Consider the following 71,237-nt stretch of genomic DNA (forward strand, 5'->3'; position numbering starts at 1 on the left):
ACAACCTGGCCTCTATGGAAAGCTGTGCGAACCCCATCATGGCCGCCTTCACCGCCGCCATATCTACCTCCATGAGCTCCAAGGTACCTGGGGCCTGTGAATGACCACTCCCGTCGCCGCCCTATTGGCCCTCGCTGTCCTCATCATCATCCGAGTCAACCCTCCTTCTTTTTCCCCTGCCCTGTGCTCTCTTCACCTTTAACGGATCAAAAGGGACATCGCATTCAACATAGCAGTCGCTAGGCTCTAAGGGCACCCCTGCGTTCTGTCATAGGTGGGTAATTAGGGAGGGAAACATCAAGCTCAGGCCAGCCTTGGCCATAAAACTCCGCCACTTCTCAATCACCTGTATCGCCACATTCACGGGCATGCAATCCGAAATGCAAGCAACCACAAGGGCCGGGGGCTAAGTGACATCAGTAGTATTGCTCGAAAGGCGAACCCATAGGGCAACGAGGTTCAGCCACCTCCGAGCCTCCGGATTAAAGCGATAGCTCTTAATGGCAGACCGGGTAACACCCCATGTAGTCTTCTTCCTCTTAGACTCCTTCACCAGCATCCTCACCAGCCACGGCCCATTCCCCTCGTGGTCCTTGGCCCTAAGCTCAGCCTGTGAAGGGTTGGGCAACCCATGAACAACATTGATGGCCTCAACACCAACCTTTATATTGGCCCCTCTGATAGTGATCTGGGGCAGTCCAGTCAACAGTAGGGAGCATGGCATAGAATTCCCTAACCCAGTTGCAATTGCCATCTCCCGGCTCTTCGACTAATGGACCCCAACCAATGAGATGTAGGAGCTGATAGAAGTTCCGGGCCAGCTCTTCCACCCGGTCCACAAGGAAGGCCCTCTCATAGAATAGGCCCTTAATCTGCTGCTCCATATAGTGCCTCTTGCAAGCATGCGAAGCGAACCTAACATAGGCGGGGGCAGCGGGTGGTTGTTGTTGTTGTGTTTTAAAATAAGTGGTGCTTTAAGATTTCAATAAGAAATTGATTTTATTCTTCAAAAATTACCCTTATTTAAATAATCAAGAATTATTAAGTAACTTTTCCTTTTTAGACATTTAATTATATATAAGTTAGTAAAAATACTCCTAATTTTCTAAGAGTGACGAATTTTCTTAAGGAGTGTTTTTATTGAAAACGGAGGTAGTAAAAAAAAACAGAAACATTTTTTATTCAAGCACAAACTAGAAAGAGTAGAGGTCAATTAGCAATTACCGCGGCAAAAAAGGAAATAGTTAGAAGTATGAGTCAGGTTTTTAGAGTAAACGGGGAAAACGCATAAAAGGGGAAAGAGAGATTCATATTTCACCCCTATTCCATTTCTCAATGCTTCCTCACAACTCCATCTCCTGCCCTCATCGGCTCTAAACTCTCCCATCACTTTTCCGGTAATATTTTTCCCCTTAATTTATCACCTCCGATTCCGTGTATATATATCTATGATGTTGTGGTCTTTGTTGCTTCTTCATTTGATTCTGTTATTGATTTTTGTTTCGACTAGTTATTGAAATTGTGTTGTTTATTTTCCGATCTTCTGACTAGTTTTATGTTGTTGTGAGGTTCCTATTGTTGTTCTTTTGTGGTGAGGTATAGTGGAGGTTTAGTGTTTGTTATTAGCAGGGTTTGAGTTCGATATTCAGTTCATTATTTGTTACGATTAGCGGTATTCATGTAAACTAGCAATTCAATATGAAACACTGATTCCAAAAGTTTGGTTTGTTTCTTTAACTGCCTGAAACTTTAGTGTTTGCACACTTTTTCAGTGTCTTAGATGTGTGCTTAGTGTCCTCTTGTGGTTAGGTATTTTGTGGAGGTTTAGTGTTCATTGCTCGTAGGGTTTGAGTTTGAGTTCCGGTTCATTTTTTAGTTGGATTGGCGGAATATATGTAAACTAGCAATTCAATATGAGACACTGATTCCGGAAGTTTGGTTTATTTCTTTAAGGAATAATACATAAACAGACACTTAAACTTGGCTTCAGCTGACAACTAAGCACTCTAACTTTGAGAATGCACATCTAGACGCCTTTAACTTGTTTCCACTATGTCGGTTGAAAACTCCAACTTACAAAATGATCATCTAGACACCTCCAAAATTTATATAACATATCAGCATCGGGTGCCCAAGAGAGAGAGTGGGGACAAGTTGAGTTGTCTATATGTGCACTCGTAAAGTTGGAGTGCTTACTTGCTAGCTGAGACCAAGTTGTATTATGCATTTCTTTAACTGCCTGAAACCTTAGTGTTTGCACAGTTTTCAGCGTATTAGATGTGTGCTTAGTGTCCTTTCGTGGTTAGATACTGTGGAGGCTTCGTGTTCATTGCTCGTAGGGTTTGAGTTGGGTTTCCTGTTCATTCTTTGTTGCAATTGATGACATTCATGTAAACTAGCAATTCAATACGAAACACTGATTCCAAAAGTTTGGTTTATTTCTTTGACTGCCTGAAACTTTAGTGTTTGGACACTATTCAGTTTTTAGTGTCTTAGATGTGCTTAATTTTTGTCTTCTCATATTTATTTATTTGTTTATGTATGTTTATGGGAAAATATTGTATACAGTTTTCCTTTTTTGGCGGAATGCTGAAAATTGCTTAAAAGGAATAGCTCATCTCTTTTTGTAAAAAGTATGCAATTATGGTGACTCTAGCTTATTTAGGTTCTAGGAATAATGTGGTTGGACAGGTAGTTGGATCTGGAACTCTCTATCAAGTCAGGGTCTCTTGGAACTAAGTCAGGTCCGGTGTAATGACCCGCTCGGTCTTCATTTAATACTTCGCAAACTCATGCCCAATCTAGGTCCATGATCTTAAATAGTAAGCCCCATGGGGTGTTTAAATGATTAATAGTGAGGAAAATCAGTTTTGGAAAGAGTTGAAAATCGTGTGCCCGGGCAGAAGTTAGTCCACTACAGCGGCTGGAGTACCACCGCAGCGGTACCGCTATAGCTAACCAGATGTCGACGTCACGGACCAGTGGAAGCTTTTTTCTATACTCAGTTTTATATTTCACCTTTCTTTTTAATAAAAGACCCTCCAAGGCTGCTATTAGGTTTTACAAGAAGAAAAACTCTTGACACCATGAAAAAGAGGCTTCTCCAACATTCTCCACATCTTTCCCTACAACTATCATCTCTCATGGACTCGGATAAGGGTTATGAGGGCAAGAATTTCATGGGAATTCAAATAGTTATTCGTTATCGAGGTAGGTTACAGTTTACTTGAGTTAAGACTTTGATTAGTGAATCGTATATACATATAGAGTTGACGGAAGATTGCATGATTAGGTCTTCGGACATGGAGTTTGGATGGATATATTCATAATTTAACAGAAGTTATGTGTAAATAGTATCTAGGGTAACAGCGGTATCTAATTAAGTATTAAGTACTACTGTTGTTGATGTTTATGCGTTACGAAATAGGAAGTGATTATTTGTCTTGGTTAGGAAGGGATATTCCGAAGCTAGAGTAATTATTCCCAAGTATATTTAGTCTTCGTATTGATTGTTGAATAAACTGCAAAATCCATATGGTTGTTCCTTCTTGTTAATATAAAATGGCTGCATTGGGGAAAAGAAGGCATAATAGTGTACGCCGCCAAGGGCATATTTCATGACATTGTTTTCATTCATTGGCATCGTTGCATATATTGCTTGTGGTTATGAGGTAATACATGGAGCAGAAAGTCTGAGTAAGTGCCAGCTGTGTTATCCGGTTTGTATGGCCGAGTTGGGTTGAATATGAGGTACTATTTGATAGTCGATCATTGGCAGCAATGTAAAGGTAAATATATTTACATGTATGAAAAGGCACATTTTACAGAAGGTGAGGATGTGGCCTTGAATGCGACTTGGGTCCGAGGAGTGAATCCGGAACGAGTGGTACATGGACGCCATGGGTCCCCTGCATGTCATGAGTACTGAGTAATGACATCAGTTAGCATGTATGTACAGCGTGATTTTGGCCTTCGCATCGCATTTGCATTGCATTGCATTTCATACTTTTATATCCTTATAATTGTGTATTGTCACTCTATCACACGGCATTGTGCATCTCTTATAATTTTGTTGTACTGTGTGAGGTGTTGATCAATATAAAGGTGTTGGTGTAAGAATGAATTAGTAAGTGGTAGACTTCCGCATTTACTCTGATGGAATTAGAGAGTTCCAGTGGTTGGTGGAAGTGTGGTGAGTTTGTTCCGTGGATGCATCAAATCCTAGCGAGTGAACATATAAAAAGCTCTAAGGCTAATAATCAGGATGTAGACGTTAGTGTAAATGAGGGGATAAGACTTAATTAATTGTCCTAAGGGAATACGAAGTACGACTACATTTGACTAGTCGGATAACCGGTAATACAGTGGAAATAAGAGGATCGAAATAACTGGGAGTAGAGAGGTGAGTTTGTATCGGTGTAATAATCTATGTTGGGAGTCTTGAGGGCGTTCATTGACTTATCTGCTTATCTTATTGATTCTGCGGGAATAGTTGAAGCCATACCCAATCGAAAAAGGATAGTGTGTTGCGTGAACTAATCTCAGTCGACCTATGATGCTTAATAGTACGTGTGGTGTACTGATAGTACTCTTGCTACATCCTTCTGGGTGTAGGTATGTTGCAGGTTTTTAAGTTAAAGTTTCTCCTTGTGGATTATCGGACATCTTCCTACAGCCTTTCTCATCTCATTCCAGGCAGAGGTTGTGTCGTTTATTTTATTTATCCTTGTGTAATAGGAGCTCTTGTACCTGTCTAGACTAGATCCCGGGGATTTTTTAAATTTTCTTGTATCAATAACAGAGTCGTCATGAGTTTTACTTTCAACTTGTAATTGTTAAGTATTTTATTATTAACAAAACTATTGAACATTGGGTTAGTTGGTAAGGGTTCGCCTACTAGGTAGAAACACGGTAGGTGCCCGCACTGCTCGTAAGCTAGGATGGACAGTTTGTGAGGGTAAAGGCACCGAATTCCTAGAAGGGTTGAAAATCAAACGAATAGCATCCTCCCCATACCATCCATGTGCAAATAGGCAGGCGAAATCAACCAACAAGATTCTGATTCAGAATATCAAGAAGAAGCTAGAGGATGCCAAGGGGAGATGGACGGAAGAATTACCAGGGATGATGTAGGCATACAGAACTACTCATAAAACTAGCACGGGTGAAACCCTATTTTCCCTAGTGTACGGGGCCTAGGCCCTGATACCTGTGGAGATCAAAGAACCAAGCATCCGGTACACCCAAGCCAAGGAAGAATCTAATAAAGAGCGATGGGCGTAGGGTTGGAGCTGCTCGAAGAACGGAGAGAAATGGCTTTTGTGTGTATGATAGCACAGAAGCAGAAGGTTGAAAGATATTTCAACAAAAAAACAAACTTGAGGCGTTTCAAAATTGGCGATTACGTCCTCCGTAAGTCACCCTCGCAACACGGGACGTCAATGCAGGAAAACTCGAGCCTAATTGGGAAGGCCCATACCAAATCATAGGGATTGCGGGCAAATGATCTTACCGAATCAGGGACGAGTGCGGAAAGTGTTACAGGTTGTGCGCTCACCTAACAGTATATGAGGAACCTGGTTGTGTACCAGTTCCCTTATGCAATGAAGTAAGTAAAGAAGACACGATTTTACCATGGAAAACTCTTTGCTCAAGAGATTAAAAACCACGACCTACCCCAGTAGGATTTCAGCTCCACTAATCGAGCAACTTTAGGTTACAACTCTATCGTAAGGTAGGAATCAACTCCCATAATTTCCCACCCTTACAATAACATTTATGGAACCTAGGAACTAACCCTCGTAGTCCCTCCTTACTTGCAATGCTCCGATTGCAAGCACTTCCACTTGACTAACTCTAGCCAAGGACCACTAATACACCTAGAATAACTCTAGCTTAGTGTACCACTCAAAATCTTGTGAAAACACACATCCAACAAGCACACTTTAAGAATTTAAAACACCTAAAACCAGCTTTTAAATAAAAAGAGTAGGTTTACAGTTTAAGCTAGGGGTGGGCGTTCGGTTTTTCAGTTCGGTTTTATCAAACTTCTGTTTGGCTATTTCGGGTTCGGTTTTTTTAAGGTGGACACCGAACACCGAACCCAACTAGTTCGGTTCGGTTCTTTCGGTTTCAATTTTTTAAAGTTCGGTTCGGTTTGGTTTCAGTTTTTTCAATTCAGTTTTTTTGATATAATATTAGAAGCGATTCCATTGACACTAATTCATATTCTCAAAAGCAATAAAACATAAAACTGATAAACTGAAATCAAAATCAAACAAACAGGATACACAAGAACAAAAAACTATAATCATGATATAGGATTACTAGGTGTTATATACATACCGTAAGAATAATTAAGAAAACACATAAAGGACATACAGTAATCCTAAAGAGACATCCTAGTTACCTTTCTTTGTTAAGGATATTTGATTTTCTCAATTGAAGTGGAAAATTAGGGATACAAATGCAAAAGAGGACTTATTACAATTGGGTTTTTTTTGCTTTAAACTTAATGGGCCTGGACAATTTTAATTTTTTTTGGGTAATGTATTAAATTTCGGTGCGCGATCGGTTTTTCGGTTCGGTTTATCAAACTTCGGTTCGGCTATTTCGGTTTCGGTTTTTTTACGGTGGACACCAAACACCGAACCAAACTAGTTCAGTTCGGTTCGGTTTGTTGAAGTTTCGGTTCGGTTCAATTTTTCGGTTTTCGATATTTATGCCCAGCCCTAGTTTAAGCACAAGCAAACAAAAACTTACAACAACATAAAGAATTTAGACTAAATCTGAGTTTGGATCGGGTTCTTCAGTTTTGCAAGTGACTTGTTCTTGAGAGAACTTGAGAACTTGTGACGGCAAAGATTTGTTCGATTTTGATTAGGTTTTCAAGTCTGCTCAATATGTTTCCATAATGTTGTATATATAGTAGGAGTATGTGGGATGGATAACGATCACTTGTTCACTTTGATCTAAAGCATAGGCCAGCTCACTACTGTACTTGTGTGCAGCAAGTGACACGGCTTTACAGCTGTCTCTACCGACAGTGCAAGGTGCACAGAGAGCAGATTACAGACCAGGTCTCTTATCTGATTCTGCAACAGTTTGACAATCATCAAAACACGAATGCGCTTAGAACTATCAAAAAGTAATTAAAGAATAGCTGGAACGTCAGCCATCTTGAGAGATACTACCTTTGATGATGATGACAGGCATGATTGCATAAATCCATTGTTTATTCTACCCTAACTTGCTTCCTCTCCACGACAGGAATAACCCGGGAAGGAGCTACCTCCCCTCCCCTCCCCTCCCTCCTGACTGCCGGATGGAGGACGAAAGACATGTGTTGAACTCTTTTCCTTGACCTAGGTTTTATCCCGAAGAGGTTTTACTCGCAAGGTTTTTAAAGATGCAATAGTACAAAAAACGTGTTGCATCTGATCAAGAATCATAAAATCTGGAGAGAACTCTACTAGATGTTAGCAAACCCAATACTCGAGTTCTCGGTACCTCACAAGCATGTACCAAGGGGAGAGAAGGAAGATTGAGTGAGCTGGACCGACGCATGAAGACCGGGACTGCCTGGGGAAAGAGAATTCTAGTCCTTGCCTAGCTCTCCCCGCCCTCATGTATCTTACTAAGATTTTTTGTACTTCAAGAAAGCAATTTGTTCGTGTAAGCTCCAGGGAAAGTGAAATAAGAATTTTCACTTATTTTTCAGAACACTTACCAATGAGGTATCTCTTAAAAGAATAAAATCATTCGGGACAAAACCGAACCCGGAAGCCATATGGCCCCGCATCGGTTCAAACACATGACACGACCTTTAAAGCCTCCGAGAGTGCAGCTTCCATGAACCTTTGTGCCATTAAATAAGGTTGAGACGTCTTCCTCATCAACACCGAAATCCAGGGGCCCCTCTCTTTATTTGTGAAATAGACGAATGATTCCTGATAGCAAAAAGTGTCTTCGGAAGTGACATGCCCGAATTGAGTTAAAAAAGATGACCTCAAACACAAAATGCATGCACCGGTCACCCATATTTAAGCTTAAACACCGACACTCGAATATGAATATAGTTCCGGTAGACGGGCATATCATGCCCCGACGGTTAAGTGTTAAAACTAAAAGCCAACAAGATTATTTGTAATTGCTATTGTTGCCAAAAAAGCACATGTCAAAGTGCAAAAGAAATCAAGTGAACGCGATCACGCGCATATTAATACATGTGAAAATACTCCAAGAAACAATTTTTCCTTCCAAGCTCGCAGGCTCAGACAAACATTTTGAGGGCACACAAGCCCGATGTTCAGCAAAGAAAACTCAAAAAGAAATATAATCACGAGCGCGCAGGCTCAGACAAAAAGCGAATTAAGGGTTTGTATAGATGGTAGACATACCGGCGGAATGGTAGGAGATATTGGCATTCACAAGGACCAGGCGAATCTCTATTTCGGGCCTCCAATTACAATCTAGAAGTATCTAATCGAGGCAAGAATTGGTGACCAGGGAGGGAATCTTCATGATAGATCCAGTCGACGGCTAACGGGAAAATCCCCCGAGCAATTGATAAGTGAGGGATGATTTCAGCAACGATGGAACCCACGTCAATCTCCTGGGCATCGATAGAAGGGGAGATGTAGTTTTCATGGTTGGAAGAGTCATTCTAAGCCCCCATGGGCGACCCTGCCACCTGAGCGGCGACCAAGTGTTGTGATTAAGAAGATGAAGTAAACATGTTTGAGAAGTAGTTTTTCAAAAAGGTATTACAAGGCAAAGGTATTGTTCTTAAAAATCCGCAAAGGCAGCTTAAATAGAGAAAAAATCAATCATTCCCCTCGATTGACGAAACGGCGTGCCTTCGCTTAACGTCAGATACCCGCTTCTGAAGTGATGCGCCGAATGGGTGAAGAGACGCATTTAATGTAACCCTGACAAAATGTCCAATCATGTGGGGAGTTTCAACGTTCCGCTACTTTCCCGCATAAAATTTGACAGGCTGGGCTCTTTCCCTTCCAGATCTCATATTTATGAAGGGACCCGACAAGGCAAGACTATTTGTATTGGGCTAAATCCATGCCCAGGTTAGTTTCCACAACCGGGAGCTTGGAGAGGCCGGAAGGACTCCCGCAGCTGACATCCACTGCCACCAACTCGGGTCACATCAATGAATCTCGATCAGAGTGTTGTGGCAGGGAAGCACGTGGGGACGCAATAGGGTCACATCAGTCGAATGTTAGAGTTGAAAAGTCTTGTTTTGATTTCTCTATAGATAGCTTATCATGTAAGCTAAGGCATCTTCACTTTATCTCTTGTAACCTATCTCCTATTTTCTCTTTGAAGCAATACATATCCGGGCTCATCATTTACCATTGAACTTATATTTATCTTGCTTGTTTTAGTTATTTCTTAAGCTCAGTTCGTTCAGTCTAACTCTTGCAGTCACAAACATTGGCCCCGAAAAGAGAGTTTTCGAAATTGGATACGACCTATTTGTCTTTAAACCCATTAAATACAAATCTCTAACTGATTATCTGTTTCTACAGGAAAACAAATCATAGTATTCAAAGCTTGCTACTGTGAGTGTGAGTTATTCAGGTATTCAACACGAGTCGGTTTGACATACTCTAGATATTAACTTGATACTGCTCACATTTCAATTGAAGTGTCTTATTTTCCTTTTTAGTCATTTTTGAAAAGAATGCCTCTTATATTTGGTAACTTTCTAATTCCAACATTTGACATGACTTGTTTAAGACCATAAGATACAAAAGTATTTTATTATGACCCAAAAATTAAAGTATCTCTTATTTTCTTAAACTTCGTACCTAATCAAATTAAGACACGTGAATTGAAACAGAGGGAGTATATGATAAGGCAGAATTTGTATTGTTTAGTTCTTTTGTTATTATGGGGAGTTTTTGTGTAATTGATCATTGATCAGATTCTATGCAAATTTTATTACTCTTATTAGATAACCTGCGTCGCTCACTCTAAAACACAGGTTGTTGAATATGATTTACTTACTGTAAATGCAAGCAATCTAGAAGAGAAGAAGCAAATCAATCTTGCGGCTTCTTAGAAATGAACACCTATGAGGAGGTTGTGCAAATTTATGTCCCTTATGTCCAAATGCTGATTGTGACTGGGAAATGCCTTTATGTGATTTGAGTGTGACTACGATTTGATGAAAGTTATAAATGTAGATTTTACCTACAAAAAACAAGTCGATGTTCTTATTTGAGAGTCAGTCCTCCAGGTAAGCTAAATGATTTGGAGAGCGAAGACATTTGAAAATTGATACAACGAAGCTTCTTAGTATTGACTGCATATGCGCACTTTAAGAAAGTACAGAAGATTTTTTAATCTTGTTGTCTCAAGTAAAGTGTCTATAACATATCAAATAGGTCAAATACATAAGCAACCCCTCAAAATTATCACAATTTTTCATTTAGACGTCTCAACTGACGTTATGACCTATTAGACACTCCCACTAGCATCAAAGTGTACCTATTATTGGTAAAAATAAGTCAAATTTATTATATTAGTTAATGAAGAGTAGTTTGTCTTTTCAGTAAAAAGGAAAGAAATCTATATTTGTCAAAGTCTCAGTGTTGGTAATGACAATCACATATATGAATAACTTGGATGAAAAATGATTTCATTGAGGAATTTTATTTTATTGGGTAAATAAGATAAGATACCAAGGAAACTAAATTATCTTAAATTCTCAAAACATGTTTAGTATATTTTCTTCAAAAATTTTATTTCAAATAATAAAACACAACATCGAAAATAACTCGAAAAGAGAAAATATTATCATTTTTAAGTGAAGCAACTGTCACAACTACTTAAAAAAAGAAAAAGAAAGATACTATATTATCCAAACAAAACATAATTTCATAGACCTCATAAAACATTGTCAAAAAAAATTGTAAAAAGATAACAAATTACGCATCAATTTGTAATTAGTTGGAATCACCTATATAAATAATACTCTGCACTCAGTGCCTACTCTCATTTTTAAATAAATGGTGTTTTATGCTTTTTATTTTATTTTAAAATAAGTAGTGCTTTAAGATTTGAATAAGAAATTGATCTTATTCTTTCAAAATTATCCTTATTTATATAATCAAGAAAAAATACTCTTATCAATTTTCTTAAGGAGTGTTTTTATTGAAAACGGAGGTAGTAAAAAAAAAAAAAAAAAAAAACAGTAACATTTTGGATTCAAGCCCAAACTAGAAAGAGTAGACGTAAATTAGCAATTACCGCGGCAAAAAAGGAAATAGTTAAGAAGTATGAGTCAGGTTTTTAGAGTAAACAGGGAAAACGCATAAAAGGGGAAAGAGAGGTTCACATCTCACCCCTATTCCATTTCTCAATGCTTCCTCACAACTCCATCTCCTGCCCTCATCGGCTCTAAACTCTCCCATCACTTTTCCGGTAATATTTTCCCCCTTAATTTATCACCTCCGATTCCGTGTATATATATCTATGATGTTGTGGTTTAGGCTTTGTTGCTTCTTCATTTGATTCTGTTATTGATTTTTGTTTCGACTAGTTATTGAAATTGTGTTGTTTATTATTTTGCGATCTTCTGACTAGTTTTATGTTGTTGTGAGGTTCCTATTGTTGTTCTTTTGTGGTTAGGTATAGTGGAGGTTTAGTGTTTGTTATTAGCAGGGTTTGAGTTCGATATTCGGTTCATTATTTGTTGCGATTTGCGGTATTCATGTAAACTAGCAATTCAATACGAAACACTGATTCCAGAAGTTTGGTTTGTTTCTTTAACTGCCTGAAACTTTAGTGTTTGCACACTTTTTCAGTGTCTTAGATGTGTGCTTAGTGTCCTCTTGTGGTTAGGTATTTTGTGGAGGTTTAGTGTTCATTGCTCGTAGGGTTTAAGTTTGATTTCCGGTTCATTTTTTAGTTGGATTGGCGGAATATATGTAAACTAGCAATTCAATATGAGACACTGATTCCGGAAGTTTGGTTTATTTCTTTAAGGAATAATACATAAACAGACACTTAAACTTGGCCTCAGCTGACAACTAAGCACTCTAACTTTGAGAATGCACATCTAGACGCCTTTAACTTGTTTCCACTATGTCGGTTGAAAACTCCAACTTACAAAATGATCATCTAGACACCTCCAAAATTTATATGACATATCAGCATCGGGTGCCCAAGAGAGATAGTGGGGACAAGTTGAGTTGTCTATATGTGCACTCATAAAGTTGGAGTGCTTACTTGCTAGCTGAGACCAAGTTGTATTATGCATTTCTTTAACTGCCTGAAACCTTAGTGTTTGCACAGTTTTCAGCGTATTAGATGTGTGCTTAGTGTCCTTTCGTGGTTAGATACTGTGGAGGCTTCGTGTTCATTGCTCGTAGGGTTTGAGTTGGGTTTCCTGTTCATTCTTTGTTGCAATTGATGACATTCATGTAAACTAGCAATTCAATACGAAACACTGATTCCAGAAGTTTGGTTTATTTCTTTGACTGCCTGAAACTTTAGTGTTTGGTCACTATTCAGTTTTCAGTGTCTTAGATGTGCTTAATTTTTGTCTTCTCAGATTTATTTATTTGTTAATGTATGTTTATGGGGGCTTATTCACTTTTGTTGTTTTCATTTTCATAATTGCTTTGAATTGTTTGCCCGTATCTAACCTTTTCTTGAGCCGAGGGTCTTCCGGAAATAGCCTCCCTACCTAAGGTAGGGGTAAGGTCTGCGTACACTCTACCCTCCCCAGACCGCACATTGTGGGATTCATTGGGTATGTTGTTGTATACAGTTTTCCTTTTTTTGGCGGAATGCTGAAAATTGCTTAAAAGGAATAGCTCATATCTTTTTGTAAAAAGTATGCAATTATGGTGACTCTAGCTTATTAAGGTCCTAGGAATAACGTGGTTGGACAGGTAGTTGGATCTGGAACTCTCTATCAAGTCAGGGTCTCTTGGAACTAAGTCAGGTTCGTTAGGGATCAATTAATTACTTCGAATGTGCTTACAGATATATCATATGATACGACCTGACTTGTCTCATGCTACCAAAATGCTGTTACCTTGTGGGTACTAGACCAATAACTGCAGTTTCCAGGAAAATCCCTGATTCCGGGCAAAGAGTGGTAAGAGCTTGCAAGCAAATTGCAACATGTAAACAATAGAACTTAGAGTGGAACAAAGAAAGAAATAGAGAGGAAACTATGACTTGTGGGTTATTTAGTTATGAAAAATCAGCTTAGATGATTTTTTTGGCAAGTAAATATGGATTGCCAATGAGGCAATTACTTAGGGTTTCCTTTTGGCTCAATGTAGGTAGTCTCTGCTGCACATTATCATACTCATGTGGGGCTCTTTCTTATGCTTCTTTTTGTTTTGACATGTTGATATTCCCCGTTTCTTTAGTACTTTTACTTTAGGCTTATCTCAGCACTCTTTTAGTTTGGACTTGCATAGTCACATATGTCATCAAAAAAAAAAAAAAAAATTGCATAGTCACATACATGGTTCATTTGTTCTCGATAATACATTATGCTGAAAGTCCTATGCACCCACGACTAGATATCTAATTCAGAGTGGTAAAGAATCTTTAGAAGACCAAGATCATGCTTAAGCTATAAAAACTCACTACATTTGCCAATGTAGGCATTTATGACTGGTAATTCGGAACATTTCCAGTTAGTGAACTTTGGTTCGTTCCTTTTATGCAATTCTACTGGTGATAAATGTGCTTTATTGGCTTCCACTTCTTCTCTCCTCTTCACGTTGCTTGAATTTTAAGCGTCCAATATGTAATCCTGTTTTTTGTTCTTGATTCTTAGTCAGATTCTACCACCCTTTCTATAGTGAGACTCAGAAATGCCTCACGGTTCTCGTGTGATTCTAGCATGCATCACACCTTAACAGCCCGTCACTTAGAAGTGTTGAAACCCAAGTATTCTGCTCCATAGATTTGGGATTCAATAAGAGCATTCTTCCTGTCATATATTCGTTTCTTCTCAATAGTAAAGTCAAATAGTGTCATTTGATTTTCTGACTCGCTTAAAAATTGCTTAATTTTCTTACTAGCTGTTGTTAAGTTTAGTTGGTGATGTGATTTAGATTGGAAACATGGTACTCCACAGGTGTTTGGAATTTGAGTAGGGTTGCATTCTGTTGAACTGTGAAGATATTGAAATCACAATGAACCAGCGTGCCACAATCGATTTAGATGCGGGATGGGACTTCATGCAAAAGGGCATTACAAAGCTGAAGAACATTTTAGAAGGGCAGCCTGAGCCTCAGTTCAGCTCAGAGGACTATATGCTGCTATATACGTATCCTTTTGGACCCCCACACTGTTTGGGTTTTAACTTGTAGATAACTTGGATTTGGTTCACATTTTGTTTCCTTAAGTTTGTTAACAGGACAATTTACAACATGTGTACTCAGAAGCCTCCACATGATTATTCTCAACAGTTGTATGACAAATATCGTGAATCTTTTGAAGAATATATCACAGCAACGGTAAGGATAGCTGCAGTTTTCATTCACATTTCACTTCAGTAGCAACTAAATGGAGTAACAGAAATAAACAGGAAAAATAAGAGTTGGAGTATTATTTTTAACTCTTCTTTGATGTTTGCTATCTATGTACCATTCCGGGATGTTTGCTCTCTATGTATCATTCTAGGATGTTTGAAATTTATGGAATGATTTTTTTAAGAAAGAAACAAAAAATCATTCGTTTGGTGAACCCTTTTGTTGCCTCTTTTACTTTTGGATTTTAGGCATGTAAATAGAGAACTTTCTATGGGTAATTTTTTTTGGTGCCCTCTATGATTTTTGGGTAATTTTCTTGGTGCCCTTTATGATTTTATTTAGTAAAGATCCATGTGCAAGCACATCAACAGGTTTTTTTAGGATCTGAATGTAACTCAGACACCGCATTTTCAAGAAGGGTATTATTTTTAAAATTTTATTCCCGCTATTGTAAAAACTGATTTTCAAAGGAGGACCGACATTGTATAAGATTTAAATTTAGTAAAGCTACTCTTGCTTCTTCTTTATCCCATGGAACAATAAGAAAAGGATACGGGGCAAGTGGAGAAAGTTAGAAACCACAGCTAATTCCTTGAATTTTTTTGTATGTAAATTTAGTCGTGCAATTTAGCTTAGGAGTGCAAAATGATGGAAACTCAAATTTGGCTTGACGTTTGCTTACCTAATTTTTTGTTGTTCCAAATAATTATATCTTGACATAACGTTACAATTCAATTTCACTATTTCTGAATTAGGTATTGCCTTCTTTGAGAGAAAAACATGATGAGTTCATGTTGCGAGAGCTAGTAAAAAGGTGGTCAAACCATAAGGTCATGGTCAGATGGTTATCACGATTCTTCCATTATCTTGACCGCTATTTCATTGCCCGGAGATCTCTGCCTGGTCTTAATGAAGTTGGACTAACTTGCTTCCGTGATCTGGTAATTTATGGTTCTTCCTGTCTTTTTTCTCTTTTACTCAGAATTTTGCTTATCTGGTCATATATTAATACATCTTCACCTGATCACTTGGTTAAATTATAAACAAGTGAGTTCAGCTCATGGCTTCTGTGTTGGTTTTGTTCATTCCATTTTCTGGCCTCTTTTAGAATTTGGTTTTCAGTTTGGCAATATACTCAACTGCTGCAAGGTCCTTTTATGAGAAAATGTTATCATTTATCTTACTGGCAACTGCTTTCTGTTTCAGGTCTACCAAGAGTTGAATGGCAAAGTCAGGGATGCTGTTATATCTCTGGTATCGCTTTGGTCTTGCTTTGAGTTCTCACTACAATTACTTTTTTCCATTTAACTGAGTAATAACATTCCTCTAACCAGATTGATCAAGAGCGTGAGGGAGAGCAAATTGACAGAGCTCTACTGAAGAATGTGCTAGATATATTTGTTGAAATTGGAATGGGGTCAATGGATTATTATGAGAACGATTTTGAAGCTGCAATGCTGAAGGACACTGCGGCTTATTATTCTCGCAAAGCTTCTAACTGGATCCTTGAAGATTCATGTCCAGATTATATGCTGAAAGTTAGTATACCGCGTATGCAACCCCTATATTCTATCACTCTTGCTCCTTCTTTCTGTCCTTTTTCTGGTTAACGTCCATATGTTAACCTTCATAATCATGTCATTGTTCCTTTAGGCCGAGGAGTGCTTGAAACGGGAGAAGGATAGGGTCTCTCATTATCTCCATTCAAGTAGTGAGACAAAGTTGCTTGAGGTTCATTCTAGCTCTTAATCTTTTTGCTTTACTAAAACTCTAGCGTTCAAGATGGAGGATGTTGCCAACTTCATCGTATATTCACAAATTCAGTTTTTGTTGTTCACATTTTTTTTCTGGATCTAGCCTATCAACATTAAATTACTTGCAACTCTACTACTCTCATCTTTCTACAGAAAGTGCAACATGAGTTGTTGTCCGTGTATGCCACTCAACTTCTTGAGAAGGAGCACTCTGGATGCCATGCGTTACTAAGAGATGATAAGGTACTTAGCAGCATCTTAATGTCCATGGTATTGAATTTTTTCCGTCATTGACACAATCATGTTTTAATTAGGTCGAAGATTTATCAAGGATGTATAGGCTCTTTTCTAAGATTCCTCGAGGCCTAGACCCTGTGGCTAATATATTTAAGCAGGTTTGTGATCTCATGACCTCACATTCTTCAATTGTATGCTTATAAGTTACTTCATATATCTTTTTTTCTGAATGCAGCATGTTACTGCTGAAGGTACAGCTTTGGTGAAACAGGCTGAAGATGCTGCTAGCAACAAAAAGGTTTGTACAATCTATCCTTTTCTCAAATTCTTTGGTCTTGAGAAGTTTGGTTCTTCCTTATTTGGCGTTTATACAGTTTGACTGACTTGGAACAAGTCAAACCAAAAGTTTCTGCTATTTTAATATGCCAAGTTACTTGTATAGTTGTAGTCTAGCGTCTGATAAGCTTAGTTTCGTATTTTAACACATCTATCTATTATGAACTGGGAGAAAGGGAGTGAGGGAGATTGTCCCCAGAAGATGCTCAATTTACATACTAGAGAAAAAGAAAATCCATTCATTAGAAAGCTCATGCTGCTACACAATACATCAAGTCCAAAGAGATTGTAAACTCAGTGAAAAAAGTAAGTGAGAAGAAGTTTAGTGACCTTTCTCAAAAATAGCAATTCATTGAAAAGGGGAGATGACTGCTATATAATAGTATATCACATCCTGAATTGTCAGATTGTGAGACTAGCTATTTATTGCTGATTAGAGCATCTTGCTATTCCGCTTATTTTAATTTTCCAGATTGTGCTTTTGATGAGTTTTGTTCAGAGTGTTTTTTTTTTCCTTTTCCCGGAAACCGGTAATGTTGTATTCCTCAGCATTTAGGATATGCTGGCCACCATCAAAAGAACAAAAAGCAGTAACAAGAAAGAAATACTTACAGAGAGCCTAAGAAATCTAGAAGGTCTATTTCCTCTACATCTTTTTCTTTACACCAAAAGTAAAAAGATACGATACAATTCCATTTAACTAAGTGGATGGAATTGGACCCATCTTCAAAGCTTCTGCTATTCCTTTCCTTCCACGCTGTCCACCAAATGCAAAGTGGAATTATTCTCCACCATTTCTTCTGGCTCTTGCTTCCTCCTCTGCTAATCCAACAGCTCAACAAATCTGCAGTATGCTCAGGCATGGTCCATATTGTATTTGTAAGACTAAAGAATAGTTTCCATAGCTGTGATGTGAAACTGCAATGCAAAAAAAAGATGATTGTTGGCCTCTTCAGCTTCCCCGCATACTTGACATCTTGAAACAATGATCTGCCCCTTTTTCTTCAAAACTTCTTGTGTCAAACAGGCCCTTCTGATGACCAACCATGTGAAGCATTTTACTTAGTTGGTGCTATGTTTTTCCACACATTTCTCCACAATATTTGATGCTTTCTGTTTGATTGCGTATTAGTTAACCTGTAGGCCTTGTTGACAGAGAATACCCCATCCTTGCTATGCATCCACCTCAAAGTATCTGGTTCTGAGGCGATGCCTTTGAACTCCTCCAGGCTATGTAACAAATTGGCCGCCCTATCCACTTCCCAATCATTCAGCAAGCTTCTAAACGAAAGATTCCATCCCTGATCTGACCAACACTCACTGATAGTGCCCTCTGGATTATTGCATATCCTATACAAATCAGGAAATGAGTCCTTTAAAGGCCTCTGATTGTTCCAGCTATCTCCCCAAAACTGTCTTTGTCCCATCTCTCACTTTTATGTTCAAATTGCTTTCCATACTTGGCTACAGATTTCTAATTGTTCTCTAGACCCCTGTCCCATATGGGTTTGAAGTAACAGTACTGCGCCATGGATTTAATTCCCCATACTTGCTTTTGATCACCCCCATACTTGTTCAGAGATTTCTTGTTAACATCATATCTTCTCTTTTGTATCAAAAGCTTGAAGTCACAAAGTTTGATTTCATCTCAGTGATGTTTTGTTTCATTTCTTTATTTGTCCTTCAGTACATGCCATTGATAATTTAGTGGTTGGAATGTTTCTTCAAAGAGATGTAAAACTTTCTTTGAAAGAGAAACCCCCCATCAAATTCTGTACTTATCCTGAAATGAGTAGTTGCTTAGGGAACCAACAAATGATTTTTGTCACATTTCCTTCTTTTATGTATTTTAACTTTTCCCCGTCTGCTGGTTGGAACAATGTCAAAATCATGGTCAGTTAATCGTCTTTATAGGGACGATTCTCTTAATGACGAGATGTATTTCTTTGTGAATGCATTTAGTAGAAATAGTTCAATGTCTTGCATTCTTTCTGATCACCTAGTGTTCTTCAACAGGCAGAGAAGAGAGATGTGGTTGGTTTGCAGGAACAGGTAATCCATAGTAAATCTGTATCTGATCCTTGACATGTTACCTTCTCAAAAAAAAAATCTGTATCTGATCCTTGAATATGTCTTTGGTGGTTAACTTACTTCTGAATTTTCAGGTTTTTGTTCGGAAAGTGATTGAGCTTCATGACAAATATTTGGCATATGTGAATAACTGTTTTCAAAACCACACACTTTTTCACAAGGTATGTATTGAAGCACGGGATAGTTGTCTAATTTAATGGTTCTACTGCATTAGGTAAATTGCTAATATATGTCCCCTTTGTCAATTTCTAGGCACTTAAAGAAGCTTTTGAACTTTTCTGCAACAAGGGCGTTGCTGGTAGCTCAAGTGCTGAACTTCTTGCCACATTCTGCGACAACATTCTCAAAAAAGGAGGGAGTGAGAAATTGAGTGATGAAGCCATTGAAGAGACGCTGGAGAAGGTGAGCTCTTGCTCTATAGACCCCCTTTTTCCTCTAGAACATCTGCTTTTTCTTGGTACTACTGGAGCAGCAGAAAGCTAATAATAGATTTCACTTGCAGGTTGTGAAGCTTCTAGCATATATTAGTGATAAGGACTTGTTTGCAGAATTCTATAGGTAGTTCCCGCTACTGTGTATCTCAGCCACTACTTGGATAGTAGCTTGTTTGTTGCAAATTTATTATTTCCTTTATTTTTTTCCAGGAAAAAGCTAGCTCGGCGGTTGTTATTTGATAAGAGTGCCAATGATGAACATGAGAGAAGTATCCTAACAAAGTTGAAGCAGCAGTGTGGGGGCCAGTTCACATCAAAGATGGAGGGAATGGTAAGCTATCCAGATCAATTATGTTGTGTTTGAGGCTATGTTGTCTTGTGACATTCTTCTTCTCTTCCTATAGGTCACAGATTTGACATTGGCAAGGGAAAATCAAGCCAGCTTTGAGGAGTACTTGAGCAACAATCCAGCAGCAAATCCAGGAATTGACTTGACGGTGACTGTCTTGACTACTGGCTTCTGGCCTAGCTACAAGTCTTTTGATCTCAACCTTCCAGCAGAAATGGTATTTCAGATCATCCATTAATTGGCATTATGTGGTTGATTTATCTTGGTTTTGGCCCTTGTTCCTCTTGCTGAAGTCCTTCTCTTTGGGCAAAGAATGATGCATGTTCTTTTGCTTGAGTCATTTTTCTTGTCAAACATCCTGTCATTGACACATTTTCTGGCTGTGCATTGTCAGGTTAGGTGTGTTGAAGTATTCAAGGAGTTTTATCAAACAAAAACGAAGCACAGGAAACTTACATGGATATACTCTTTGGGAACTTGCAACATAAATGGAAAATTTGAGCCAAAGACTATTGAGCTCGTTGTCACCACTTATCAGGTTATTTAGATTGGCTTACTTTTCTCCATCAGATAGGCTTACTTAATGTGAAACATTTTTATTATGTTATCAATGACAAAATGAGACTGAAACTTCTTCCTTTTCATAGGCTTCTGCTCTGTTGCTCTTTAATGCATCAGATAGATTGAGTTATCAGGAAATCATGACGCAATTAAACCTATCAGATGATGATGTTGTTCGGCTTCTTCATTCTCTTTCATGTGCAAAGTACAAGATTCTCAACAAGGAGCCAAGCACCAAAACAATTTCTCAGACTGATGTCTTTGAATTCAACACAAAGTTCACTGACAAAATGAGGAGGATCAAGGTATAAGTAGTGACGAGTTAGGTTAACCTTTCTATTACGAGTCATTGCACTATGTTATTGAATCCGTGAGGATATTGCTGTAATGGGAATGCAGATACCTCTCCCTCCCGTGGATGAGAAGAAAAAGGTAATTGAAGATGTTGACAAGGATAGGCGGTATGCTATAGATGCTTCAATTGTGCGTATTATGAAGAGTCGTAAAGTATTGGGCTACCAGCAACTAGTCATGGAGTGCGTTGAGCAGTTGGGACGCATGTTCAAGGTATCCTCAGGATGACTTCTCCTACTCAATTTTAATGTTCGTTATTTAAGTTTGGCTGAGCTGATTACTTTGTTTTAAATACCTTGTAGCCTGATGTCAAAGCTATCAAGAAGAGAATTGAAGATTTGATAACTAGAGATTACCTAGAGAGGGACAAAGACAACCCAAACTTGTTCAAGTACTTGGCATGATTGCAGATCATAGTAAACGAGTGATGTTTGTATGGACTTCTGCAATCAACATGGAAGGAGAAACATGCTGTCCAAGATAAAGACGGAGTTCTGTAAATCCCTACCTTCCTTGACCTTTGATTGCCTTGCATCAGGAGCTTGAAACTTTTTGTACAAATATGGTTAAGATCCCAGGAAGAAGTAGAATTGCCTCAGATACTTGAGATGAGATTGCCTTAACTTCTTCTTCCAATCTTATATGGCCCTTTCGCTTGCTATATTCTGTGTTTTGTCGGTTTTTTGTTCGAGTTTGAGTAAATGTAATATTCCAGCTAACAACTTACCCTCTCTGGATTCAGCACAATGGTAATTTCTTTTTAGTTCATGCTCTGCAATTCTACTTTCTCGGTTCTCTGTAGAATGTGACTTGGGACCTTGGTGGTCCTTATGGGGCTTTCTTTCAACCTTGTGCAAGTTTATTAGATCTGATAATCTGTTGGATCCTCATGAGTTAGTTCTCTCTCTTGAATGAATGCACACTTTGCCTTATTTTAGGTCCATTCTCCCAAACATTACAAACGTTAAAACTTTAGCTTCGGAATGGTATTCGGGCCATAATCTAAATTGTATAGCATTGTTGATAGAAGATACCAGCTCGATATAATAACACTAATAAAGTTACTAAAATATGCTATAAAATTACAAAACCAGCTACTATTAGAAATTACGAGAAATATCATTGGCTTGTATATTTGCAGAATAACTACTGGAAAAGAGTCACATATGACTTCTAGTCCAGAGAATTCTTGATTTTGTTTCAATATACTAATTATTTAGTGTGGTTTAGAGGACTCTTGTTTTGAGATACAAATTATTTAGTATTGAAATAAAATGGGTTTTGATCAAGTAACATGAACATTGAGAATTGATAAAGTTGATCCGTAGTATTTATTATTGAGGTATAGTTGATAGAGTCAAACAGAAGAAGATTGAAAATTCTATGATGTTTGCTGATACCATAGTTGGTGTCCCAATTTATGCAATCAAGTTTTAGGATATGGTGCCGGGGAAATTGATTACCAGAATTAATTTGGTGGAAATGACATCAAACATGTAAATTATTCCTGAATGGAAATTCAACATTTAGAGCCATAATAATTATGAAGGTATGGTGTCTCATTTGATAATAGGTGAAGCGATGTTCATCAAAAGAATCGAGAATACCATCTGACTAAGAAGTACTAAGAAAAATGAATGAAAAATATTGAAGAATATTCGCGATAGTTATCAATGTATGTTGGTAGGTCATTTAAGTTACAGATACAATTAATATAAACTTTAAAAAATTGTACTATAGTAACCATTATATTCAACTGTATAATTTAAATTAAGCAACCAACCCCCCTCCCTCAGAGGAGTGGAATCTTCCACGTTAAAGCAAATGGATATAATTATCAAAGTCAAATACCACCAAAGCTAATTCACCTTTAGAAATTGGAGTCTATTGTTATTCTCTTACCTCTCATTATTTGTGCAAAACACAAATCAATTGGGCTAAATGGGGAAATCTTGCTGCTTCTCAGAATCAGATGATGATGGTAATGACAACTTGAAGATAATCTTAGTGATGGTCATAGCTCTTGTGTTGATGGTCATCTGCCACTCTCCACCAAGAATGAGAGGTGTCTTGGTATACCGATGTTAAGATTTTATTTATTTCTATCCATCTTCAAGTTTCAATCCATTGTATTTGCAAAAACAAAATAGTTTCAATCTCCCAATTGTGTTAAAACTCTACAAATTTGTAGAAAGATGTGTGTCTATATGACTTCCCTTTATGTCAACTACCGTGTAGTTGATAGAATAAAAGTTATTTCAAAGGGTAGAGATGTTGAAATAGGGAACATGCAGTGGAGAGAAATTGAGACCTTGGTACATTTTTCTTGATTGCATAGTGTTTGTTTTGAACAGTTTCTTGCAATCAGTCAATTATTGCCTTTGAGATGATAGATGATCTCCCTATCTGATGAATCATTATCTACTTTGAATTTAATTTAGAGTTGACATGAAATTTGATTGTTAAATCATCAAAGCAAACAATGTGCAGACAAATTAACCCTCATGATATACATGTGCAGTGCATTTACAGAAGGATTGGTTGATCAGAGAGATTAGGCAGAAGAATAAAGGATTACAAAGTTTTTTTTTTTTTTTTTTAATCTTCTTCATATGAAGGACTTCGGTTTAAATTCCTTTTACAGATTAAATGCCAGTTGACTTGCAGACAAATTGATCATAGGGCCTAAAAATCCACACATGAAGAGTGGTTAAGAGCACTTGAACCTATTGTATATGCTGGTGTATTGGTTATTTGTCTCTTAACAAATTCCATTATGTTATCCCTCTTGAAACCACCCCTTTCATAAGTCCATGTACAACCAAAGTTTCAGAACCTGATGATACCCGCAAAATGCTACCCCGCTGTGTCTAAAACTAAATTGTGAGATAATCTGAGCATTCAATCCAAAACCTTAATGAGTAAAATGACTACGCCAATTATAAACCCTTCAGAGACTGAGTTAGGATGCTAATATAACTCAAACACCTAAAAGCTTACTGTATCTTTTTAGCCGGAGCAATCTTTCCCCTGTAAATGATGCAGTTTTCCTTTTAGATTTCATTAGTTCCCTCTCAATGGCTTAACAGCCTTAATTTTTGCTATAGGTTTTAACTCCCAGATCTTACTTATTTTTTTGTTTTATGGGGTTATCACCTACTTTTTCTCTGTAACTTTCTTGCATCTACTTGATGCTTTTCAATACAACCACTTAATTCATCATAAAAAAAACTCAACACCCCCGGCACCTGAACATCAATGCGGGCTTACTGGTATGGAAATGAGCTGAGGCTCTAACCATATTAGCGTGAATTAGCTCCTTAGTAATGGTTTAATCTATAGATAGAAAGCCCAACGATAACAAACTACTACGGTAGGTTTGAAGACCGATTATATAACAGGGGAAGAAATGCAAGCTTTTCTTTCAATAGCAGGCCAAATGAATACAAGATCATCGGTCTCTGAAACAATTCACTGTTTCGAACTTTAAGAGTTTTGAAGTTGCCCAAAGCACGTACAAACCACTTTGGAAGCCTCTATACAACATATATGAAATAATAACATCACTCTACGGAAACAAATCAGGATATAAGCTAAACAGCACAGGAAATAGCATTGTAAGAGTTACTAAATCAACGGGAAATTGCTAAAATCAGCCAGCTATCCCCTTTCACTGGCGGACATCCTGTAACTTCCCCATGAGCTCAGCACCATAGGCTGAATCATGATATGGCAATGTGTTCCTGAAGGCTCTCGTATATGCATCGAGAGATATGAAAAGAATCAAATCCAGTTGGTAAAACCATTAACAGAAACAAACACAAGATCAACTACTACTGAATGGAAGAATACAAACAACGTAGGATTGCAGCTTTTTTACAAGTGATAATCATCAAATTTACAGTAACTACATGCTTCCTTTCCCTAGGGGCTTTCATTATTTACAACATGAAGATAAAAGGATACATTGTAAGTAAACATCATGAGAGTTCACATTTATTCTTGTCTTACACCGGAGGTTAGGTGAAATATTTACAACTGATGTACACATGATAGGTAATAATATTTTACTAGTTTGCGTCTTGTGTGCTCTGGAATGACCAGGATACATAGGCAGGTTTAACTGCTGAGATCTGAACTCGTATCACCTCATGTATCGCACCTCGCTGAAGTACCCCAAGAACATCTTCCTCCTTCCCTGTTGCAAGATCTTCTAAAGAGACTGTACGTGTGCGTAATTCATCACGCATGCGAAAGCCATAAAACCACCTCCCAAGCTTCCACCATTGTACACGTACTTGCCTTTGTGAAATATTGCTGTTATTTAGGATTTCCATGACACATTCGCCCTAGTACAGAAGAATAAAGATCAAATAACTTCAATAAGTTGATTCCAGGTTAAGGAAATTAATCATAGTCCACGGAAATAGAAAGGGCGCTCTTAGGGGTGGAAAAATCAGCCCATACAAACATGACTCACTCAACCCACCCAAGTTTGGGCCCAACCCATTTCAGCCCATCAAAAATTGGGCTGATATGTAGCCCAAATTGACCCATGAAAAATCTTATCATTATTTTCAAAAAGATCTTTTTTTATTTGATATGTTATATATAGCCATAATAAAGGAAAAAAAATTATTAGGTAACAAAAAATCATAAAAGAACAAACAAAGAAATTAAAAATTAGTAAGAACTGGGCGGGTTGGGTTCTGACCCGCTTTTTAGCCCATTTCAGCCCAAGCAACTTTTGGGCACGTTGTTATGACCTGCTTTTTTAGCCCAGTTTAGCCCAACACACGAACAACTTTTGGCAGGTCAATAACCCGTCCATTTATTAACTCAGCCAAATTTGACCCGCCCATTCCACACCCCAGCGTGCTTAAACTTAGACTAACTCTGGAAGTCTTGGAAGTGTAATTACTAATATAGACCATACGCCTGAAGTCTAGGTGCAACAGAGATGCTGCTCTAGTGCCAGGTGATCAAGTTAATCACTCTATAGATAAACACAGATATTTTTGCCAATTGTACCATCCACAAGATGGGGAGAGCACATATTTTAATAAGGCAATCACTAGCTGGAAGCAGCTGCTTATTTAGTAAAAGAGACCCTACAACCCAATACGACTCTTGCTAACATAACCAAACATTGTCTCTGCAGCGACTACTTCATTTTTACAGTCTAACTTACACCCGTAAGCTAAAGATTTTAATGTCTAATTAGCTCAGTTGTACTTAGTAGGAACTTAATGATCCTCAATAAAGTATACCAAAATTGTGAGTCCTGCTAAAACACATTGGGCTGGATTCCACCATTGTGCATCTAAGCAAAAAGCAAGCACATTAATTAGGCTGTATTTCAGCATATATATCTACTTTAGGATGCACTATCACTGATATGTCTATCAGGAGAAGAATCAATATTTGTACATAACAATCTAACAGGAGCAGCACATGCCACCTAATATCTCTTGTGTCTAAAATGAAACAAATATTGCATAACAAATAAGGACCAACAACTATTTCACTCCAATATCATGATACAAGACTTACTAACGCTTTGATACTTTACCGAGCAAAAATACAACCTCAATCTAATTACAGTGCATAGATAAAAAAAACTCAACGACCAACAACTATTTTACTCCAATATCATGATACAAGACTTACTAACGCTTTGATACTTTACCAAGCAAAAATACAACCTCAATCTAATTACAGTGCATAGATAAAAAAAAAAAAAACTCAACTGCCCTGCGAAGGACAATAGAAAGTTTCTAACCAATGCGAAAAGACTGTGCTAGTATGAGTCAACTGAAAGATCTAGGTCTTACATCAGCTCAAGCAGTTAAACACAAATAAAATATGTCATTTTCTTTTTCCCAGAAAAGTTCATCATCTGAAAAGATTCAAGTGGTACAACACTTGATTCACTGACAACATAAAATGGGAAACTGGCATCAACAAATTTGTAACAAAAGCGTTAAAAGTGATGGAACAAAATTTGTTACAGAAGTAGTTACCGGCAAACCAAGCCAGATAAGGCAGTAGTGCAAACCAATCAAGTTGAGCAGCACATCATGCTTGGATTTAAGGAAGAATGTCTGGACATCTTCAAACCCAAACTGCATCGAATCCAGTTCTCCAACTGCTTTCAGATAATGCCCAACCTCAATCGACTCAAATGCCAAACAGCGATTGACAAAATCAATTACGCCTCCTGCTTTTCCTGCCATCTCATGGTGCTTCCTAATATAAAACACTCTCCATTCCTGCATTTTAAGTAAAAATGGTTCATTTTTGCATCAAGCTATAAGTCTCAAAGTATAGTCACATGGTTCACTTTCAAGAACTTAAAAATATAAAAGGTGACTGATCAATCTAAACCAAAGTGGGAAACACTGTTGATGGGGAACCATAGCTTACATTCTTAGTTCATGCTAATTCCAAGCCAATAAGTGATATGCACTTATATTCCTATCTATTTATAATACTAACCTGATGGTTGCGGTTGTTATAAGATGAAGACTCAATCTGGAGAGCAAGAGCAGGCCATCTTTGTTTACAAAGAGAAGCCCATAAATGATTTGACCCACACAGCCACCACCAAAACCGAGAGCAACTTCCCAACGAGCAAAGATCACCTACCTGAAAAATTATAGCTCAAACGAACAATCAACACAATTTTCCACAACCTAGAAATCACAAAGCCAGTTTGTTCAGTTCCTTTCAAAGCAAACAGCATGATTTTTTTAAAAACACAAAAATACACCGCCTCTGTCCCAATTTATGTGGCACAGTTGGAATTTGGAGATTCAAACTTCTAAACTTTGATAGTGAATTCATACATAGAAGCTTTAATTTATATATATTTGCAAACTAGGTAAAAAAGTAATATAAATCACAAAAGTTAACAACTTAAAATATTTAAAAGGCATATAAAAAAATTCCAGTCAAAGAAAAACTTGATTGACTCTCGAGCAAAGGTCACCTACCTGCAAAATTATAGTTCAAACCCACAATCATCAACAAAATTTTCCACAACCCACAAATCACAAAGCTCCAAGTAAGAAAAAGTAGCAAATTAGAAAAAAAAAAGAAATATTATATGAAAAATAGGAAGAATGTCAGAATCAAGAAAACAATTTCTAACAAACGACAAATGAGAAAAACAATAAATTCAACTCCTTTCAAAGAAAAACAGCATAATTCTTTTAAAAAGACAAAAATATATAAATAATCCTTAAGGAAACAAAAAAAAAAAAAAAAAACCGACAATCAAGAAAACCATTTTCAACACAAGACAGAAATCAGAAAATCAATAATTTCAATTCTTTGGAAGCATAATCTGAATTATAACAAGTAAATTAAAAGGGACCATCAAAGAACCAAGAATCAAGAACAGTTTCCATAACAACCGACAATCAGAAAGTGGACAAATTCAACAAAAAAAAAAAAAAAAAACAGCAACATGCATAAAGAGAATCAAAGAAAGAGGTACCTGAAGAGAAGAAGCTATTTTGAGGGCAATATCATTGGGAATTGAAGCTGATATAGACATTGATCGGTTCACTGAAGAAGCTCAGAATTTTTGAGTTGAACTATATGAAAGTGAAGTAAAATGCGTGTCCGTTTGGAAAAAAGACATGATGTTTTCCATCATGTCACGTAACCAAGCACGTGCCATCATGTCCAAGGTCAAAGGGTAAACAGTGAGTAAATCGTTTGGTGCACGGTATAAGTTGGAATATTCCAGCACTACATTTTTATATCATGTTTGGTAGGAATAAATTTATATCTTGTACCAAACAAAGTATAAAATGCATTTCATGATATAAGCTGGGATATACCTTCTTATACTACTTATCCTTGGACTATTTTATACCCTCTCCTAGATGGTATAAAATAGTCCCAAGATAGGGATAAATTAGTCCCGCGATTATAATTCCGGAATAATTTTGGTCATGCAACAAACGACGACTAAGTAATTAAAAGTTTAAATGATACTAATATATACTAGTACCAATATTTAGTCACAGTTAAGAGAAAAGTATATTTACGAAAGATATTTTTGGTGTATTCATTCGTTTGTGGTAACCGTTCAATACATAAATTTTTAGCTATGTGAGAGTGCAATTTTTGCACTATTATGTAATTCACAATACTTTAAGGGGTATCAATGGGACGTTTTGACTGGTTATTTTATAAAATTTGTAGAATATCAAATTTTCAATTATTTATTTACTAGTATCCACTATAGCATCACATATCAAAGTCCGAGCAAACAGATGGACACACTGGTTCGCTGAACTTTTGACAATAGACAAAGAAATAAAAGTAAAATCATATATGAGTGCTTACAATAATGAATAATAACATCAAAATAAAAGTTGTTGCCACAAGATTTCTCCAACGCTTCTTAGTCGTAATTTAAGAGAAAAGTGTTTACAATAAGTCGAATTTTAGTAATTAAAAGTTTAATACTAGTAATATTTAGTCATAATTAAGGGAAAAGTATATTTACGAAAGATATTTTTTGTGTATTCATTCATATTTTTTGTGTATTCATTTGTTTGATGTAAACGTCAAATACATAAAGTTTTATTTTCAGCTATTTGAGAGTGTTATTTTTACACTATTATGTAATTTGCAATACCTTATTCTGTAGGGGTGTCAATGGTATGTTTCGGCTGGTTATTCTATAAAAATTGTAGAATATCAATTTTTCAGTTATTTATTTTGTATAATCAAAATTAGATTTTTCAAAACCGTCCCATCATCTAGGTTTCTCTTTGATATCGATACGATTCGGTTAATTTTCAGTATTTTAAAAAAAAAACTGTGATATAAAAGTCACAAGTAGAAGTTAGAACATGATACCATGCATACTTCTATAGGACTGCGGGGAAAAGTCTCAAGACATTTTTTTTGTTTAAAAGGTGATGATCAAGAAAAAAAATGAAAAACGATACGACTAGAGATCCATCCTACTATTTTACACTAATATAAAATAATGTCCAACAAGATAAAATTTCAGATCACGCGAGAGGAAGAAATCAATCAACTCAAGAAATGAGTCTACTAAGATTATCCAACAAAAGAAAATTCAAATCACACGAGAGAATCTAATACCTTGTGGCTTGCTACTTAATATCGATGGAATACCTTGTAGCTTAATGGTTACTACTTGAGATGCTAGAACTAATTTAGCGCTTGTTTCGAAAGTCATCCAAGTAATTGGAATTGGTCTAATTGGGTGTAATTACACAGTTTGGCCTGTTTGTTTGATCAGGTAATTTATTTAGTTAGGTGGGAATTGGGTGTAATTACACTCTCCAATTCTCGAGCGGCGGGGGGCTGAGAATTGCTGTAATTATAGAGTTACTTTTTAGTTTCTTTCTTTTTTGTTTTATTTTTATTTCTATTGTTATAACTTCTTTTTTATTTTACATTTTAATTATTTTTATCTTTAAAATATATTTTTCTTTTTATATTATTTATCTTTCATTCCCTTTTTTCTCATTCCCAACCTGTGATTCCATGTAATTGCTCGTATTTTTTTTTTATGTTGTTCATTTAGCATAGCTGTATTATTATTCTAAAATTTGAAACTACACCTCGAATGAGTCATTAACAAACTTCGCATATAATGAGTGATGTTATTAAAGTAGAATTTCATTGTGAATGAGGTTATATATAAACTTACATTTTCTTACATTGGAACTTACTTATGTAATGTTAGAATTTGACATAAGAGTATTATGTTTAAAAAAAAAAAAAGATTTTGAATTTAGGTTATTTTTTATTTTAATTTATTTGTTTTAGTACGATTGACTTGTTATTTCACATTGCATGTTGTTTATTTTTCACTTACAGCTGATAGATTTTTTTTTGTCAGACATTTGAATAATTTTATGGCTTTATATTTATAAATATTTTTTTTTGTCAAACATCCAATCCATGATATTCTCACAAAAAAGTCTGATTTTAATTTTTATAATTTATTAAAATATTATTAATTTAAAATATATATATATATCAATTATTATTTACAATATTAGTTACAAATATATTATTATTAATTAGTATATTTTCAAGATATAATGTGTTGTTAAATACATAATTTAATATCATCTATAAATGTACATATTTTTCAAAGATTAATTTTAAATGTTTGATAAGAAATTCTATTTTTAAATTAAACTAACTGTGTAATTACACTTGTGCAACCAGACAGTACGCTTATAATTACACTGTAATTACGTGTTGACAAACAAACAGGTCGTTGTAATTACAATACTGTGTAATTACTTTGCTGTGTAATTTCTACCCTAGTAATTACACCAATTCCAATTATTAGGTGGCTTTCAAAACAGACCTTTAGTTTCAATAGGAGTAACAGAATAGTTTCAAAGTTGAGAATGTTAATTACCTGTTGTCGACTTGTAGTCATTTTCGTCGCTCTAAACCCAGGGTGAAAATCTAATGATTTATTATTTTAACTTTGTAATATATAAATAAATTTTACGCATATAAATTTACTCAGTGCGGTTCGATATTTTTATGAAATTTAAAACCTACCTAGGTATTTGGTACGGTTATAAGTTTATATAAACACCGTTGGTTGTATTAAAAGAAACCTAATGATCGATTTGATATGGTTCGGTTTAATCGGTTAAGTCGGTTTTTACAAAATCATTGACACCCGTACCTTTAATATCAACGGTAATCTAAAAAAGGTAAAATAATATAGTATAAAATCTTGGGAAAAGTACACAAATTACCAATTAACACCAAAATAATTGCCCGTGTTTGCCCCTACTAGAATTAATTACAGCAAACACCTATGCGGCATTAACCGACTATCCTTGGCAATATATGTATTTTGATTCCTCTGTTCCTTATTTTGCGTTAATCCATCTGCCTAATTTATTTTATTCTTTAGCTATTATTGCTTTTATTTCCTTTTTGTCTGTTTTTTGGTCTTTTTTTTAAATATAAAATATCAGCTAATTATTTTTAGACTAATAAAAATATTTTAAAAATTAAATAATTAGACTACAACAAAAAGTAATTAAGAAAAATTATTAAGGTCAATAGCTTATTTATTAAAATCTAAATTCATAAATTTTAATTTTTGTTGCAAATGAAAACAAAACTTATATCTAAAAATCATTTTTTCAAGTGAAAATCTTTTTCACTCATAGAATTTAGTTATTTCCAATTGAATGAATGTCCAAACACAATTTTAATTTTCAAATGCCTTTTTTCAACTTAACAACAAATACAATTTATTTTCAAATATCACATTTTTTTTATATCCAAACGCCTACTAAGAGCCCGTTTGGATTGACTTATAAGTTGCTTATAAGTTGCTTATAAGCTGTTTTCAGCTTTTCTGAGTGTTTGGCTGGCTAGCTTAAAGTCATTTTGTGCTTAAAATAAGCTCAAAAAAATAATTGGGCCCATTTGACTTAGCTTATCTAAAGCAGCTTATAAGCTGAAAACAACTTATAAGCCAAAAAAATAAGTTAGACTACCCCAACTTATTTTTTTTAGCTTATAAGCTGCAAACAGCTTATAGGCATAAGCCCATCCAAACAGGCTCTAACACTAACTACCAAAATTTTCAATATTCAATTAAAATCTACTCATGGACTAATCCTAACTCCCCGAATAATAAGTTCTAACTTACCTTGAGGAGATGATATTCGAATTGGTTCTTTAAATTTTGAGAGTCTATTTCAAAAGAAAGGATTATGATAATACTTTTCCTAAAGCAAAGAATCACCAGTCTTCTATGATACCTTGTCAGTATATGATATATATCATATGGGTATCAAGAGAACTGAAAAGTGCTTTTTGAAAGAATAATATGTTCTCTACGATACCTTTGTTTACCCCGGATTCAGGTGATCAATTAAATTTATAGGTGGGTATAGGATATGTGTTTTGCTCTTGATGTGTACTAGGCAAAGTAAACAGAATATTTGAACGTTAGCGATATATATAGGTTTGTGAGCAATGTATGATACTTGATAGATGAAATGCGCTAATCACAATAACGGGCGGCCTTGGCCGAATTAAATGATGAAAGAATTAGTATACAAGAGTTCCTCTATTACAAATGTTCTTGGAAAGTAAGAAGAGCCCAACCCCTTTAAGGGAGGTAGATATGCCCTATTTATAGCAGTGAGCCCATGGGCCTCATACAATAGGAATTAATAAATAACAATAAAAAGGACAGCCCCTGCACGAATTTGGTGGGATTGGACTGACGGCGCCGTCTGACACACGCATAGTTGGTGGCCGACCATGACGTGACACCACTGGTGCGCTTCAGCAACGGTCACAACGGACCAACGGATACACGGGCAAACGGTGTCCGGATCAACGGTGACGAACCCTCAAGTAGAGTCCCCGAACCATCGGTGGCATAGAGACCGGACCAAAGGGCGCCCCTGCTCAGCTTCGATTAAAGCACTTATCCGGGAAGGTGTGACGCCCCTCGTGCGAACTCCCGGCCCTCTTCTTCCTCCGGTCCATAGTTTCTCCGGATATGACTCATATCCGGTTTCTACCGTATACAGATAGCCCCCACGCTTCCCGGGTCAACGATCCATCGGAGTAACGGGAAGTGAATGAATCATACAACCGACCTCCCGGATGGCCTATTCTTATCTCCTCATTTTGGCGGGAATAGTTGCGTCATGCCTTTTCCTTCGACGGCCACGTGTCCTGCTCCGGATGGTCCGCTCCTGCCAACCGCCTTTTGCACGTCGTTTCGGGTCGCTTCGCATTAATGATGGGGCACGTGGCGATCCCCGATTGGCCCTCCTCGATAACCGTTCCCCTTCTTATGCCTATATAAAGCCCCTCATCTCCTCATTTTTTCACTTTTACGATCTTCTCTTTTGTTTCTTCTCTCCTCTGCGTTCTACCTTCATCCTTTCTACAGCAAATCTACTACCAAATCTTCGCTTATTTTTACGTGAAAGGGAGATTAATTTTGTCATCATTCTCGCCAACTGCCTTTTGCTCCAGTTGCTCTTCAAATCACCATTTCCTCCGTTTCCTTTGCATTATCTTCCGAAATTCCCTTCCCTTCATTCCTACAATATGTCTGAAACCACTTCTCCCGAAATTCCCTCGGTTTCATCCCCGAGGGCCGAGACTGTGTCTCCGACTAAACAAAGGAGCAACCCCGAGACCACGGCCTCGGATATTATACCGGCCAAATTTAACTTCAATAAAGACCTCGAGGTGGAAAAGCCCTCTGCCGTCTCAGACCGGGGTTACGACGTGAGGCGATATCCTTCTTCTATAACCGAGGATAAGCTTGACATAGTCCGGGCAGACTGCGGGTGGAACACACGCCCAGTGAGGGTTTTTGCACCCGGGCCGGACGAATCCATTACCAACCACCGGGAAGGGTTCTTGTACGTGTACTCTTATCCCTTTACCCTTAAACTCGACCCCCCGATTGATCCGGTCATACTGGATATGTGCCGGACCTATGGTGTGACCTTGGCACAGATCGGCCCAATCGTTTGGAGGGTCGTTGCTTGCCTCCGGCTGTTGGCCAACAGAGCCGAGAAGGAATTCTCGCTGGGCCACCTAATACGCCTGTATTCTCCGAGAATATTCCGGGGCGATGTCATAAAACTAACCAAGCGTAGCCGGAACCCGTTCTTCTCGAAGATGGACGAAGACCGGGATAGGGGATGGCTAGAACGCTACGTCCGGGTAAAAACCGAGGACATAATCCCGGGCGCCCATCTACCTTTTCCGGAGAAGTGGAACGATAAGCGTAAGTTCGATCCTTTGAGCAATCGTCCTTACTTGTTTAGCCGTTTTTAGTGTTGTTTCCTTATTGCCCTTTCCTTATTTTTTGCAGCAAACGGATTTGTTCCCTCGGTTATTCGTGATCTGAGTGAATGGGTCACGACACTCCTCGGCCAGCTTCTCTATGAGGACCGAACATGGGCCCATTTGTCTCGTGGACGATGGATTGCTCAAAATCATGGTAATGTTTGACTTTCCTCCGTTTCTGTTGTATCTTTAGCCATTCGCGGTCGTCCGTTTTCTCCGCCCTGCCTATGCCTTTGTCGTTCAGGTTTGCCGAAGGGCTCGGTGGCATCCAGATCGGAGTCGGGGGTCGTTTCCCCTGCTCCGACGTCCGCGTTCGATACGGCGGGTTCTTCCAGCGTTCTTGCCGAAGCTACCAAAAGGAAACGACCCTCCGAAAAGGGGGAGCCGCCCAAACGGAAGAAGGAAAGAGGTGTTGCCCGGCCCCCGAGAGAAGAAGCGGAGCCTGACATCATAGTTCGGAGGGTCGACCCGGCTCCGTCAAAGACTCCAATACCCGAGGAGACCGCCTCCGTTCCGCTTTTGCCTTCTGTCAACGAAGGTCTCTTGATTTCCGTTTTTCCTTCAGGTGCGGAAGAAATCCTCTCCCCGGCTCCTCTCCGGTCGGTTGACTTTGTCGACATTTCAGGTGGAACTTCTCCGGAAGATACTCCCCTGCAGAGGAGGAAGGGACCGTGGGAAACGGTTGTCACTGCAGCCGATCAAAGGATTGCCCCAGTTCCGGAGACCGAAGCCCCCATTCACGCACATCCGTCTCCCGACCATGAACCTGTTTCCATTGCGGAGCCCCCGGTCTTTGCCAGAAACATTGAGTCATCGCCAAGTTCATCTACCCCGGCTCGGAGAGCTGAAGATTTTGAAGATATGTTTTCAACTACTCCTCCTGCTACCGGTGAAACTGCGGGTTTCGGCCATCTGTCAATTCCACGGGCCACGAGGCCGGCTAACCGACAGTCAGAATCTGGCTCTAGAGATAACCTGGTGACCATTTTCCCAGCCCCGAGCGTAGAACCAAGAAGGACTAGATCGGCCGTAATCACCGTCCCCGAGGATTGCGGCTTTTTATCGCGCCCGGTGGGAGTAGCAAGCTACTTACGGCCTCTTGTCTCCGACTCGGACAAGCGTAAAATGACCGGGGTCACCTGGCAGTGCCTTATGAACGAAGGCATGCACGCGGGCAACCGGGTAAGACCCTCAGCCACCTTTATATATCATCAGACTTTATGCTCACTTTGTTTGATTCTTTATGTTTGTTTTTCTTGCAGAGTGTGATACTGGTCAATGAGGCCTTCATCCGTGCCCAACACGAGATGGACGATCTTCGAGGCCAACTAGATGCCCAAGGCCGAGAAACGGAGAAATATAAGCATCTTCTCCTAGAAAAAGAGGAAGAGTTGGGTCGGGCGGCTGTTCTTGCCAACCTTCGTCCCGAGCTCGATGTGGCCAAGGACGAAAATCGTCGTTTGAAGAGCGAATTGGTCGCCATGACCGATTATAACCGAAGCCTCGAGACTGAGAAGATTGGCCTTAGCCGAGACAAGGCCCATTTTTCGTCGAGGCTGGACGAGCTGGAGACCACCGTATCCCAACTCCGGGGGGAACTGGATTTGGTGAAGGCCGATGCAGCGGGCCTAGCCGAGAGGAACCGGCTACTGGAATCCGACACCGCTCTGTATAAAGAACGTATGAGAGTTTTTGAAGGGAAAGCCGAGGAGCGGTCTCGGATATGTGAGGGCTTGAAAGCCGAGCTGGAGGAGGCGGTGAGCGCCAACGATGTTCTTAAGGCTGAGCTAGAAGCTGCTGTTCACATGAGGAATATTGTTGTGGCAAACCGGGCCGAGCTGGAGACTAAGTTAGCTAAAGTCGAGGCTGATTTAGAAGAAGCCTGGAAAGGCGTGGAGGCGGCCGAGGCTCATACTGCCATCGTCGCCGAGTACGAGAAGTGGAAGTCTCGGCGGCTCACCCTCGAGGAAGCCGAGCAGGGATTCTCTGATCTCCCGGCCCTGATAAACCAGGCCAAAGGAATGGAGGAGGAGGCAAACCACGCCCTCGGGTCCGATTCAGACGATTCCGAGAGAACCGAGTCCGATCATTCTGCCTCCAGTCATCTAACATAGGATTTTTACTTGGCTTTTGCCTTTTGTCTTTGCTGGCTTTTTGACCTTTGATGTGAAAGTGTTCTTTGTAAAAGTACCTTATGTATATATGAAAGTTGCATTTTTCTTGTTTCTTCATTTGAGTGCTCGTTTTTATTTTGCTTTGAATTATCGGTCCATTTTTCGGACAAGATGACCCGTAGTCATTGATTAATTCTGCCCGTAGAGCCTACTAAGATGTTTTGTGACCTCAGATCTTTCCGTGCCCGTGATAGGCGCCTCTTTAGGACCGGCATTTTTTGTGGCCTGTTCGTAATGACCTCGTTGACCTTGTCGAATTTCGACCACAGTGCTCGGTGTAGGGCGTATAAATTGAACAACGCCGAAATACGACCAATGCCATGGTCTTTGTATTGTAAATGTTCATACATATGAGAATTTTTATTTCTTGTATCTTTGCCGTAGCAAACACTAAATGGGACACGACTCATTATGATCGTTTGGTCCTTACATCGAAGGCGATGACCGGTGGCCAGCCTTTATTTTTGCCGTGGCAAATGCTGAATGGGACACGATTCATTATGATCGTTTGGTCCTTACATCGATGGCAATGACCGGTGGCCGGCCTTCATTTTTGTCGTGGCAAATGCTGAGCTTCTTCGTTTCTCTTTATCGTGGCGTGCTTCGATGTGGGTGTTGTGCCCCCTAACATTTATCCGAGCTTCGAGGTCGGGAGAGTGTTATCAAGCCCCCACTTGGAAGGTGTGACCTCGTGTGTCTGAGTGCTGGCCCTTTATCTTTGTTGCGTAGCACGTTGTACTTGTTGCCTCATTAAAAACCTCGTCGGAAAACCCATTTCGGGACAAAACTGCACTAAGGAAAAGAGTGCAACACGTGCTTTCAGTCCTAAATTTCTAATTTTGTGTTGTCCTTGATTTCCTGCAAAAGAAAGACACGGTTAACAAAAAGCATGTGGGGAGATCATACCTTAGCAGTAGTATCTCTTTAGATGGGCTATGTTCCAGTTGTTGCGCAGGTATTGCCCATCCATGGACTCCAGCTGGTATGATCCTTTGCCCGTTACACCGGTTACCCTGTACGGTCCTTCCCAGTTCGGTCCTAGCTTTCCCTCGTTGGGGTTCTTTGTATGTAATGTGACTTTTCGAAGCACCAAGTCCCCCACTTGGAAATGCCGAAAGTTGGCTCTTCGGTTGTAATACCTTTCCATCCTCTATTTTTGTGCCGCTATGCGGACCGACGCTCCTTCGCGTAGCTCATCCGCGAGGTCGAGCTTCACGGCCATAGCCTCCCCGTTTGATTCTTCGGTGGCATATCTAAAACGGAGGGTCAGTTCGCCAACCTCCACGGGGATGAGGGCTTCGGCTCCGTAAACCAACGAGAACGGGGTTTCCCCCGTGCTTGATTTGGATGTGGTTCTGTAAGCCCAGAGCACCTCCGATAGTATTTTCCTCCAATTATGCTTCGATGCCTCAAGTCTCTTCCTCAGATTTTGGATTATCGTTTTGTTCGTTGATTCTGCCTGCCCGTTTGCACACGGGTGATACGGGGTTGACACGATTTTCTTGATCTTCAAACCTTCGAGAAAACTGTTGACCTTGCCACCCACGAACTGGGGGCCATTATCACAGGTAATTTCAGACGGGATGCCGAAGCGGCAGATGATGTGGTCCTATATGAAGTCGATGACTTCCTTTTCTCTTATCTTTTCGAAGGCCTGCGCTTCAACCCATTTAGAAAAATAGTCAGTCATAAACAAAATGAAACGGGCCTTACCTGGTGCCCGAGGTAACGGACCAACAATGTTCATTCCCCACTTCATGAAAGGCCAAGGTGAGATGACCGAATGCAGAAACTCCCCGGGTCGATGAATCATCGGAGCATGCTTCTGACAACCGTCACATTTTTGGACAAAATTTTTCGTGTCCTCGTCCATCCGGTTCCAGTAATAACCGGCCCTGACGATTTTCCGAACCAAAGCATCTGCACCGGAGTGGTTGCCGCAGGTCCCCTCGTGCACCTCTCTTATCACATATTCCGTTTCACCGGGGCCCAAACATTTAGCTAAAGGACCGAGGAAGGACCGTCGATACAGTTGACTATCCACCAAGCAAAAACGGGCAGCCTTGGTCCGCAGCGATCGTGACTCCTTCGGGTCCTTTGGGAGCTTCCCCTCACGCAGGTAGTCGATGTACTTATTGCGCCAATCCCAGGTCAAGCCCATTGTGTATATTTCGGCGTGCCCGGTTTCTATGGCCGTGTTTGATAAGTGCACCGTTTCCCCGAGGTTGATTTCCTCCCCCTCAACCGAGGATCCTAAGTTTGCTAATGCATCGGCTACGCTGTTCTGCTCCCTCGGTAGGTGCTGCATGGTCCACTCTTTAAATTGATGAAGCACCACCTGCGTTTTTTCGAGGTACTGCTGCATCCGTTCGTCCTTTACCTCGAATACGTCGTTCACCTGGTTCACGACCAGAAGCGAGTCGCACTTTGCCTCTATTGTTTCGGCTCCCATGCTTCGAGCCAATTCCAAACCTGCAATCATATCCTCATACTCGGCTTCATTGTTAGTCAATCTAGCAGTTCTAACGGACTGTCGGATGACCTCCCCGGCCGGGGTCCTAAGGACAACCCCAAGGCCGGAACCTCTAAGATTCGAGGCCCCGTCCGTATGTAGAGACCAAATGCCCGCGGTCTTTCCCGAGGTCAGCAAAAGTTCTTTCTCGACCTCGGGGACCATGGCCGGGGTAAAATCTGCCACAAAATCGGCCAAGATTTGGGATTTGATGGCCGTCCGAGGCTTGTACTCGATATCGTAACCGCTAATTTCTATAGCCCATTTTGTTAACCTACCGGATAACTCAGGTTTATGCATGATTCTTTTTAAAGGGTAAGTGGTTACCACACATATGGGGTGGCATTGAAAATAAGGTTTGAGCTTTCTGGAAGCGCTTACCAATGCTAAGGCTAATTTTTCCAAATGGGGATAACGGGTCTCCGCATCCCCCAAAGTTCTACTTACATAATAGATAGGGAATTGCGTACCTGATTCTTCTCGGACTAAAACGCCGCTTACCGCCATTTCGGAGACTTCCAAATAGAGGAAGAGTGGCTCATCGGACTTCGGCGTGTGCAGCAACGGGGGGCTGGATAAATACTTCTTCAATTCCCTTAGGGCTTCTTGGCACTCCGGCGTCCAAACGAAGTCGTTCTTCTTTCTGAGCAAAGAGAAGAAATGGTGACTCCTGTCCAAGGACCTCGAAATGAAGCGACTCAGCGCCGCTATCCGCCCGGTGAGCTTCTGTACCCCCTTTATGTTGTTCACGACCTCGATGTCCTCGATGGCCCTGATTTTATCCGGGTTGATTTCAATTCCCCGGTTTGACACCATGAATCCCAGGAACTTACCTGACCTGACGCCGAAGGCACATTTCTCGGGGTTGAGCTTCATGTTGTATCTTCGGAGTACATCGAAGGTTTCCTGCAAATGCTTTAAATGGTCCTCTGTTTCCAAGGACTTAACAACCATATCGTCAACATAAACTTCCATCGTTTTTCCTATTTGTTCTTCGAACATCCCATTAACTAGGCGTTGGTAAGTTGCACCGGCGTTTTTTAATCCGAAAGGCATGATGTTATAACAGTAAGTCCCAAAACGGGTGATGAAGGATGTTTTCTCTTGGTCCTCCGGGTGCATCCGGATCTGGTTGTACCCGGAGTGAGCATCGAGAAAACTTAACATTTCGTGCCCGGCCGTCGCATCGATCATTCTGTCGATGTGAGGCAATGGAAATGAATCCTTCGGGCATGCCTTGTTTAAATCCTTATAATCGACACACATTCGAAATTTATTACCTTTTTTGGGCACCACCACCACGTTAGCAAGCCAATCCGGGTATTTCACTTCCCGAATGGAACCTATATTCAAAAGCTTTGTTACCTCGTCTTTCACGAAGGCGTGCTTTGGCTCCGACATGGGCCTCCTCTTTTGCTTGACCGGGGGAAACTTCCTGTCCAAGCTGAGTTTGTGTGATGCTATTTCCGGTGATATACCTGTCATATCTATATGCGACCATGCAAAGCAATCGGCGTTAGCTCGAAGAAATTCAATTAACTTACGCCTGAGCTCCGGGGTGAGCCCCGTGCCCAGGTATACCTTTCTGTCCGGTAAGAACTCAAACAAGATGATCTGCTTCAGCTCCTCCACGGTTGACTTGGTCGCGTCCGAGTCATCCGGCATGACAAAGGATCTGGGCATCCCGAAGTCGTCCTCCTCGTGCACTGGACTCGGTCCAGTGTACCTTAGTTGCTATTGGGGGACCTCCCCTCCGGTTGCACCCTTCTCTTCCTGAGCCGGCTTCTCAGGCCGGGAAGCCGCCTCATCTACTGCGAACATTTCCTTTGCTGCGGGCTGCTCGCCCCGGATGGTTTTCACCCCCTCCGGAGTGGGGAATTTCAACAACTGATGCAGTGTCGAAGGAACCGCCTTCATACCATGTATCCAAGGTCTGCCCAATAACGCGTTATATTTCATGTCCCCTTCGATCACATAGAACATCGTTTGTTGAATGGTGCCATCCACGTTTACGGGCAACGAGATCTCTCCCCTCGTGGTTTCACTTGCCATATTGAACCCGCTTAACACTCGGGCCACTGGTACGATCTGACCGAGCAGTCCCAGCTGTTCAACCACTCTCTATCGGATGATGTTGGCCGAGCTACCTGGGTCAACCAAAATACGTTTGACCTTAGTTTTAAAGACAAGTACAGAAAATACCAACACATCATTGTGGGGTTGGATGACGCCCTCCGCGTCTTCGTCATTAAAGAAGATGGATCCCTCGGTCGAATGACCTCGAGTGCGCTTCTCACGAACAATAGAAATCCTCGTCCGCTTCATTACCGGCCCTCGAGGGGCGTCAATCCCCCCCACTATCATGTTGATTGTATGTTGGGGTTCGACAGGTTCGGGCCTTTGATAAGATTCTCTTTCCTTATAATGATTTTTGGCCCGCTCGCTCAGCAGATCTCGGAGGTGGCCATTTTTCAATAACCGGGCTACCTCTTCTCTCAATTGGCGGCAATCCTCAGTTCTATGACCGTGGGTTCCGTGGTATTCACACACTACGCTCGGATCCCGCTGACCCGGGTCCGACCTCAATGGTTTAGGCCATCTTACATCGGGGACACGCCCAATGGCCGAGACAAGTCCCGAAGTGCTAACGTTGAAGTTGTACTCCGAAATTTTTGGCGGAACCTTGTTACTGGCGGAACTTCCGGCATCGCTCCTAAACGAGAGTCCCCGACTGTTCGACGGGCGCTCAACCCGCTTGCTGCCCCGTCCAGAGAAATGGCTTGGACTCTCGATTAGTTTTTTTGGCCTGACATTTTGTCTCTCTGAATGGGGATACGGCCGAAATCTTTCTTTCGATGATTCGAACTTCGTTTCGTATCCCTTCCTTGGTGCCTCGAAACCTCTATTTACTTTGATCTTTACCGGTGGGAGCTCGAATTGATCATCCTCCACCCGAATTTTTGACTCATACCGATTGTGGACGTCGGCCCATGTTACGGCCTCGTATTCTAGCAAACTTTCTTTCAATTTGGCCGAAGCCACCGAACTTAGCATGTTGAGGCCCTTTGTGAAAGCCTGCGCAGCCCACTCTTCTGGCACCGGGGGGAGTTCCATCCGTTCCCTCTGGAACCGGGTGACGAACTCCCGCAGTAGCTCGTCGTCCCTTTGGGTTATCCGGAAAATATCAGCCTTACGGGCCTGCACTTTTATGGCACCGGCATGGGCTCTGACGAAGGCGTCGGCGAGCATTTCAAAAGAAGTGATCGAATGCTCGGGTAGATGGTCGTACCACGTTAATGCCCCCTTCGATAGGGTCTCTCCAAATGTTTTCAACAATACCGACTCTATCTCATCTTCTTCCATATCGTTGCCCTTTATAGCACAGGTGTACGAGGTCACATGCTCATGCGGGTCCGTGGTGCCGTCGTATTTCTGAATATCCGGCATCTTGAATCTCTTCGGGATCAACTTGGGGGCCGCACTCGGAGGAAAAGGTCTTTGAATATACCTTTTTGAGTTTGGCCCTTTTAGCAAAGGTGGAGCCCCCGGTATTTGATCCACCCGAGAGTTGTACGTCTCGACCCTCTTTTCGGTGGAATCCACTCGCTGTGCCAAAGTTTCGAGCATCTTCAGAACCTCGGTGGAGGATCCGGCCCCAGAATCATCACTCTCGACCACCCGTGGCTCGTTCCTTCCGATTTCCGCTGTACCCTTAGCTTTTTCAGGCCCAGCTTCACCCTTTCCGCTCTGCAGTCGGGCAATCGCTAATCCTTGCTCGTCGATTGCCGCCCTTTGTTCCTGCAACATTTCAAAGATTAATCGCAAGTTAATGCCATCGTTTGGTGCGTCCGGTTCTCTCCGGCCATGATCCCGGGACAATGTAACGGAATGATGAGTGTTTAGGGGGTCGGTCGCCGGTGGGACGGCGTTCTCTTGATCTACGGTATTTTGCCGGTTGAGTCCTTTCCTCGAATCAACGGGGTTCGGATCAGCGGGGTTCGGCAATGCCCGCAGTCCGCTCCCTTCGTTTTCCGCCACGATCTCGGCATTATTAACATGACCGGATTGCTCAACGTCAGCCATTTGAACCGTTTTCACAGAGATGGGTAGGGACGTTTTTGGCTTTGATGAATATGGTAGAAATCAAGGCCAAAGACCATTATTATCCTAGCCCCACGGTGGGCGCCAAACTGTTTACCCCGGATTCGGGTGATCAATTAAATTTATAGGTGGGTATAGGATATGTGTTTTGCTCTTGATGTGTACTAGGCAAAGTAAACAGAATATTTGAAGGTTAGCGATATATATAGGTTTGTGAGCAATGTATGATACTTGATAGATGAAATGCGCTAATCACAATAACGGGCGGCCTTGGCCGAATTAAATGATGAAAGAATTATTATACAAGAGTTCCTCTATTACAAATGTTCTTGGAAAGTAAGAAGAGCCCAACCCCTTTAAAGGAGGTAGATATGCCCTATTTATAGCAGTGAGCCCATGGGCCTCATACAATAGGAATTAATAAATAACAATAAAAAGGACAGCCCCTGCACGGATTTGGTGGGATTGGACTGACGGCGCCGTCTGACACACGCATAGTTGGTGGCCGACCATGACGTGACACCACTGGTGCGCTTCAGCAACGGTCATAACGGACCAACGGATACTCGGGCAAACGGTGTCCGGATCAACGGACGAACCCTCGGGTAGAGTCCCCGAACCATCGGTGGCACAGAGACCGGACCAAAGGGCGCCTTTGCTCAACTTCGATTAAAGCGCTTATCCGGGAAGGTGTGACGCCCCTCGTGCGAACTCCCGGCCCTCTTCTTCCTCCGGTCCATAGTTTCTCCGAATATGACTCATATCTGGTTTCTACCGTATACAACCTTATCAGTATATATTATATACCAGGTTATTATTATAAAGGATTGAGCTCTTTCTTGAAGGAATGAACCAGTCCTTTATGATACAATGTTAGTACATGATATGTAACATGTGGCTATAATAGAGGACTTATGAGTGTTTTTTGAAGAAATGAACCAGCGTATATGATACCCTGTTAGTATATGATATAAATCAAGTTGATATCATAGAGGAATGAACTCTTTTTTAGAGGAATGAACCAATCCTCTATGATACCCTATCAATATATGATATATACTATAGGGTATCATAAAGGATTGAGCAATATCTTTTTGGAAGGAATGAATCTGCCCTCTACGATATTATGTTAGTATATATACATACAAGGCTGGTATCATAGAAGACTGATTGTTTTTCTTGAAGGAATGAAACCAAACCTTTATGATACCCTGTTAGTATATTGTATGCCATGTGGGTCTCATAGAGGACTCATGATTTTTTTTTTGAAGGAATAATCAATCATCTATGATACCATGTCAATATATGATATTTACAATATGGTGATCACAGTATACTTCAACTGCTACTGATTTGATATACTATACGCTAGAATAAGTTGTTTTTCGATAATTGATATATAAAAAATTAAAAATAAATATAAAGATGTACTATATCAGTTACTTCCTCCGTCACAAGTTATATGATACTCTTTCTTTTTTAGCCAATCCAAAAAGAATGACACCTTTCTATATGTAGTAACAATAAAGAATGACACCTTTCTATATTTAGTGACAATTCAACTTTAAATTTACCTTTTTACCATTAATAAAATGATTTCTAGCGACACAAATTTCTATGGTTTGTTTTAGACCACAAGTTTCAAAAGTATTCCTTTATTTCTTAAATTTGTCAAGTAAAAGACCTTCACATAAAATGGGACGGAGGGAGTATCTTTTTTATTGATACATAACAAAAATAAATGAGTCAAAAAGCGTGTAGAATTAGATTATGAACAAAAACAGAAAACTAAAAAAAATGAATTTTTAATGAAACTACAAAAGGAGAAAAAAAAAAAAACAGGTGTAACGTATAATTTATTTTGATAACTGAATTAGAGAAAAAATGAGGAAAAGAAAAAAAAGGTTATATTAGAAAAGGTGAATGAATGTTTACTATATCAATATCTTTTTTTATTGTATAGAAAAAAAAAAGCAAAAAAGTGAATGAGACTATATTATGAAGAAAAAAAAAAATATTGAGTACGGAATCAGATTATGGTGAAAAAAGAAAATAAAAAAATGATATGATTTGATAAAAACAAAAAAGGAAAAAAAAAGAAGAGATAAAATAAAGGAAAAGTGTGAAGAAAGAATAGAAGAAAAACAAAAGAAATGGAAAAAAAAAAAAAAAAAGCCACTTCCCTCAAAAGATACAATCGGCAGGAAGGTTAACTAGTTTGATGGGATGAAAAGTAAATAGATCGATAAGGATAATTAATTTGTTTTGATGGGCAATTATATAGTTTTCCCTAAAATCTTTTCACAAGACTAGTCCTTCCACGGATCGATGGTTAAAAGATCAAAATTCAAACTATGTTGTGAAAGTAGAATTTTTAGTGTCATTAAAATTATTATCTGCTTTCAGTCATAGTATGGTGATATCTGATAACATTCTCTTGAGCCATGAACTAGTAAAGGGTTACACTAGGAAACAATTATCTCCAAGGTGCATGATTAAAGTTGATATTCAGAAGGCATATGATTCACTTGAATGGTGTTTCCTTGAGTAGATACTAAGAAGAGTTGGGATTTCCTAGGAAGATGATCACTTGGATCATACTATGTGTGACAACTGTAAGCTATAGTTTTTAAATTAATGAGGTGCTTTTTGAGACTATGCGGGCTAAAAAGGGCCTCAGGTAAGGGGATCCTAGATCCCCCTTACTTGTTTGTTATGTCAATGGAATATCTGAATAGGTGCCTTAATACACTTAGTGTTAATCCTGATTTTAGTTATCACCCTAAATGTCAAAGGCTGAGAATTACTCATCTCTGCTTTTGCAGATGATTTATTGATGTTCACCAGAGGTGATTTGCAATCTATACAGCTGTTAAGAAATAAGTTTAATATGTTCTCTGAGGCTTCTAGATTAAAGGCAAATCTCAGCAAAAGTCGTATATATTTTGGTGGAGTGGATAGAGATACAAAAGAGGATATCTTACAGGTTTATGGGGTATGAACTTGGTGAACTGCCCTTTAAATACTTAGGGTTTCCTTTGTCAATAAAAAGATTAATTGTGGCACAATGCAAACCATTAGTAGATAAGATAACTGCTAGAATTACATCTTAGATGGCTAGAGGTCTCTCATATGCTGGTCGACTGCAACTTATTAAAGCTGTACTAGTGGGCATTCAAGCTTATTGGTATGAGTTGTTGCTCATGCCTCAGAAGGTCATCAAATTGATAGAAGCTACCTTTAGGCCGGTGAAGGAAAAAATTTCAGAAGAGTTTTAGTTGCATGGGATAGAGTATGTATGCCAAAAGAAGCAGGGGAACTGAACATGATCAATCTCAAAATTTAGAATCAAGCTGCCATTTGCAAACTTCTATGGGCTCTCAGTCAACAAAATGAGAAGTTGTGGATTACATGGGGTGCACTATTACTAGATGAAACAAAATTATTGGCTAACTATGGAGGCCCCAAAGCAAGCCTTTTGGATGGTAAGAAAGATATTCAACATGAGGAAGTACTGGCAAGTTCTGGATGTGCAAGCTAAAGTGATCAAAGGGAACAGGTTCTAGACCAGTGCTGCTTACAAGCAACTGAGACGTGAGTTTACTACTTTACCTTGGAGAGAATTGATTTGTCATAATGCAGCCTGCCCTAAACACACCTTTATACGGCTGAGTCTACTGGGAAAGTTGAGAACCAAGTATTCTGCCCCAATGGGGCATGGCTATTAACAGACTTTGTGTTCTGTGTGGCGACCAAGCTGAAACTTTGCAACACTTATTGTTTGACTGTGTCTATTCTAATGGGGTCCGGAGGGATGTATTACACTGGCTTCAATGGCAAAGGACTATCTTGTTATGGGAACAAGAGTGGAGATGGGTGCTGAAAGCTAGTAGGACTACAGCTCCTAAGGGTGTGCTACTTAAAGCAGCTTTTGTAGCAGTGATCTATAAAGTATGGGGTGAGAGGAATGCTAGAGTTTGCAACAACAAATGCACACGCAGGCAAGACACAAAATACAAACATTGTTGTGCATCAAAGTAAGGGGGACTCGAAGACTATTTGAGTATGTTTGTGAGTTATATTTTCTTTGGTTATTAGTTGGAAGTGTAATTTAGGTGTTTTGTTTATTGTAGATGAGCAGGATGGATGTCTTGCTCTGACTTTGTAATGAGTTACGTTGGTGATTAATAAAATGTGACAATTAATTGCCCAAAAGAAATTATTATCTAGCTGAGTTTTTCCTATTCTCTAATAAAACAATAAAAACTTTCAAAATGTGTTAATATAATTTGACTTACTTTTTTATAGAGAGATCTCATAATCTCTTAGTGATCGTGCACGATTTTATCAATTTAATTCTCTCACCTCTTAAATCAATTTGTCAATAGTGTTTTAAAGGGCGAGAGCATAATGCAGAGCGTTTTACGTCTGCCTCAGTGAGGCGTAAGCCCCGAAGCACGGGGCGTAAGCTCCATGGGGTTTGAATTTTTAGTATTTTATAAAATGATATAATTATAATAAATACTTTTAAATAGGTGAAATATCGTAAAAAAATTGAAGAAAACTATAAATAAGTGTGTGTGTATATATATGCTCCACCCAAAAAAAAAAAAAACTAATTAGAACAATCTATTATACGCTACTTACAAGTATAAGTGACTGCTCGTTACTTTTTTGAGATAGTAGAAGACAAGACAAATAATTGGAAAAGAATATATATTAGGCATTCTAGCAATAAAAAAATGTCTTCACTTTTAAATTTAATGTTTCAGTTCCTTTTTAAAACATTTGAGCAATTACATGTTGACTTTTGAGAATTTGGGCATTATATTAAGGACTTATTTAACAAATTTCATTTTAGTTTGAAGAAGTTTTCTGGGCTTACGCCCCAACAAAAAAATTGCCCCAAACGCCCCGGCGTACGCCCTGAATTGCTGGGCGTACACCTTTGGAGACTTTCGCCCCGACCCAGCGCCCCAGGGAATTTTTGGTACGCCCCGCCCCGGGGCTCGCCCCGAAAACGCCTTTTAAAACACTGTTTGTCAATGATTGAAAATCAAAATGACACCTCTAATTTATCTCAATTTGAGAATGCATTAAATTTAAATCTAAATTCCCTGAGAAAATTAAAGTCATGCATAGGAAAAAAAAAAATTACAGTCAAACTTCTTGAATAAAAAAAAAAATCCACCTTATTTGATTTGTTATGAAATAACCATGGGTAATTCCTTCTTATTTATCAACTTTAACTATACACCAATTTTGAGCTTCATGTAATTCTTTAAGGTGACAAATCAAGTTTAGAGTAAAGCTTATAAAAAAAAAATGTTAAACTGAAAAATGATTCTTTAAAATTTTATCAAACAAATTTTTCAGAGCCACTGACTGATTTATGAATTAGAATACTCTAGGTATATTTTTCATTTAGACTCAATAACTAAATATTTATTTTTAGTTAAACAACAACAACATACTCAGTGTAGTCCACAAGTTGGGTCTGGGATGATTGGGTGTATGCTGACCTTACTCCTACCTTTGTGGGTAGAGAGACTGTTTCGGACAAACCCTAAGCTCAAGATTTATTTTTAGTTAAAATTTAGTATCATTGTGTAACCGAGTCTTGTAAAGTGAAATATAACAACTTCTGGCACGGTCAAATGGGTTGGTCTCTAATTTTTTGGCTTCAAAATTGAATTTACACTTAGTAGAGCATAAATTCTATGAGGAAGCCTCGTAAATAGTATGATGCTTAACTTATGCCCTTCTATGTATAAGTTCTACTTTGAAGTATAAATATTAAAGAGCAGCCCATTTGAAGCACAAAAATTAAAGTCCAGCACAAAATAGGGACAAAAGTGTAAATGATCCAAAATAAGATTCTTTTGGATTGGGCCATTCTAGGCTTGTTGGGTTGTTAATGGTTCATTGGTAACTACAAATAATTTTGTAAGATGAAGACCAGGGCCCAATGGAGTTTTTGCTATTGGAAAAGATAAAGATTTCTCCTATTACTCCCCACTTCCAATATCAACCAATCATTCTGATTCTTGCATGATGAGCTCAACTTCCATGTCATCAACCACCTCAACCATTTTTTTTTTTTTTTTTAAATTCTTATTTCCTATGAAATGCTCCTGCTTATGACCACCAGAAATTTTGCCCAGTATCCAAGTTTCTTGAACTAGTTCAAGAAAATGTCTGCTTTTGCTCCTTCTAGTGGACTCAAACTTCAATCAACTAAAGGCCGTAACTTTAGGCAACTTTTTTCATCTCACTTCATCAATCATGTTCAGGTAAGCACAGTCCCTTATGCAATTCCTTTTCTTTCAGTTAATGTATCTAGAAGACCCTTTAGAGTTAGTTCAAGAAAGCTTAAACCAATCACTGCTTCAGTTGCATCTACTATTGAAACCCCCAAGATTTCATTTAGAGCTAAAAATCCAAAAGATATCATTGTTTTGGTTGTGGGTTCAACTGGTTACATTGGAAAGTTTGTGGTTAAGGAGTTAACTAATAGAGGGTTCAATGTTATAGCTGTTGCTAGAGAAAAGAGTGGTATTAAAGGAAAGAATAGTAAAGATGATACCTTGGAACAATTAAATGGAGCTAATGTGTGTTTTTCTGATGTTACAAATTTGGAGACTTTGGAAAAAAGTGTACATGGTTTAGGGGTTCCAATTGATGTTGTTGTGTCTTGTCTTGCTAGTAGAAATGGTGGGGTAAAGGATTCTTGGAATATTGATTATGAGGCTACAAAGAATAGTCTTGTTGCTGGTAGAAAGTTTGGGGCTTCACACTTTGTTTTGCTGTCTGCAATTTGTGTGCAAAAGCCTCTTCTTGAATTTCAGAGAGCTAAGTTGACATTCGAGGCTGAATTGATTAAAGAAGCTGAAGAGGATGATGGATTTACTTATAGTATTGTTAGACCAACTGCTTTTTTCAAGAGCTTAGGAGGTCAGGTTGAGTTGGTGAAAGATGGGAAACCTTATGTGATGTTTGGGGATGGGAAGTTATGTGCTTGCAAGCCGATAAGCGAGCAAGATTTAGCTTCTTTCATTGCTGATTGTGTACTGAAAGAGGATAAAATCAATCAGGTTTTGCCAATTGGAGGACCTGGAAAGGCATTAACACCATTGGAACAAGGGGAAATGTTGTTTAAACTTGTGGGGAAAGAACCCAAATTTCTTAAGGTACCGATTGAAATAATGGATTTTGCAATTGGATTACTCGACTTCCTTGTAAAAATATTTCCTTCATTGGAAGATGCGGCCGAGTTTGGGAAGATTGGGAGGTATTATGCCGCTGAGAGCATGTTGGTTTATGATCCCGAGACCGGTGAATATAATGCTGAGGCAACACCAAGTTATGGACAAGATACATTGGAAGATTTTTTTCAGAGAGTACTTAAAGAAGGAATGGCTGGTCAGGAGTTGGGGGAGCAAACAATATTCTAAATACTCAAAAGAGGTCTTATCTAGCTACTCTCTGGCAAATCAATTTTGAGGTATGCAGTTTGTCCAGCTGTAGCAGATATTGATAAGTTTACAATTTAATTATGTGTAAATTATACTCTAATATGAAAATACGCCATGTTCTGGAATGTTAAGCAGCTTGCCTATATTGTGCACATTTCTTAACTGTTACTTTCTGTAACTAGTTGTGTCAAATTAGAGCGTTCTATTTCTGCACACGAAGTATGGAAACTACCCTGTTGTCAAACTGCCTTGTATAAAATTTACCAATGAAAGGTAAATGTTATACCGTGCGAGCAATTTTGATAATCCTTTTTCGAGGGTAATGTCTGAGGACAGAATGGTGGAGATGGAGCCAATTAAGTGATAAAAGGGTGTCTTTCCAGTAGTTTTGCGTTAACAGTTAGATATCTACCTTGCAACTCTCCTTGATGGAATATCGATCAAACTTGGGATTTTTTTAAAGGAGCCAGGAGTAACGTGCTTTGCCCGAAAATATAGAATACAAAACTACATAAGACCTAAAATGTAGACTTGAAAGTTGAGAAAAATGTCACAATCTTAATGAAAATTCAAAGCCATAGTTCTTCTCACGTGTCTTCTTCTTTCTAGAAAAGAGAGAATTTCACAACTAAATAAAAAAGATCATGTATAACTAATAAACTTAGTTCCTCAATCGTCAAAATGAGGATAACGTCTTCACTTCTTCTTTTCAGCACCTCCGGTGGCCTTCATCTTACGGAGAACGCTAGACATCTCCTCTCTCTCCTTCTTTGCCCTCTTGTGAGTACCCAACTTCCTCTTGGCGACCTTCAATGCACGCTTGTCCTTGCCAAATTTAAGAAGCTCAGTAATCCTCTTCTCATATGGAGCAAATCCTGCAACTTCTCTGATGAGGCTCCTAACGAAGTGGACTCTTTTGCTTGTTTTCCCTTTTCTGTCAGAAGGGCGTGGAGCTAACTCCTTCTTGGTTACAACATGCCCTTTCTGTGTTCGGTGGCGCCAACCCCTTCGATTTTTGCTTGGTCTGACTCTCTGAGGCGGGTGATCGATCTTGGGATAAATATAACCGAACTTGGAAAAACTTATCTCCTTGCATGGTTAAATTTCTAATGAACTCGACTGATTAATTATGAGACAAATGGACGTGCTCAAAAGGTGATGTTTACTTGGAGTCTTCCTGTTTTCGAGTTCAATTGCAGAAGCTCATATAATTTAATTTGGAGTTTGATTCTCTGATAATTTTTGAAAACTATTTTTTTTTTCTGAAAACTTGTTCTCTGATAATATATACTAATAAGTATTGAGACAACTATTTATACGAGTTAACTAATTAACATTGTTTATAGGACTGGTCATTTGACTTAATTTTCCTGCAATGACCAGCTATGTTGCTCGGACTCTCCCAAATCATTGACGCACCCGTGTCTGATCCTTCAAAAATGCGCTACTATTGAAGGATCATACACGTACCAGGCGGAATATTTGAAGAGTCCGAGCAGCATAGATGACCAGGTTTAGTTGGTTTTAAGATGAGGACTTCAAATTGAGGTAGAGTCCATAGAGAGCCTTTCATCTGTAAGACTCATGCTTGTTATATGTTTCTGACTAATTAGCAATTACTAATAAGGTTCCTTTCCATCATCATTCTTTTAAGTTTTCCTCCTCAACTGGTGCAATTGATATGTAATTGTCGGTGGTATTTACTTGTCTTGAGATTTCAAGTTGTCTATAGCAGGGTTACTGCGCGAAAGTTAAGGGTGGTATGAAGTACTCCTCTGTTTCTCTATCCAATTATAATGAAACTTGCATTGGAAAGGTTTACTACTAGTCTGGTTTGTCTTATTTTGGAAACGTTTCTTTCATTACATTAATATGGTAGCGTTTATGCTTATCGAGAAAAGTCCTAAGAGTAATTTAACTCAAAATCTAGACAAAGATAAGTATGTAGATGATAGATATGAAAGCAAGTGGATGCATAAGAATTGAATATCTGTTCTTGACTAGTTTGAACAGGGATGTTTATTTGATTCTGGAAGTTGTCCAGCATTATAGTTGTCTTTTAACTATTTATCCAGAAGATTGTGCATGCACCGTTACTATGCGTATAAGTACTGGAAATGCTCCATTATTTCAATAGACGTATAAAAATAGAAAGAAAAAAAAAATAGAAACCAACAACAACAAACCCAATGTAATCCCACAAGTGGGGTCTAAGGAGGGTAGTGTGTACAGTGTACGCAGACCTTAGCCCTACTTTGTGAAGGTAGAGAGGCTCTTTCCGAAGACCCTCAGCTCAAGAGAAGATGAAAAAGAAGCATAAGAACAAACAGAAACAATAGATACCAATACTGACAATTTCATTGATCACATACTATTGCATAGTTTCTCATTTATAGCGAGTTCTGTTCAATATATGAGGTGTTCACTCTAGGTTGCTAAACTATTACTTCAAGATATAGCATTTAGACCTCAAAACATCACATCTTAAATGCTGGGCCGATTATAAATATGAGAGCCTGAAGTATCCATTAGCTTCTAAGCTATTGCAATCGCTAAAAGAATCAAAGCAAATCCTTGTTATGGGAACTTTGTGGCTAATTTATCTCTTAGCCAGTCTTCACATTTTACCTGCTTAACTTTTAGTTTTACCACACTTGAATCCAAAATGAATATGGTCCCCTGCAGTATGATGAGAATTAATCGAAGATAGACAATGTAAGTGGGGAACTTTCTGTTTAATATCAAAACAAGTACATGACTGAATTCATATACAAGAACTGGTGCAATGTCTACGTTCACCAGCCACACAAGAAACGAGCCAAACATATTCAGAACCCAAATTTGAACTGTACTTAATTACACACTTTTACATACATAATTTTAGCAAGGGCCTTTTTCTGCTGTACATCAAGAATTCACTTTCCATAGCTGTCTTGTCACTTTGGGATCTTCTTAGAAAGGGAGTATACAGAGAGGAGAACAAGAAGCACAAGCATAACGGTCGCGAACAATGAGACTCCTATAGAAGCTCCAAGGTATCTGCAGAATTTGCCATACATGCCGCAAACCTTTCCCCACGGCACATGCTTGTTGCCTTTTAGTCCTAAGTAAGCCACTGATGCTGCTGCTCCGGTTGCTGATGCGACTATTCCTAGCAAAAGCTGCAAATTTTACATAAACATTACGCTCATGAGCACTGGTGGATCCAGAATTTAATCAATAAACGTGCCTTAGTGATAGTGAACAATATTCAAAGTGCTTCGCACCTGTCCTGACAGTGAAAAAAGTTCTTAACAAAATTTCATAACCTACTTCCTAAATCCCTTGTACGGAAATAGTGATACAACATAAGGCTCGAGAGACCTGGAGCATAATATGCACTACCCTGGAGATACCTAATCAAATCTTAATTTATGATTGAAGAATAAGGCTATAGTATCAAGAAAGTCATGGACCTCACAGTATTCTGCATGGCTGTTCAAGGGGTAGAGTGAACCCTACTAGAAATATGAAAACTTAAAAAGTTCAGTTTCAAACTACTCAAGGGTGTGGACTTGCAGGTAACGAATTGGGTGAAACTCATAGAACACTAGGGTTCAAATCTGAGCACATACACCAAAACTCTAGGTGATCTCCATCTACCTAAGTCATGGTGAAACAAAATTACCTGGTACCTGTATAGGTGAGAGGTAGTTGGTACTAAGTGGAATAGTCAAGATGTGCGCAAGTTTGGTCCGAACTCCACCATTATAAAAAAGAGAGAAAAAAAAAAGACAAGTTTTAAAACTTACTACATCAATGATAATGAAATGAGAAATGATCTTTGCGGAGCAACCAGGCTTAAGAAGGGAGTACAAAGAGCCCATTGTAGTAATTATGCTGAAAAAACCAGCCACAGAGAGTGCTGCTACAAAATATCTGCAACATAGTTAATTCGAAGTTTGTTAGCTTTCTAGTAACTTCCTGAAATCAGTTTGACACGTTCAATTTTGATCAATATTAGTTGGTCAAAATGAATCAAAAAGATAAACAACAGATGATAAGGTTGGTGAAACAGCATAGTCAAGATATACTTTTTTATGCATTAAATCAATACGTATCCTAATTATGAGATGTGACTCGTAAATATAATTGCCAGAGGGAGCCGCTGCAAATCCACTTGCTTGTTCTGTATCATATTTTCAGAAGATTTATTATTCAAGAAGAATAGCTATACAAAATTCCAGTCAATAGTGAAATACAATAAGAAAAAAGTTGGCTTTGCAAGTTGCAAGTTGCAACCACCCCCTATGCATTTAGGGTTCGTTTGGTACAAGGGATAAGGGATAATTAATCCCGGAATTAAATTTAAGATGAGTATATCTCACATTTAGTTGGGATAAAATCGTGGTATAACTAATCCCGGGATTGTAGTGTTATTTTTAGCCTTATTGGAAGGTGGGATGACAATCCCGGGATAACTACTTCCCCTACCAAACGACCCCTTAGGGGTAGGAGGGGTCGTTTGTAGCTAGTTTGGAGGTGAGTTATGCATGTATTAAATCATGCGTAAGTAATACCAAGTTTGGTAGCTGTTAGGACGTAAGTTAATAATTTATAAAATTAATATATGTTTGGTTTGCAATTTAGAAATCCGCATAACTAATACATGTATAAGTTATGAGGAATCTATGTATTATTTTATGTAGGATAGAAGGTGGGATATGTAATACATGAATAACTAAACGCTGCATAACTAATACCTGCATAAAATAATACTTAGCTTCCACTGCTAGAAAAAAAGGTTTTTCCTACCGACATTCAGTGGGAAATTTGTGCTATAAAACATGATTTTCCCACCTCATTCTCATTGAACAATCTCACTTGGAAAAATGCATGGTGGGAAACAGGTTCCCCTGAAAACACTGGGAACTTCATAACTTTTTCGTGTGAAAACTCTACTATCTATGTTTTTCCCACTGACATTCAGTGGGAAATAGTCACTGAAGATTTTTTCAGTGGGAAAATAGTATTTTTTTAGTAGTGTTCCCTTATAACTAATCCCTTTATAATTAATACCTGCATAACCTTAACCAATTATCGAAGGACACCTTATTCAAAGGGAATAAATACACAAAATTCCAGTCAATATAGAAAATAATAGAAACAAAAAGAAAAAAAAAATGGCCGAGACAACTCTTGCCTTCTCTGTGTTTTAGTTTGTGTGGTTTTCGACTCATAAATGTAAATTTTGCTAGAATAATCTTGAATTTATTAACATTTCAAGTCTGAAGTTAAGAAGTCAAGAAAGTCCTAAATCGTGCTCCTACATACAAGGATAAAAACTTACCCGTGATTTTCGTACATCAAAGTCGTAAATACAAATCAATATTAAGTTTACCTCCAAGAATCCTTTATATTTCAACAGTTTCTCTTACGTACCACGTAGTACTAGCTAGTACTATCTTTTCAACGCACGTGAGCAAATGATTTTCTTCTTGATAATATTGTATTGTGTCCACGTTTGAGAATTAGCATGTCTTGCAATTTTGGTGTTTGAATAATCTACTATAGTCTATAGCCCATGATAAAGTCAACTTAGTTAAGGCTTCTTAAATTTAATCACAGTTTAAAGAAATTAACCTTCACTTACATTGGTTTTCGGAAGCACATCAATCTTTTTTCCATTTTTCCTTATATCTTTTCGTCCTTTTCTTTTTGGTCAATTGACTGTTAAGACTAGTTTTGCTGCATGAAGTATTACCTCATACTATCCAAGTTATATGCATATGATTTAGATTATACACGTTGCAGTGTAAAAATCCTTTACATTATTATCGTTGCAGCAATCAATCTTATTTTCCAGGTTACTAATCTTATTTTATGGATAATTACATATGCTTATCTTTCAGATACATAATATGATAGTATAAAAATTCTTTTACACTGTCAGACTACAAAGTTATATAACTCGGAATGGATATACCACGTTGACTAAAAAAAGGATATCTAAAACTTACATGAATGCAGGTGAATGATTGAACTTAGCAGGACGAGGTACTGGGGAAGGTGGACTTATTTCCGTTTGCTTACTAGTTGACATGACCACCACAGAAACAAGTGCTGAAGCAAACACTAAAAACCTTAACACCACATCGGCCACTGCAAAGTAGTCGGTGGGCCCCCGAGTTGCTGGTGGCGGAGCCCCCTTTTCTGGCTCCGGAGCAGCTTCTACCGGGGGAACAACCTTTTCGGGTTCAGTAGCCATAGGTGTAAGACAAAATTATGTGTTGAATGATTGTTAACTTAATTAGTGCTTCAAGATGTGTGTGACTAATCAACACAATAGATGGTGATATTTATAGGATTTCTAGCTTAATCTAATTAAGGTGGTTGGAATTGCCCACACGCAAAGTTTTGATAAATTGGAACCAATTATATTTTCTTGAGGATGTTATCAACCATAATTGATGCTATCTCGACTATGTTAGTGTTCAAACAACGGGGAATATAGTGATCTTGACGTCACGATTGATATAGAAGGATATCATACATTTTATAACTATATAATTAGGATTGTTGGTGTTTAGTCTAAGTTTTTGAAGGACTCTGAAGCTAATTCACGTAAAGTTGAAAATGATTAAATGATTATCTTGAGCTGTGACACTTTCTTATAGGCCAAGTAACCATTAAATTAAAGTCTTTCGTAATTAGGTGAATCACCTTTACCTAACTTCTATTTTTCTCAGTGTATCAATCTTCGCAATTGTGGCATTTTTTTTTTTGGGCAAAAAACTTATAAGTACATAGCAAGAGGGTATATTTACAGTACATGACGATACTTTCTAGTTTACAAAATATAGAAATAGATTTGTTACAAAATCTATACGAATCAGGTAAATTAAAAAGAAGCAAATAAAACACATTAAATAAGGTAAGGAAACTGTTTTCCTTATTTTATCAACTTTTCTCTCTCCATTTAAAATTAATAGCTATTGTTCCCTGATTTTCTCCAACTTTTGCTTCCTTATTTCATCCACTTTTCTCTCTCCATTTAAAATTAATAGCTATTGTTCCCTGATTTTCTCCAACTTTTGCTTCCTTATTTCATTCACTTTTCTCTCCCTATTCAAAATTAAGAGATATCGTTCCCTAATTTTCTCCAACTTTTACTCAAAAAGTCCATTCTAATTGATAATTTTTATGTACAAAGTTTATACACCAGAAAACATATATGTATAATTTTTGTATGCCATATGTATAACTGTATAAATTCGTTATAATTTTATATATGAAATATGTATAAAAATTGTATGTGTATTTTGATTATGATAAAACACATATAAATGGTATAAAAATCTAATCAAAGTATGTATAAATTTTGAGAAAATATGTATGATAAATTTGTAATTGATACAAACCAGGTTCCATACAAAGTTCATACACTAGAAAATAAATATGTATAAATTTTTGTATGCAATATGTATAACTATATAAATTTGTTATAATTTTTATGTATAAAATGTGTATAAAAGTTATGTGTATATTTTAATTATGATAAAGTACATATAAATTGTATAAAATCTTATCAAAGTATGTATAGATTACGAGAAAGTATATATGTATAATAAGTTTTCTGATTGATACAAACTAGAATATAAGTTTTTAACATTTTTAAGACTAATTCATATCGAATTTATTCACATTTCATTTACACTGTGCCGCATATATCTGAAAAATGATATATAGCAAAATCCATACACATGTCATACATATATTAGTTTTCAATATTTTTGAAAACTACAGTTTATATAAATTATACAAATTTCAAACACACAATGATCACACATATCTCAAAACGATACAAACCAATATTTATATACAATTAATACACATGTCAGTAATCAAAAATACTTTGTAATATTGGTTTGAAAATTTATACTAGGAGATAAGATGAATTTTAGGTCTGGAAATGGTGTCTATCATAGAGGGAGAGAGAGAGAGAGAGAAATCTTTTTAAAAAGAAGAAGAAGAAGTTGATTGGTAACTATCCTAAAATTAAGCCCACATTTAAAATCAGATTCTCTTTCTTAAAAAAGCCCAAAATCGTGGTTATCCCATTAAGCTCAAATCTGGTATACTTTGTAATTTTGTTGGTATGTTTTGTAAATAAGGAAAAGTATCCTTATGTTTTGTAATATATAGTCTTAAGTAGTATTATTAGGTCATTTTCCCTTTTTTTTTCACCATCAAAGTTGTGAAATTGCTTGAGTAAATTAAGGTTGCTGAGATTTATTCATGTTAAATTCATGTATATATGAGTACTTGAGATTCAAGAAAATTTGTTCAATAAGAAATTTTCAAGTAATTTTTTGACCTATCAAGTACATTATACATATGAACTTCCAAAAAGGAAGTACAACGAGTAGTTGGAATACCTATGGAAATACCAAAAGGAAGCACAACGAAGAGCCCTCAAAGACAGTAGACAGAGGATTTTGAAGAAGGGGCCTAATTTGTTCGACTAATTAATAAACGTTATTCCCAACATTTCCGGACAAACAAATGATTGAACTTGTTTGATTTTATCTCCTTTTAATATGGGCTCGTGCCATTTACGTTATTGCATTGGTAAGGGATAAAGAAGATTAATCTTTGTTACTAAGATTGAAACGTTTATATATATGTACATTAGTATGTGCATTAAGATCTGAATGTCTAAAATTGGATACGCATTTGAATATTAAATGTTGTGTCAAAATTTGAATGCTAAATAATTAAGACTGTTTGTTCAACATATGAAAATAGAAAACTTGTCTGTATTTAGAAATTAATAAATATAAAATTTATATAAATTACTAAATTAATCTAATACTATATCAATAAAAATATTTTTAAAATATTATATGGAGGTTGGTGGTGGTACTGATAGCTAGCACCAGTGATTGTGGGTGTCGATGCGATTGGAAGGGTGTTGGCTAATGATATTGGTTGTGGGTAGTAGTTAGTGGTGATGGTGGCTGATAGTAGTGGTTACAGATGGTGGTTATGTTTATGGTAGCGATTGATAATTTGTGGTGCATGATAGTAATAGCTAATTGTAACGGTGGTTGGTGATATATTGTGGTGACTGATGATGGTGATTGTCGATAGTGATTGATGGTTGTTGTGGTAATGATAGTTGGTAGTGAATGAACCAATTGCTAGTGGCGGTGCCAACTGACTGTGGTGATTGGCGGTCACAGTGGTAGTTTATAATGATAGTTGTTGGTGGTGACTGTGAAAGTTGATAATGGTTGGCTACAGCGGCGACAACGGTAGTTGATAATGGCGGGCAACAGTGACGGCACCAACAGTTGATAATGGTGCATTGTGACCAGTTAGCAGTGAAAGTAGATAAAACAACGGTAGACTTTAATTTTGTAGAAATTCATGAATAGTCATTTTAATGATATTAAGACTTTGTTAGTTTGTTATAGATCATAATCATTCAAATTTATTCAGCCCCATTAAGTGATTGTAAAATAAAATGAAAAAACAAATATATTAGTAATAATTAAGATTTGAATGATTACGATTCCGACCTAAAAAAATAAATGAATTTAACTCTAGATCTAAATGATTAAGATCAATTCAATCCCTTATGTTTCTGATCCTCCTGCCAAAATTAAGACGTCGGGCTCCTCACATGGCCACAGTGCTGACACGGCTAGTTTCTTGGGTTCTTATGTATTATGAGGGTTTTAGTGGACATATTTTATTCACAGTTGGAATTAAAAATTATAAATGATTCTGTTGAGTACTATTTACTTACTATTATTTTGTGACAGTTGAGAAGTTAGTATAAACATTTATATTTTTTCACAAAAACAAATTATATATATTTCGAGCAGAATCAATAAATGTAGGAGAGGCGAATCAATCACCCTTTGATCTAAAGATTGAAAGGGATTGTTGTGGCTTAGTGGGTGGCCTATTTTCCATCTGTACTTTTTTCTTTTGATAATAAAGCTAATCTCTTTTTAGAAAGCTTTGGCTAATTTGTTTTTTGGCCTCCCATAATGATACTTATGTTATTAATTAAAAAGTAGATAATAGGAAGTTTCAAGAGAAATGATTGTTGTCCAAATTGATACGATATCTCTCAAAAGTAACATATATAAGAATCAATTTTCTTGTACATACAGACACGTCAAGGGAAGATCAATCTTTATCCATTTATAATTGTTTCTTCTTTTTTCCTCATTTATGACTTGTCTAGCTTGAAAAACATCTAAATTATATTTCCCGTCTCTAATGGTAAAAGTTGATGTCAAATTTTAATGTAATCGGTCCTAAATACCTAATTTTACAATGACTTTTTGATGAAACTGTCCTTTTAAAAAAAAAAGTGAACAGGAAATTAAAACAATAGAATAAGAGCCCGTTTGGATTGGCTTATAAGTTGGCTTATAAGCTGTTTTCAGCTTTTTTGAGTGTTTGGCTGGCCAGCTTAAAGTCATTTTATGCTTAAAATAAGCTCAAAAAAATAATTGAACTCATTTGACTTAGTTTATCTAAAGCAGCTTATAAGCTGAAAACAGCTTATAAGCCAAAAAAAATAAGTTGGACTACCCCAACTTATTTTTTTCAGCTTATAAGCTGCAAACAGCTTTAAGCTGTAAGCCAATCCAAACGGGCTCTAAGAATTCACATGGAATCTTAAACTTTAAGCTAAGGGCTTGTTTGGAAAGCCACCCAGGTAACTGGAATTGGGTGTAATTACACAGTTTGGCCTGTTTGTTTGACCAAGTAATTATACAGTTATGATGGAAATTGGGTGTAATTGAGAGGGTGTAATTAGACTCTCCAATTCTCAAGAGGGAGGGGGGGGGGGGGGGGGGGGAGGGGTTGAGAATTGGCTATAATTACACCCTGTAATTACAGGGTTACATTTTAGTCTTCCTTTTTTGTTTTATTTTCATTTCTTTTCTTTTTCAATTTATTTTTTTATTTCTATTTTTTTAAATATTTTTTTTGGTATTATTTATCTTTCATTTCCTTTCTTCTCATTCTGAATCTTTACTTCTTGTGGTTCCATGTAATTGCTCGTATTTTTTTTATTTTATTCATTTAGCAAAACCGTGTTATTGTTCTAATTTTTTAAACTACATCTCTTAATATTAGAAAGAATGAGTCATTAAGAAACTTGACATATAATGAGTGACGTTATTAAAGGAAAATTTCGTTATGAATGAGGTTATAGACTTATATTTTCTCTTTCTTTTGAATTATATTTACTTTTTTTTTTCATCCAAATTTATGCATTTTTATTCACCTTCTCGCAAAAAGTTACACTTTGATCTTTGATATTTGAGGGAATTCTAACAATGTTCCCTAATCCTTTTGAGATGAAGTAAATGCATAGCCTATTTCTACTTTCCTATACAAAAGTAGTGGACTAATGACTATCATCAGAGTCTTCATGGAGGATCATATTTGATGATGTTTCTTACTTTCTTGATTGTACGAACAACTGGTATGCTCCATCTGTCTAGCATCATTAGTCCCTTAACTTGGTTAGAGAGATCTTCATATACATAGTATGTTTGATTGTTAATGTTGCCATGGCTTAGAGCAGCTAATTTATCTGCAACTTTGTTCCTTTCTCGGTAGCAATGCTGCATGATAAAACCAGTTTGTTCTATGTACTGCCTCAGCTCTTCCACTTCCTTGATCATCCTCCATGGAATAGAAATTGCTTCATTGACACTATCCACCAAGATTTTTAAGTCACTTTCTGCAATGATGTATTCATATTCATTTTGAATACACCATTTTACTCCAAAAAGTAAAGCTACAGATTCTGCCCAGTTACTAGTTCCTTGTCCCAACTTGAGGGTATAAGCATATATAAGATGCCCTTCATAGTCCCTGATAACACCTCCACCTCCACACTGTCCATCTATACAACTCCCATCAGAGTTAATCTTTACAAAGCTACTAGGAGGTTTGATCCATTTAACCATAGTTGTGGTCCTGCAGTTGAATTTGAACTCCATGACTTGAATTATCTTGTACCAGTCTGGTTCTGGATGAATGATTTTGAACTGTCCCTGTACAACTTGAGCAATGATAAAAGCTATCTTTTCCAAGGAAATTCTAATACTAGGCCTTTCTTTGCCATACTTTGCTCCACATCTAGTTCTCCAGATTTCCCAAGTAATGATAGAAGGCATGATTCTCCCTATGAGAGTTTGAATAGGATTCTTGAACTTCCATTGCCACCAGGTGGTAATTAATTGCCTGTAAGATTTGTTAGTAAAAGGAATCCCCACTGGACCACATATAGTACTCCATATTTCAGTAGCAAATTGTCCTGCATAGAAAAGATGATCCAACTCTTCATTTTGAGGAATTCTGCAACATATGCATTTTGATGGGATATTAATTCCCATCTTTGCTATTCTTTCATCCACTGGAACTCTATCTCTTAAAATCCTCCAAACCATGAAATTCATTTTAAAAGGAACCCTTTTTTGCCAAGTCGTGGTATCCATCCAGTTTCTTTCTCTCATATTTCTTAGGATTTTCCATGCTGAGGAGACTGAAAATTTGCCATTTTCTTCAGTTGTCCATACTGGTCTATCCATTTTGCTAATGTCCAAACTAATATGCATATCTTGGATAGTTTGTGGTACCTCATTAGGCAGTAGCAAATCCCACCCTCCCCATCTCCATTGACCATTAACCAGAACTTCAGAAAGTTTTTGATTCCTTGGTTTTCTATCTTCAGGAAGGTAATTCACTAAGGCTCCAAGGCTTGTCCAGTTGTCATACCAGATTGCAATATCACCTTTCCCTATCTTCCATAGGATATGATTATCCATTTTCCTCTTGATCTTACACATAGCATTCCATGAATGAGAATTCCCTGAATACCATCTTTTCACTCCAGGATGAATCCTTTGGCAATACTTGTTCAACATGAAATCTCTCCAAAGAGATTGACCTGTTCTCAGATTCCACCATTGTTTGGTGGTAAAAGCATTACAATTGTCTTGAACTTTCCTGAATTTAGCTCCTCCTTCTTCATAAGGATAACACATGTTATCCCATGATGACCAGTGGTAATTGTTCTTCTCCTCAGATCCTCCCCAAAAGAATTTGTTGAGCATTTTCTCCATTTGGTTCATCACACTCTTTGGTGGATGCACTGCTGCTAACATGTGAATTGGCAGTGCTAATAAACATGTCTTATTAACACTGCTTTTCCACCACTTGACAAGAATCTAGTTTGCCATCCATTGATTTTGCTTAATACTCTGTTCATCATTTCAGAAAAAACTGATGCATTCTTCCTTCCATTGAATAATGGGCATCCCAAATATTTTATTGGGAAGTTCTTGTGAACCATTTTAGTGATCAATTCCACCCTGTTGATTTCTCCTTGTTCTTCATTACTTGCTAAGGAAGCTGAGGATTTATGCCTGTTTATCAACTGACCAGACACTTCTTCATAAGTTTGAAGTGTTTCCATCAACAGCATCAGAGATTTCCTGCACCCACTGGAAAAAAGAATAATGTCATCAGCAAAGGCTAAGTGATTAATTTTAGGACCTTTTTTGTTCATATAAAAACCTTTAAAATCAGCATTGCCATTTAGATTGTTTAATTTTTTTGAAAGGAATTCTGCACAAATAACAAAAAGAGATGGGGAAATAGGGTCTCCCTGTCTTAATCCCCTTTCTGATTTGAAGAAGCCTTGTCTAGTGCCATTGATAATCAGAGAATACAGTTGCTTGATATATGCCTGTAAATTAAATCAACCCATAGCTCACAGAAACCCATCTTTCTCATTAGAATGCATAAGTATGGCCAAGACACTCTGTCATATGCTTTGGCCATGTCCAATTTCAGCACCATATTTCCTTTTTCATCAGCTTTCTCAATATCTTGAATAATCTCTTGGGCTAGAAGAATGTTTTCTGTAATAGATCTTCCTTTGATAAAACCACTCTGATTAGTGCTTATTATACTAGGCAATATATTGTTGAGTCTGGTGCTTAGAACTTTTGCAAAAATCTTACTAATAACATTGCAAAGACTAATTGGTCTGATGTCTGAAAATTGTTGTGGAGATGAGACCTTAGGCAACATCACTATGCAAGTATGGGTGATCCATTTTGGTAAATTTGTTCCACAGAAGAAAGCCTCCATAGCCTGAACCACTTCATGAGATATAATAGACCAACAACTTTGATAAAATTTGGCTGAAAATCCATCCGGACCTGAGGTACTATCAGGGTCCATGTTAAGCACACAATTCTTAATTTCCTCCTCATCAGGGAATTCAGTTAAAGCCTGGTTTACTTCTGGTGAAATAACATGGTCAACCAATTTTAGCTCAGAAAAATCATTTGGTGCAGGAATTTGGCAGAAAACACCTTGAAAATATCTGATTGCAGCTTCTGCTATTCTTGGAGTACCCTCCACCCATTGGAGATGCTCATCTTGGATCTTATTAATGCACAATCTCCTTCTTCTATCTTTGATAACCTTGTGAAAATAGGCACTATTGGAATCTCCTTCTTTTAGCCAATTTACCCTTGCCTTTTGTTTCAAAACGCTTTCTTGATTTTTGAGGTATTGGATATAACCAGCTTTGGTCCTGCTAAGGTTAGTTCTATTTTCTTCATTATTATCCTCTAGTAATTTTTGCTCCAAAGCCATAAGATCACTTTCCCATTTCTTAGGACTTTCATGAATATTACCAAAAGTCTCCCTGGACCATCTGCTAAGCCTAGAAGCAGTCTTCTTTAGCTTTTGATGTAGAATCCACATGGGGTTACCTTGGCATTCTTCAACCCAAACTTCTTTTACAATCTCCAAAAACTGCTCATGCTCAGTCCAAAAATTTAGAAACCTAAAATACTTCACTTATGGCTCATCTGTGACACTGAATTGAATAAGAAGAGGAACATGATCCAAACATGCCCTTGCTAAGTGAGTCACAGTATTAAAACCATATTTTTCAAACCACTCCACATTATAGAGGAACCTGTCCAATCTTTTCCAAATAGTATCCGGGGCACCTCTATTGTTGCACCAGGTAAAAGGATTCTCAGAGAAACCAGCATCTTGTAAACCACTAGAATCCAAGCAATGAGTAAAATCAAAACTCCTCTCTATTCTATGAGGAGATCCACCTTCTTTTTCCTCAGCTACTGCAATAACATTGAAATCACCCATAGTACACCATGGTCCATTAATATTCTGAGACAAACTATTAATTTCCCCCCATAGTTGATTCCTAAGATGAGATCTACATTTAGCATACACTGTGGTAATGTAGAGAACTTCATCATTGTCAGTTTGAATAACTTTGCAAGTCACTTGTTGTTCAGTATCATTGATAATAGAAACTGTATAGTCATTATTCCAGAATAACCAAATTTTGTTGTTGATATTTGAATAGCAACCTTGCATATCTATGCTTCTCATATATTTTGGTAGATGTTCAGCCTTTACCATAGGTTCCTGAAGACCAATATGAGAGGTTGTATTGACTTTTGAGGGTTTTGAGTCTTGCAAACGAACTTTGAGTTCTAACACTCCTTATATTCCAGGATAGAATACTAATCATTGGATACTAAGGGAGTTAGACTTATGCTTTGCTTTTGTTTGCTCTTACTCTCCTTTCCTCCAGCCTCCTCCATAATGGATAAACTAGAGGTTTTTGAAAGAAGTTCATCTTTGGTAGTTCTACCATTCTGATTCTGACCCATCATCATGTCAGCATCTCCTGCTTCCTCAGGTTGAGAATCTGAGAGATATTGAAATTCACTATCAGAGATACCCTGCAGATCCTCCATTTCAGTGTTTTTCTCATCCTCCTCCTCAGAAGCAGTTTCAAAATGTTTATATTCATCTTCTTTAATATTTTCTCCGGGAGGTTCAGGTCCTGGATCCACCACCATGCAATTGTTAGTAAAGGACTCAGTTTTTTGATCCACTATCTTTTCAGCTTGAACACTACTTTTTGTACTAGCAGCCATTTTGTTAAAGGCTTTGCCATTTCTAAGAATAGTATTCCCTCTGTCGATTGGAGAATCAACTTGTTTTTCCAGATCTTTTGATCCTTCCATCTCCCCATTTAAAATTTCACCTGTAATGGAAGGTGACTTGTCCATAAATGTGACACCAACATCCCCCATCTTGCTCAGCTCTACTTTCTCATCAGAGTTTTCCTTACTCTTTTGCTTTTCAGCTAATGAAATGTTCTTCTCTAAAAAGTTACCTGTCCTTCTGTGCCTTTTTAACTTCCTGGGACCTGGTTGCCAAAGTGGATCATTGGAAACTTCCCCTTCTCCATTAACTGGATCCTTATCTCCACCAGCTCCATTAGCAGTGAATTCAAAAACACTCTGACCCTCTCTCTTGTTATCCTTTTTTTTGTTGAAACCAGCATAATTTTTACCAACATTATTTTTAACTTGACTGTTGGCCACACCCATCTGTTGTGCCCCTTTCTTCTGTTCATTGATTCCCCATTTACTTTGAGAACTATTGCTTTGCTGATTTGTTTTGTTCTTGTTCTTCCCTTTGCCCCTTGTAACTGTGGTCCATCCATCTTGAGCACCAAAAATTGTATTTCCTGCCCAAGTTCCATCGTTCTCATCATTCTTTGTATTCATCATGTTCCTCATATTGTTTTTGTTGCCATAATCCTTATTCAGACCCTGCTGGACTACATTATCCTTTGCTGGAGAATTTTCTTTGGTTTTGTACCAGGAACCCTTCTAAAAGTCTTATCCTCTCTCACTTTTTCCTCTCCCTTGTCTGCTTCTCTTCTCAGTTCTGGGTGTAGGATCCTGCAGTTACCATCTCCATACCCTTGAACTTTGCAGTGGTTGCAATATTCCGATACATTCTTATATTCCACAGCTTGCACAATGGTTTCCATACTACCATCCTCATGTTTAATCTCAATCAACACTTCATTAACCAACGACTTAGTGATGTCAATCTCCACTTTAATCTTAGCTGTAGTTGGTATAGACTTAGAAAAGGTGGCTTTGTCAGTTATGATAGGAATTCCTATTGGATCAATCACCCTACAGAGTGCATCCCATTCAAAATAATGCCACCTTAGGTCTGGTAGATTGACCCATACAGGGGCCAAAGTGGTCTCAGCTTCAGGTCTAAACTTAGTGGTCCACTTTTGCAATTTCATTTGTACTCCACCTATAGTTAGGAAATTTCTACCGTATACATTCTTATGGTCTTCCTCAAGGTCAAAGTCCATGAAGATATTGTGTAGGTCATATGCACCTATTCGAACTCCACCTTTAGTGGATATCGTTTTGTAGAATTCATTACGAATCTTCTCAATAGCTGGTCTAGTTCGAATAAACTTACCTACTATCGTAAGACGACAGGTCTCTGCCAATAGCTTATCTTTCTCAGAGGTGAAAGAGACTACTGCTTTTCCTTGCCTGATCTCATATGGCCGGTGGTTCAGTTGAACTTTTTTTTTGGAGTTAGTAGCATTCACTCCACCAAGAACAATAGCGAAATTTTTCATTGTATTGTCTGTATCCTTACCCGTACCATTAACTGAGCTGTTATTATTACTACTTTGAGGATTGTGGTTCAAACCATTATGAGAATCTGATCTATTGTGGAAAGAGTTGTTGGTTTTTGACTGATTAGAAGTGGGTAAAGGTGGGAAGTTTGCATCTTTGTTGAGTAGAGGAGCCGAATTGCTTGAATTTGCCATCTCCGATGGGCAATCAGCCCACCGGCGGTGGAAGTGGTTGTCGCTCAGTTCTGTTACTGTGGAAAATAGGATCGTTACTATCAGAAATTAAGCCGTTGGGAATTTTGGGAAATAAAATAAAGATTTATTTTTGTAGAGAGAAGTTGGACCTTCTCTCTCTAAGCAATAGCTAAATTCAAAAGGTTAAGTAGTGAATTATATTTACTTAAGTTACGTTGTAAGTTACTTATGTAATATTGGAATTTGACATAAGAGTATTATGTTAAAACTTTTTCTTTCGGATTTTGAATTTAGGTTATATTTTTGAATTTTAATTTATTTGTTATAGTACTATTGACCTGTTATTTCACATTGCATGATGTTTATTTTTCACTTACAACTAATACTTTTTTTTTTGTCAAACATTTGAATAATGTTATGGCATTATATTTATAAATATTTTTTTGTCAAACATCCAATCCATGATGTTCACAAAAAAAGTCTGCTTTTAAGTTTTATAATTAATTAAAATAAAAATATTATTAATTTGAAAAATATATATCAATTATTTTTTACAATATTAGTGTCAAACATATGATTATTAATTAATATATTTTCAAGAAACAATATGTTATTAAAAACTAATATAATATCATTTATAAAGGCACATATTTTTAAATTTTACTTTTAAATTAAACTGACTGTGTAATTACACTTGTGCAACCAAACAACATGCTTGTAATTACATTGTAATTGCATTATGACAAACAAATAGATCGTTGTAATTGCACTACTGTATAATTACTAGGCTGTGTAATTACTACCCTAGTAATTACACCAATTCCAATTACCAGGTGGCTTTCCAAACAGACCCTAAGTGGTCGTTTGGTTTGAGGTATAAAATGGGTTATGCCAGTACTAATTTTTATACCACGTTTGGTATAAGGTATAGATTTATCCCGGGATTATTTTATACCTTGTACCAAACGTGGTATAAAAATTAGTGCTGGAATAACTCAACTTATACCTTCTTAACCCACTTATACTGGGGTTATTTTATACCATCTTTCAGATGGTATAAAATAATACCAACTGATGGGATAAATTAGTCCCGGGATTGTAATCCCGGGACTATTTTGACTAGCAACCAAACGACCACTTAAGGGGTCGTTTGGTGCATGGTATAAGCTGGAATATCCCAGCACTAATTTTTTGTACCATGTTTGGTAGAAGGTATAAATTTATTCTGGGATAAGTTTATACCTTGTACCAAACAAGTTATAAAATGCATCTCATCCCAAGAGATGGGATATCCCTTCTTATCCCACTTATACTGGGATTATTTTATAGATGGTATAAAATAATCCCAATAGATGGGATAAATTAGTTCCGGAATTATAATCCCGGGATAATTTTGACTACTTACCAAACTACCCCTAAATGTATTAATGTTGAAGTCAGTTAGTAATTCAGTTTTATCACCAACATAAAAAAATTCAGCTTTAGTAACAATGGCTGATTTGCAGTGAAGAAAAGCCCAAAAATTGATTGTTGACATAGCATAATTTGAGCAACGATCATGAAAGAACTTCTAGGGGTTGAACTATGGGGAGCTCAAATACCGTACTATTTCTTTTTTCATAACGAAAATTCTCTCTGCTTTTACTTCAAAGACGTAGACTTGACCCAACCTCATTAAATTCTTGTACATTTTCTTCTCCTAAATTTGTTTTCTGTGTGATCCTGTATTAGTTAACCACCATATTCCACGATAACTTTTCTATCAAGTTTCATTGTTTTAGGTACTCTTCCGTCTTTTGAGTATATTACTTTTTCTTTTTAATAATTGGCCTAATAATATAAAATTTTAATTGGACCCCTAACTTTCGACGTGGAGCATGCATTTATGTATAAAAATTTACTAAAACTATAATAAATAATAGATATGAACTCATAACTTTAAAAATATAATGAGTTCAATGCTAATAATCTTAAAATTAAACCCATAAAATTTAAATCTTGAATCCGCCACTAATCAAGACACCGGATTTGGCTTGGATCTTAATTTTCTGTTGCCAAAAAATAAGCTACCTTGTTGCCCCACTAAAGCTATACCCGATTGCTGGGCTCCTTAAGTTATGCATTAATAATCTGCCACGATGAACATATTTATAAGCCAGAGTAGGCACGTAGGTATAAACAATAAACTCTTAAGGATTGGTTTGGTTTGAAGACAAGGTATGATGAAATTAGTTATATTGAGATTAGTTATATTTGGATTAGTTATATCGGGATTAGTCATCTAGGTATTATTTCTTATTGATTGATTGGTTTGATGTATTAAATAACATGCATTGCATAATTTCTAAGAAAAAGTTGTTTGTTTACAAAAATACCCTCCATCTTATTTAGTAGAAAAAGGGTTTGAGGGACCTAAGGGCTACTTTTGTCATTTTCATTGTTTTATCCTGGAATAACTAATCATGGGATTGTTATTCCACCCTTTATCAGGAATAACTTATCACAATACTATTTTTAATCCTGGAATAGTTTATCTCAAAATTAGCAACCAAACAAGGGATATGGTAGTACAAATTTTTTATTCTAAGACACTATTTTTTCTTATCCATCGTAACAAACGACCCCAAAATATTAATATAGAGTGATCCATGCACCAAAATACAGTGAACATATGACATGTGTCCTATATATAAGGTCTATCTTTAATTATAGGTTAGTGATG

General features: G+C 37.8%; 6 protein-coding genes across 7 annotated transcripts; 3 read left to right on the top strand and 3 right to left on the bottom strand.

Moving 5' to 3' along the window:
* Positions 1–11,291: 11,291 nt before the first annotated feature.
* On the top strand, positions 11,292–21,409 carry LOC132626821 (cullin-1). Of its 2 annotated transcripts, XM_060341824.1 has the most exons (21): positions 11,359–11,445; positions 12,921–12,973; positions 14,129–14,320; positions 14,411–14,510; positions 15,281–15,466; positions 15,732–15,779; positions 15,860–16,063; positions 16,179–16,256; positions 16,433–16,522; positions 16,594–16,674; positions 16,752–16,814; positions 18,869–18,904; positions 19,018–19,104; positions 19,196–19,345; positions 19,446–19,501; positions 19,588–19,708; positions 19,782–19,943; positions 20,121–20,264; positions 20,374–20,592; positions 20,687–20,854; positions 20,944–21,409. In XM_060341824.1, the coding sequence occupies exons 3-21, from the start codon at positions 14,187–14,189 to the stop codon at positions 21,043–21,045; spliced, it is 2,229 nt and encodes a 742-aa protein (XP_060197807.1). In that variant the 5' UTR covers positions 11,359–11,445; positions 12,921–12,973; positions 14,129–14,186; the 3' UTR covers positions 21,046–21,409. The 2 variants fall into 2 exon arrangements, with proteins under 2 accessions (XP_060197806.1, XP_060197807.1); XM_060341823.1 differs by lacking the exon at positions 12,921–12,973 and having other exon boundaries at positions 11,292–11,445.
* A 3,043-nt stretch (positions 21,410–24,452) lies between these two features.
* Positions 24,453–28,299, bottom strand: LOC132626822 (uncharacterized). The gene is made up of 4 exons (XM_060341825.1): positions 28,143–28,299; positions 27,140–27,289; positions 26,665–26,913; positions 24,453–24,990 (listed from the first exon to the last, which is right to left on the bottom strand). Exons 1-4 carry the CDS (start codon positions 28,200–28,202, stop codon positions 24,712–24,714), a joined length of 738 nt encoding a protein of 245 aa, XP_060197808.1. The 5' UTR covers positions 28,203–28,299; the 3' UTR covers positions 24,453–24,711.
* Positions 28,300–35,994: 7,695 nt separating this feature from the next.
* Positions 35,995–36,627, top strand: LOC132628764 (uncharacterized). Its single transcript, XM_060344528.1, has one exon. It carries the CDS (start codon positions 35,995–35,997, stop codon positions 36,625–36,627), a length of 633 nt encoding a protein of 210 aa, XP_060200511.1.
* Positions 36,628–49,341: 12,714 nt separating this feature from the next.
* Positions 49,342–50,918, top strand: LOC132626823 (divinyl chlorophyllide a 8-vinyl-reductase, chloroplastic). The gene has a single exon (XM_060341826.1). It carries the CDS (start codon positions 49,495–49,497, stop codon positions 50,752–50,754), a length of 1,260 nt encoding a protein of 419 aa, XP_060197809.1. The 5' UTR covers positions 49,342–49,494; the 3' UTR covers positions 50,755–50,918.
* Positions 50,919–51,471: 553 nt separating this feature from the next.
* Positions 51,472–53,601, bottom strand: LOC132628765 (large ribosomal subunit protein eL36z-like). The gene is made up of 3 exons (XM_060344529.1): positions 53,530–53,601; positions 53,404–53,454; positions 51,472–51,825 (listed from the first exon to the last, which is right to left on the bottom strand). Exons 1-3 carry the CDS (start codon positions 53,599–53,601, stop codon positions 51,472–51,474), a joined length of 477 nt encoding a protein of 158 aa, XP_060200512.1.
* Positions 53,492–57,098, bottom strand: LOC132626824 (CASP-like protein 1). Its single transcript, XM_060341827.1, has 3 exons — positions 56,775–57,098; positions 54,567–54,693; positions 53,492–53,936 (listed from the first exon to the last, which is right to left on the bottom strand). The coding sequence occupies exons 1-3, from the start codon at positions 57,020–57,022 to the stop codon at positions 53,712–53,714; spliced, it is 600 nt and encodes a 199-aa protein (XP_060197810.1). The 5' UTR covers positions 57,023–57,098; the 3' UTR covers positions 53,492–53,711.
* Between the last annotated feature and the right edge of the window lie 14,139 nt (positions 57,099–71,237).

The sequence above is a fragment of the Lycium barbarum genome, chromosome 2, assembly GCF_019175385.1.
Source record: "Lycium barbarum isolate Lr01 chromosome 2, ASM1917538v2, whole genome shotgun sequence".
Classification (NCBI taxonomy): domain Eukaryota; kingdom Viridiplantae; phylum Streptophyta; class Magnoliopsida; order Solanales; family Solanaceae; genus Lycium; species Lycium barbarum.

Excerpts from the sequence above, each read along its gene's own strand:
- LOC132626821 (XM_060341823.1), top strand. The coding sequence starts at position 14,187 with ATGAACCAGCGTGCCACAATCGATTTAGATGCGGGATGGGACTTCATG. Across the intron at positions 15,780-15,859 it reads GGGATGCTGTTATATCTCTG|ATTGATCAAGAGCGTGAGGG; the intron begins GTATCGCTTTGG and ends TCCTCTAACCAG. Across the intron at positions 20,593-20,686 it reads ACAAAATGAGGAGGATCAAG|ATACCTCTCCCTCCCGTGGA; the intron begins GTATAAGTAGTG and ends ATGGGAATGCAG.
- LOC132626822 (XM_060341825.1), bottom strand. The coding sequence starts at position 28,202 with ATGTCTATATCAGCTTCAATTCCCAATGATATTGCCCTCAAAATAGCT. Across the intron at positions 27,290-28,142 it reads AAATAGCTTCTTCTCTTCAG|GTAGGTGATCTTTGCTCGTT; the intron begins GTACCTCTTTCT and ends ATAATTTTTCAG. Across the intron at positions 24,991-26,664 it reads TTATCTGGCTTGGTTTGCCG|GGCGAATGTGTCATGGAAAT; the intron begins GTAACTACTTCT and ends CTTCTGTACTAG.
- LOC132628764 (XM_060344528.1), top strand. The coding sequence starts at position 35,995 with ATGACCGATTATAACCGAAGCCTCGAGACTGAGAAGATTGGCCTTAGC.
- LOC132626823 (XM_060341826.1), top strand. The coding sequence starts at position 49,495 with ATGTCTGCTTTTGCTCCTTCTAGTGGACTCAAACTTCAATCAACTAAA.
- LOC132628765 (XM_060344529.1), bottom strand. The coding sequence starts at position 53,601 with ATGTTTGGCTCGTTTCTTGTGTGGCTGGTGAACGTAGACATTGCACCA. Across the intron at positions 53,455-53,529 it reads TTGTATATGAATTCAGTCAT|GGGACCATATTCATTTTGGA; the intron begins GTACTTGTTTTG and ends ATCATACTGCAG. Across the intron at positions 51,826-53,403 it reads TAAAACTAAAAGTTAAGCAG|ATCGATCACCCGCCTCAGAG; the intron begins GTAAAATGTGAA and ends ATTTATCCCAAG.
- LOC132626824 (XM_060341827.1), bottom strand. The coding sequence starts at position 57,022 with ATGGCTACTGAACCCGAAAAGGTTGTTCCCCCGGTAGAAGCTGCTCCG. Across the intron at positions 54,694-56,774 it reads AATCATTCACCTGCATTCAT|ATATTTTGTAGCAGCACTCT; the intron begins GTAAGTTTTAGA and ends ACTATGTTGCAG. Across the intron at positions 53,937-54,566 it reads ATTTCATTATCATTGATGTA|CTTTTGCTAGGAATAGTCGC; the intron begins GTAAGTTTTAAA and ends TAAAATTTGCAG.